Source organism: Hemitrygon akajei, chromosome 25, assembly GCF_048418815.1.
Source record: "Hemitrygon akajei chromosome 25, sHemAka1.3, whole genome shotgun sequence".
Classification (NCBI taxonomy): domain Eukaryota; kingdom Metazoa; phylum Chordata; class Chondrichthyes; order Myliobatiformes; family Dasyatidae; genus Hemitrygon; species Hemitrygon akajei.
The window spans coordinates 27,275,899-27,336,846 of record NC_133148.1 but is presented as its reverse complement, the minus strand read 5'-3'; the positions used below and the strand labels follow the sequence as shown (position 1 = coordinate 27,336,846).

The 60,948-nt window shown below is 51.0% G+C and overlaps 3 protein-coding genes across 3 annotated transcripts in view; 2 read left to right on the top strand and 1 right to left on the bottom strand.

Moving 5' to 3' along the window:
* Positions 1–3,745: 3,745 nt before the first annotated feature.
* On the bottom strand, positions 3,746–38,312 carry LOC140716469 (solute carrier family 12 member 6-like). Its single transcript, XM_073029224.1, is given in 26 exon segments — positions 3,746–4,003; positions 6,137–6,270; positions 6,396–6,580; positions 7,541–7,615; positions 7,617–7,649; positions 10,072–10,203; positions 11,411–11,580; positions 11,894–12,089; positions 14,712–14,880; positions 15,321–15,425; positions 15,909–16,028; positions 20,147–20,245; positions 20,513–20,631; positions 20,913–21,087; positions 22,045–22,102; positions 22,724–22,822; positions 23,469–23,633; positions 24,320–24,522; positions 24,980–25,221; positions 26,058–26,188; positions 27,325–27,379; positions 27,920–28,066; positions 28,608–28,739; positions 31,282–31,370; positions 34,357–34,401; positions 37,861–38,312. Coding segments are annotated over 26 exon segments (3,360 nt in total). The 5' UTR covers positions 38,051–38,312; the 3' UTR covers positions 3,746–3,911.
* Positions 38,313–38,583: 271 nt separating this feature from the next.
* Positions 38,584–40,954, top strand: nop10 (NOP10 ribonucleoprotein homolog (yeast)). The gene is made up of 2 exons (XM_073028832.1): positions 38,584–38,742; positions 40,650–40,954. The coding sequence occupies exons 1-2, from the start codon at positions 38,689–38,691 to the stop codon at positions 40,788–40,790; spliced, it is 195 nt and encodes a 64-aa protein (XP_072884933.1). The 5' UTR covers positions 38,584–38,688; the 3' UTR covers positions 40,791–40,954.
* Positions 40,955–55,493: 14,539 nt separating this feature from the next.
* The window catches only part of LOC140716262 (uncharacterized), a 17,809-nt gene continuing 12,354 nt past the window's right edge, over positions 55,494–60,948 (top strand). Inside the window, exons 1-4 of the mRNA XM_073028871.1 lie at positions 55,494–55,637; positions 56,291–56,769; positions 59,532–59,660; positions 60,127–60,260. Coding sequence (XP_072884972.1) covers positions 55,494–55,637; positions 56,291–56,769; positions 59,532–59,660; positions 60,127–60,260 — 886 coding nt within the window. The remainder of the gene's footprint in view (positions 55,638–56,290; positions 56,770–59,531; positions 59,661–60,126; positions 60,261–60,948) is intronic.

Here is a 60,948-nt window from a genome sequence, read left to right as displayed (position 1 = left end):
GGTACTGTTCCCTCCACTTGTAGACAATTTCCCTCTCAAATTTCGGGGTGAAGTCTATCATATTATGATCACTGTCTCCGAAGAGTTCCTTTACCTTAAGCTCCCTGATCAAACCTGGTTCATTACACAACAGCCAATCCAGAATAGCCTTTCCTCTAGTGGGCTCAATCACAAGCTGCTTATAGAAGTGTATATAATCACGAGGGGCACAGACTTTTACCCCGGTGTTGGGGAATCAAGAGCCAGAGGGCACAGGTTTAAGGTGAGGGGGAAAGATTTAATAGGACCCCGAGGGACAACTTTTTCACCTAGAGTAAGGGTTCCCAACTCGAGGTTTGCAGAGCCCTTGGTTAATAGTAGGGGTCTGTGGCATAAAAAAGGGGGTGGTCCATACATGGAGTGAGTGGTTGAGGCAAATACGTAGTACATTAACAGTATTTAAAAGGCATTTGGACAGGTACACGCATAGGGAAGGTTTAGAACAGGGATTTCTAACCTGGGATTCATGGACCCCTCAGATAATGGTTTTAAAAAAAGGTTGGGAGCCCCAGGTTCGGAGGGTTATGGGCTAAAGGCAGTCACGGGGGTCTTGCTTGGATGGGACATCTTGGTTGGCGGGTGTGTCAGTGCTGTCTGACTCTTTAACAGTGTGGCTCACTTCACTTAGCAGGGAGGAAGCAATAAAAGTACCAGTCATGGCGGGTGTGGGTATTGGAGACATTCAGGGGCTAAAGGCAGACAAAGCACCAGGAACTGATGGACTGCATTCAGACATTCAGGACATGGCTCCAGAGATCATATCGTCGTGATTTTCAGAACTCTACATTCTGGGAGGGTCCAGATGGCTGAAGAACAGCCAGTGTAACTCCCTTGTGCAAAAAGAGAGGGCAGGGTAGTTGAGAATCAGAGAGGAAATAACACATCCCTCAGGAAGACCATACCTAACCAAATCTGGTCTATGATTGAATGTAAAACACACAAAACGCTGGAGGGACGCAGCAGGCCAGGTAGTATCTATGGAAATGAATAAAGAGCTGATGTTTCATGATTTAATGAAATGTTTGAGAAGTTAGCTCGAATAATGAAGTCACACAGAGAGCTGATAGTGAGGAATGTGTCAAGCCACATTTTATCATTGTGCACACATGAACAGATAAACTGGAAAGTGTAATAGCAGAAGATGGGGAGTGCACAGACTAACCCCACCCACCCATTAGAGATTGTCTTCTCACACAGTGGGGTGTCAGGGTCCCAGCCTCTCCAACCTGCTTTAGTGGCCATTGTCAGGCAGGTCGGGTGGAGTTCCTGGTCAGTGGGGAGCCCCAGGTTGTGGATGGAGAGGGAAATCACAGGTGGAAGCACTGCTGGGTGTTACTGGGAGATCTTCCCAGCCTCCTGTCAGTCCATGCCTGAAAGTTCCCTGGGTACACTGAGTGGGACTGAACACAATGTCATCACCCTCACTTCTGAAAGAAATGACACCAAGGAGGCTGCTGGAGATGGCTGGGGCTCAGGGTTCTACCAGGACTTGGATTGGGAAGTCCGACCCCAATCGCTGGAGCTCGCTGACCTCAGGACGCTCTGGTTCCACGCTGCCTTGTTGTTGGGGATCAGTCATTCCCACCTGACTGCTGGAGTTCGGACCCTTTGATGCATTTGGACTGGGGTCTCGTTGGATTCTGGGGCTGTGTGGTGCTGGACAAGTATCAGTCATACTTATGGGAAGGAGATGCCACTGGAGAGCATACTTGCTGACGCCCACCTCTCCTGCTGCTGTAGGCAGGCTAATAATTAGCTGGATTGGATTAGGGTACACAGGGCTTTGGGGCACCTCCACTGTGGACGGGGCAGCGATGTTGTATCTGATGCTGGCCTTCAGTCAGGGCACGTTCACAGAAGTTGGGAGGTCACGTTGCGGTTGTACAAGACGATGGTGAGGCTGCAGCTGGGTTCAGTTTTGGTCACCCTGTGATGGGAAGGGTATCACTAAGCTGGAGAAGGTGCAGAAAAGATTCCTGAGGATGATACCGGTACTGGAGGGCTGGAATTATAAGGTGACGGTAGCATATTGGTTAGCACAACGCTTTACAGTATCAGCAACCCAGGTTTAATTCCTGCTGCTGTCTGTTGAGGAGTTTGTATGTTCTCCCCGTGACCCCATGGGTTTTCCTCCCACAGTTCAAAGACATACCAGCTGGTAGATTCATTGGGCGTTGGTCTAGCGGTATTGTGTAGCTGTCCCGGACAAGAGTGGAGAGGTGGGAAGCAGGACTAGCTGGAAAAAAGGCATTTGGAATTTCATGCCGACCAGTGCAATATGTTGCCCTGGGGAGGGCCAACCAGGGTAGGACTTGCACAGTGAACAGTAGGGCACTATAACAGAGGGAACTGGGAATACAGTGGGTTCTGGTTAATTGGGGCACAATAAGACCAGAACATTTTGGTCCAAATAAGCAGCTGCTCCAATTAGTTGAAGTTTGGAAATAGTTAAAAAGGTATGTTTTAAAAAAGTCAACTATTTAACTAAGTAATAAATGATGCATTTTACAATTTAATTTTTATGAACACAGGGTTTTGTGATTGTAACTATTTTTAATACAATGTATTTGGTACTATTTTGTTTTTTTCTTTTGACATAATATATATCTTGTATTCTGTATTCCTCAATGCAGAAACTAATGAAAATATTGAAAGATAACTGATGCATTTAAATGAAATACAGAATAAATGAGAACACTACCAGTCCACTGGTGGTTGTCCATCACAGCTGACACTATTTAAAAACTGTTTGTTCGCAGAAGCATGATGTAGCGTGGAATAGCCACCCAAGTGCGGGCATCTGATGATGCCTAGAAACTGTTTAGCAGATCTCCTGCATAAAGGAAAGGAATCCTGATAATGTTCTGGGATTATTTTTTTGTTTTGTAAGAGCTGTCCCAATTGACCAGAATCCACAGATTCCGTACAGGAGTTAGGTTGAAGACATTGGTGAAGCCAGATTTGGAGTATTGTGTGTGTGGGTTTCTGGTCACCTACCTACAGGAAAGACGTCAATAGAGTACAGAGAAAATTTACAAGGATGTTGCCAGGACTTGAGTTATTGGAAAGGTTGAACAGGTTAGGACTTCTTTTCTGTAAGAGTGTAGAATGACGGGACATTTGTTGGAGGTACAGTATACAAAATTATGAGGGGTATAGATAGGGTAAATGCAAGCAGGCTTTCTCCACTGAGGTTGGGTGAAAATAGAATGGAGGTCATAGGTTAAGGGGTGAAAGGGGAAATGTTTAAGATTAATCACCTCACTTCTTGTTTGGTGTAACGAGCTGCCGGCAGAAGTGCTGGATGTGGGTTCAATTGCAACGTTTATGGGAGGGGGATGAGGCGAGGCAGAATGATGTTTCTGTGTTGTAGTGCTTTATGAGCCAGTCCAGCCAAGTAACAAAAGACACAACAGTCAGCCAGCCAGTGTGCATCAGGTTTTTTATTGGACTCCCAAGAGAACCTCTGACCCCTGAACCCCACCCTGTTTTGACTCCTGACCCGACTCCCGAACTCCAAACCCTGAAAACCCAGGGCTGAACGAGGAATGGAGGAGGGTGGAGAGAGCCCAGTCCTGACCCGAACTCCCCTCCCCAAACTTCCTCAGTGACCCCACACCCCTCCAATATCCCCTCCCCCCACTTCCACTTTACCTACCCTCCCATTTTTTCCACCCCCTCCCTTACTCTCCCCTCCCCCCCACGACTCCCTCTCCTCCCTCCTCCCACATTCTCCTTCCTTCTCCCCAACTCTCTCTTCATCACCTCTCCTTTTCCCATCTCTTCCCCAGTAAGTGTCTCCCCGCCACAACCACAGCCCATTCCGTGGCCCGGTCCAGCCGGTGCTGGGATCTTGCTGTGCGCCGAGGGGGCTAGGAGTAGATGGTGATAACCTCGCAGCCCCCCCCTCGAACCAGCAGCACTCGCTCCAGTCCCTCGGTCAGCACCTCCAGGAACTCCATGTCTGGTGGGAAGGTCAAGGAGAGCCAATTCCTGCTCCGGGTACCCATCCCAACGGAAGTATAGAAAACACACACGACCCCATTCCCCTCACAGATCCAACCCTCCCCGCCATCGAGGCACTACCTCAGGAAGGCAGCATCCATCCAGGAGCCACCCTCTATTTGTTATCACCATCTGGAAGGACGTACAGGAGCCTGAAGGCACACACACAACAATTCAGGAACAGCTTCGTCCCTCTGCAATCCGATTTCTGAATGGTCCTTTTTCACACCATCTCATTATTTTGTAATTTATAGTGTAACCCCCCCCAGGAGAGGTTTCACTGCTGGCGTGATGGTCTTTCTGTAGAAGCAGTGTTTAGAGATGCTTTGATATGTCAGCTGTCCAGGGAGGGGAGCTGGTTTCACCAGTGTGAGCTGGGTCCTTCGTTTGGTGGGAGATAGAGTGGACGTGGAGACACTGCCTCTATCAGCTCAGGGGAGAGGGCACGGCCTCAGGATGGAGGGACGACCCTTTTCGAACTGAGCTGAGGGATTTCTTCAGAGGATAGTTAAACTTGACTGGAGAAAGCTATGGAGGCCGAGTGTTTAAGGCAGAGATTGATGGGTTCTTGATTGGGAAGTGGGGGAAAGTCAGGAGAATGGGGTTTGAGAAAGAAATCTGCAGTGATTGAACAGGGAAGCAGAGGGAGGGAAACGTCCTAACCCTGACCCTTTATCGTATCATCTTCTGTACAGACACAGACACGCAGTCCCTAATCAGACTACACATCTCCAAATGCTTGTAAACCCTGTCTCTAAGAATCTACATTTCGCTGATGCAAGACTCACTGTAATTCCCAGGATTATCCCTATGACCTTTCTTCAACAAAGGAATAACATTTGCCACCCTCCAATTTTCCAGTACTACTCCCAGGGCCTGTGAGGATGCAAAGATCACTGCCAAAGGTGATGGTCAGATAAAAGAAGAGGACAGCACAGAAACAGGCCATTCAGCCCACAGTGTTGTGCCAAACCAGCTGAGAAACACCCAAACACATCCATCCTACCTACACCATGTCGATTCACTCATCTTCCTTACATCCATGTGCCTATCCAAACGTCTCCTAAAAGTCTCTAATGTATTTCCCTCCACCACACTGAGAAAAAAAACTTAACCCTCACATTCCCATTTGACCTTACCCCTCTCACCTTCAATTCATGGTACTAGACATTTTACTCAGCTCACTCTATCTATGCTGCTCGTTGTCTCGTAAACCTCTATCAGATCTGCCCTTGGTCTCTGACGCTCCAAAAAACCACACACACAGACACACTACCCCATTCAGCCACGGAGAGGATACAGTTCCACACACACACAGTACCCCATTCAGCCACGGAGAGGATACAGTTCCACACACACACAGTACCCCATTCAGCCACGGAGAGGATACAGTTCCACACACACACACACACAGACACACTACTCCATTCAGCCACGGAGAGGATACAGTTCCACACACACACACACAGACACACTACCCCATTCAGCCACAGAGAGGATACAGTTCCACACACACACACACTACCCCATTCAGCCACGGAGAGGATACAGTTCCACACACACACACAAACAGACACACTACCCCATTCAGCCACGGAGAGGATACAGTTCCACACACACACACACACCCACAGACACACTACCCCATTCAGCCACGGAGAGGATACAGTTCCACACACACACACACACCCACAGACACACTACCCCATTCAGCCACAGAGAGGATACAGTTCCACACACGCACACACACCCACAGACCCACTACCCCATTCAGCCATGGAGAGGATACAGTTCCACACACGCACACACACCCACTACCCCATTCAGCCACAGAGAGGATACAGTTCCACACACGCACACACACACACACATACCCACAGACACACTACCCCATTCAGCCACAGAGAGGATACAGTTCCACACACACACACACACCCACAGACCCACTACCCCATTCAGCCACGGAGAGGATACAGTTCCACACACACACACACACACACACCCACAGACCCACTACCCCATTCAGCCACGGAGAGGATACAGTTCCACACACACACACACCCACTACCCCATTCAGCCACGGAGAGGATACAGTTCTCATCGCCGTCACTGTTCCTCGGAGGGCCTGGCATGTTGAGCAGAACCAGCCGTGCGTCGTGCGACTTGTTGACGATGACCTCGTTCAACCGGACCGCCGTGTGCATCCGCCGGACATTGGAGTGGTCACTGCGGACAATGGCATCCATTACACGACGAGATACCACAGCCCACTCTGGTTCTCCCCCTTTCCTACCACTTCCCACCCCCCCCCCCCCCACGCCCAGCTCTCCCTGCCCTCCCACCGGACTCACGGGCGTATGTCCATCAGGTCCCGGAAGCCGTCGGGGGTCTGGCATCGGCTCCGCTGCGGTTCCTGGTACCGGTCCCGGGTCCAGGTCATCTGGATCCGGTCGGGAATTCCGTCGGCCTCGTCCTCCTCGTCGGAGCCCAGGCTGGCCAGCCGCAGCATCGAGTTCCGATCCTTTACCAGCTGCGCCTGGAGGGGAGGCAGGGGTCAGAGAGCAGTGGACCTGGACCAGGAGGAGGGAGTGTGGGGATGGAGCGAGGGAAGGAGGCAGGGACTCGGTGTTGTGGGAGAAGAGGTCTGCATTGTCAGAGTGAGCGTGTGCATACACTCACTCTCTCACACACACACACACACATTAAATATGAACCAACAGGATGAAGCAAGCAGGAGCAGAGAGCATGGTTCTAACACTACCAGCAGCTGGACAGAGAGCTAAAACGAGTTACAACAAGCCGGCGGACAACTCCCAACCCACAACACACAACCCCCCCGACCAACTACTGGTCAACACAGCGAAAAGCGGAGAGCGAGGTAAAATGTGTACTGACTTGTGGGACAGGCAGACTGCTGAAGGAGCTGGTGATTCCCTGAGGAGAGAGACTTGTTTAACGATCGCTCAGTCCGGGCACAAACTTACCTAAACACCCGCACCTCCCACCCCACCCCCAGGGATCTGTTATTCTATATATAAACCCCCCCCCCCCCCCCACCAAACCCTGGATCAGACCCCAGCCTGTAACCCACTCCTGGAGGTATGTTATCCTACATATAACCTCCCCCCCCCCCCCCCCAACCCCTGGATCAGATCCCAGTCTGTAACCAACCATGGGGATCTGTAATTCTATATATAAACCCCCACCACCCCGAACCCCTGGATCAGATCCCAGTCTGTACCCAACTCCCAGGGATCTGTTATTCTATATAAAAATCCCCGAACCCCTGGATCAGATCCCAGTCTGTACCCAACTCCCAGGGATCTGTTATTCTATATAAAAATCCCCGAACCCCTGGATCAGATCCCAGCCTGTGACGCACTCCCGGGTATATTACTTTGGGTACGCACCCCACCCGAGCCCCCTACGTATACAAGCTGGTGTGGGACATAAGATGTGAAGGTACGCGTGGCTGGCCTGATCTGTGGGATGTTACCTCTCGGTCTCTCTCAGTTTTTGACAGCCTCATCTGGCGCAACATCTGGGATCGCTGCTCCATCATTAGCGTCCTCCTCGTAGGTGTAGGCCGAAATGTCGCTATCGTGCTGGGTTGGGAGGACAGAGGAGTCAGAGCTCAGACCAGTACAGGGCAGGAACTGACCCTATGGCCCACAGCGTCTGTACTGACCACAGTGTCAAATTAAATGAACCCCTTATGCCTCCACTCCCTGCACATCCACATGCCTCTCTAAGAGCCTTTTGTGATCGTTCTATCATATCTCCTCCACTACCACCCCTGGCAGTGCAACCCAAGCGCTCGCCCACCATCTCGGACTAAAAAACTTGCCCCACACATCTCCTTAGAACTTAACTCCTCACCGTAACTGCATGCCCTCTGAGATTAGACATTTCCACCCTGGAAAAAAAGTACCTCTATCTCTGCCTCTCATTATCCTATAAACCTCTATCAGGTCTTCCTTCAGCCTCCACCACTCCAAAGAAAACAACTCAAGTTTGTCCAACCTCTCCTTATTGCTTCTGCCCTCTAATCCAGGCAGCATCTTGGTGAATGTCCTCTGCACTCTCTCCAAAGCCCCCATGACTTTCCTATAATGGGCACTGAGCGCAATGCCCCAGCTACTAAAGGCAAGCAAATTATATGCTTCGTTAACACTGTCAACCTGAGAGGCCACTTTCAGGGAAATGTGGACTTGGACACCAAGATCCCTCTGTACAACAACACTGTTAGGGATCCTGTGTTCTGTGCCTTTACATTTGACCTCTCAAGATGCAACACCTCACAACTGCCTGGATTAAACAGCATCTGCCATTTCTCTGCCCTCTGATCTATATCCCGATGTTTTCTTTAGCAGTTCACACCACTGTCCACAACGCCACCAATCGTGTCACCTGCAAACTTAGTACCCCCCACTGTACATTTTCATCCAGGTCATTCATACTTCATTTAAATGCCACCAGTGACCTACGGCGACGTTTTACAGACAGCTTACAAAACTACTAGATACTCTAGTAGATATACTTCTGAACTGTGATTGCTGCAGTCTGCAATTTCCCTTTTAAGCAAGTTCTTTTGAACCAACTAAATGATCTGGCGCTTTTGCGATCTCCTGGGGGTTTCGGCAAACCAGGCTCTTGCACCGCTGGGGGTGGATGCAGGGTCGAGGCCGGATAGCGGAAGGCAAACCTGTCCACTCTTTTACTCAGCGCTGATGAGGGCGGCGAGCAAGACTAAAATTGTCCAGAACAAGAGCAGAAAATGAACAGATGGTCAGCACTGCCTGCCCGTCTGCTCGCTACTACAATTGTGCGGGAGGCGCAGGAGTCTGGGGCCCCACTCCGCCGGGTTTGGAGGCAGTTGTCCCCCTGCCGCTTGCAGCTTCATTCGCCTCGGCGCTGAACGGGCTCTGCAGCTGTGGTCTCACTTTCGGGGACTTTGCAGTCCATGTTCAATGTGTTTTTGTTTAGATTTTTTAAACTAGTTTTTCAATTTGGTCAAGACATCAGGGCTGAGGGCAAAGGACGAACTGGTGTTCAGCTCACGCCTCTGTGAGGTTTACTCGCCTCAGCCCTGAACTGGTTCCGGAGCTGTGGCCTGCAGCCACTGGGCTCCTGGACGGGCTTCACTCGCCTCAGCCCTGAACTGTCTCTGTGACCGTCACCTCACTTTTGGGGACTCAGCGGTTAATATTCTGTGTGTTATTTGTTTAGTTTTTTCATTGTTTGCACGATTTATTCTTTTTTCCCCAAATACTGGGAGTCTGACAGTCTTTTTTTATAGGTTCTATCACATTTTTTTGTTTTGTCGCTGTCTTCAAGAAGACAAATCTCAAGGTTGTATACAGTATACTTTGATAATAAATGTACTTTGAACTTTAAACTTGAACTTTTATCTCAAAGAGCTGAGATCCCTGTGGAACATCACTGGTCACACACCTCCAGCCAGAATAAGTCCCATTGACCACTATCCTCTGTCTTCAATGGACAAGCCAACTCGGAACCCAAACAGCCAACTGACCATGGATCCTGTGCATCCTAATCTTCTGGGTGAGCCTCCCAAGAGGGACCATGTTGTCCATGTAGACAACATCCAAAGCTGTATCTTCATCAATCACTTCCATCATCTCCTCGAAGAACTCAACCACAACCTGTCCCACCCAAAACCCTGGTTTGCCAACTGCTCATCAAACCAATCCCTAAGAAGCCTCTCTGGTAACTTCTCTACCACTGACAGAAATCCATGTCTGTGGTTTCCCAAATTATCCCTGTTTCCCATCTTGAATAAAGGAACAACATTAGCTACTCTTTATTCCCCTAGAGCCTCACCTCCACAAGCTAAGGAGGGCCTGAAGATCTCTGTCAAGGCCCCCACAATCTCTCTCCCCTCTGAGTATCCTGAGGTAGATCCCACCTGGTCACGAAGACTTAATGTCCTCTCAGAGTGTCGGCAGGACCCTCCCTGATCGCGCTGTCCTTGGAAAGGCCTCAGTCACTCCCTCTCCCACTCACCATCTCCACCACCTCGACCTGGGCCTCGATGCGCAGGTGGTACAGGAAGGTGGCCAAGTCCGCCTTCATCTGGATGCTGTTGTCCTCCATTTGGGCCACCGTGAAGATACGGATGCTGCACTTCCGCCACACCTGGGGGCGAGGGGGGAGACAGAGAGTCAGAGACCAATACGGGGGGAGGAGGGAGAGACAGGGAGCATGGAGGGTGAAAGACCAGAGGGTTGAGAGATGGGCAGTGGAACGCTGGGGTTGGGGAGGAGATAATGAGTGATAGACCAGAGGGTGGAGGTGGTGGGAACAGAAAGAGAGAGCATGGGGGGAGGGAGAGTGAGAGAGAGGGATGGAACCTGGGTTGGGAGGGGGGGAGAGGACAAGAGACCGTTGGGGGAGTGGGGAGAGGCCATCATGGGTAAAGCTCTCCCCATCCAGAAGTACATCTACATGGATCACTGTCACCAGAAAGTAGCATCCATCTTCAGGGACCCTCAGCACCCAGGACATGCTCTCTTCTCACTGCTGCCATCAGGAAGAAGGTACAGGAGCCTCAGGAGCTATGCCACCAGGTTCAGCAACAGTTACTGCCCCTCAACCATCAGGTTCATGAACCAGAGGGGATAACTTCACTCGGCCCTCCACTGAGCTGTTTCCACAGCCTATGGACTCACTTTCAAAGACTCTTCATCTCACGTTCCTGATATTTATGTTTATTATTAATTATTTCTGTTTGTATTTTCAGTTTGTTGTTCTTTACACACTGGTTGAACTATTTCGATGCAGTCTTTCACTGATTCTAGTGAATATTATAGATTTATCGAGGATGCCGTGAGAAAATGAATCTCAGGGTTGTATATGAGTGTCACAGAACACTACAGCACAGTACAGGCCCTTCAATTCTCCATGTTGTGCTGACCCATATAATCCTTTAACAAAGTACTAAACCCACACTACCCCATAACCCTCCATTTTCCTTTCATCCATGTGCCTGTCCAAGAGGCTCTTAAATACCCCTAATGTTTTAGCCTCCACCACCATCCCTTGCAAATCATTCCAGGCACTCACAACCCTCTGTGTAAAAAACTTACCCCTGATGTCTCCCCTAAACTTCCCTCCCTTAATTTTGTACAAATGCCCTCTGGTGTTTGCTATTGGTGCCCTGGGAAACAGGTACTGACTATCCACCCTATCTATGCCTCTCATAATCTTGTAGACCTCTATCACTTTGATAATAAATTTACTTTGAACTTTGAGTGACGGACAGGGATGTTGGGTGGAGCCCAGAGGTTGTGGTGGGGTTGGGAGAGACAGACTGACACGCCCTAAGCACCCCGAACTGCCTCACCTTGTGCTGGCGTAGCAGGAAGGGCAGTAACATGAGCAGCCCCCCATCGTGCACAATCCACCAGACGTCGACAGTGCCCTCGGTGAAAGGCTCCCCGTTCCCCGGGAAGAAGCTGATGTTCTTGGGCACGAGCAGGGCCAGCTGGGCGGCCGTGGTCACCCGCACCGTACCTGGGAGCAGAGACGTCGTCAGAGGGGTGGTGAGAGCACAGGCGGAGGGCGGGAGGGGTGACGAACGAGGGGGAGGAGGGAAAAGAGGGATGGGCGGGGATAGTGATGGATGAGGTAGGGAGAGGAGGGAGGGAGGGAGGCAATAGCAGGTGGGGAGGGGATGAGGAGGAGGGTGTGAAGGGAGAGGAGAGGGGGAGGAGGGAAGGGTGAGGATTAAGGAACTTGGAGATTAGGATGAGGTGGAGGGTGTGCAGGAAGATAGGGAAAAGGGAGATAAGGGTGTGGAGGGAGGGCAGGGCGGAGTGACACTCACCGATAAAGGTTTTCCAGGCGCGGGGGTCCTCGCTTTGCCTCCAACAGTTGGGCCAGCCCAGCACCACGGTGTTGTGCTTCATCCCACCCAGCCCACAGGACTGGATCAGGTGGGAGATGCCCTCACGCACCTTGGCTGCCACGACCACCTGACAGAAACCCTTCACCCGCTCCCTGCTCATCAGGGCCTTGATGGTCTGTGGGTGGGGAGAAAGAGACACACACACCATCAGGACAAGACACTATGTTCTGTGTTACGTGGTCCACATCCAAATTCAAAGCACCCGTCTGCATTAGGGGGATCGGCTGTGGAGAGGGTCAGCAGCTGTACATTCCTGAGCGCTAACATATCGGATGTCCTCTCCTAGGCCCAGCTCATCGAAGAAATCATAAGTAAAGAAAGCCAGTGTCTTTAATGTCTTAGAAGGTTAAGGAGGTTTGGCTTGTCACCAAACACCGAACACACCTCTACACGTGTACTAAATGCTGGTGGAACGCAGCATCTATAGGAAGAAGTACAGTCGACGTTTCGGGTCGAGACCCTTCGTCAGGACTAACAGAAAAAAGAGACAGTAAGAGTCATGACCCGAAACGTTGACAGTGCTTCTCCCTATAGACGCTGCCTGGCCTGCTGCGTTCCACCAGCATTTTGTGTGTGTTGTTGTTAACGTTGACAGCGCTTCTCCCTATAGATGCTGCCTGGCCTGCTGCGTTCCACCAGCAGTTTGTGTGTGTTGCTTGAACTTCCAGCATCTGCAGATTTCCTTGTGTCTACACATGTACTGTTGGAAATACCCTGTCTGGTTAGACCACGGTCTAGCAATTCGAAGGAGGGCTCTGCCCAATTCACTCCAGGTACAGTTGCAACTCCTCCTAGAGAACCACAACCTTGTTGTAGGGTCTGGAGGCTTGCGTGCCTCAGTGACCTGGACAGCTATGTCGGCTGGAGTCAGGGCTTTGTGCTTTGGCTCTTGGTAGGGTCACTCATGACAAACAGGTCAAAGGGTAGAGGCCAATGATCCACCAGTCCTCCAGGTTCGGGGGTTCATTTCAGGGCTAACGACCCTGACTGGAGAACAAAACTATTACAGAAACAGCAGTGAAGGAGTCTCCTACATCTGAGTGTGACGGAATTCCTGAGTCTCCACCCGGGATTTGCAGGACAGAGGGTAGTGAGTCTGCAGAATTCATTGCCACAGCTGCGGAGGCCAAGTCCGTGGGTATAATTAAAACAGTGGCTGTGACAGGTGTTCCTTCTCTCCGGCTGTTATAGTGCATGCATTTTGGTCTTGTCCTGGGCTTGATGGCTATTGGGCACTGGTTTTTAAAATTATCTGTGAGGTTTTGGGGTGACACTGAGACCTTGCCCGCTTATAGATGTATTTGGTGTGGCAGATGATGCTTTGGGTTTAAATGCAAACCAGTCGGATATCATTGCATTTACATCGCTTTTGGCCCGTAGGAGAATCTTGCTGGTCTGGAAATCTGCCACTTCCCCCATCTGCTGCTGCTTGGTTAGAGGACGTAATGTTTTTTCTGAAATTAGAAAAGATTAAATTCACTTTGAGGGGGTCTGTGAAAAAGTTCTATTCGAAATGGGGACCTTTCTTGTCATATTTTGGGAGCCTTAAGGAATTACCTACTAGTTGAGGGCATCTGATTGTACTTAGGAAGTTGCCCCCCTCTTTTAACACGCATCTGGTTTACCTCACGGGGTGGTTGATGAATTGTAATATGAGTGTATTCTGGATCATCTGACATGTTGTGGATGTGTGTGGGCCTTCGTCTTGAAGTAATGTGGGGGTATGGCTGTGAAATGTCCGTACTTGTATTTGTGAAGTGTTGTGTTGTAAATACATTCAGCAGGTCGGGCAGCATCCGTTGAAATGAGCAGTCAGCGTTTCAGGCCGAGACCCTTCGTCAGGACCTGCTGAGTTCATCCAGCTTGTTTGTACGTGTTGATTTGACCACAGCATCTGCAGTTTTGTAAATACATTAGCAGCCATGGTATGTTCGGGGAGGGCGGGTGAGGGGAAGTTTGTTTAGGGGTAACATATAAAAGCAAAATGGAGGAAAATTATGTATTCTGTATTGTGTTATTCCTTCAATAAAAATATATTTTTGAAAAAAAGATGTTGGTGGGGTCTTGATTAATCAGGGTGTCAGGAAGAAGGCAGGAGAATGAGGTTGTGAGGGATAGTAAATCAGCCATGATGGAGCAGAAATTGATGGGCTGAATGGCCTACTTCTGCTCCTATGTTTTCACAGTGAACAGCAGGACCCTGGAGATTGTTGTAGAACACGGTCCCCAGGGTGGTGAGGAGTGTGTTTGACACGCTGGTCAGGGCACTGAGTACGGGAGTAGGGAAGTCATGTTGCAGTTGTACAAGACGCTGGTGAGGCTGGATTAGGAATATTGAGGGTTGCCCTGGAACACAGAGGTGTGTAAAGTCACCACGACCAACGATAGAGTTCCTTCAGCATTTTGTGTACATCGTTCTGATTTCCAGCATCTGCAGATTTTCTCTTGTGGGCGGCTCTGAGTTTCGCAGGGCTGGGGAATGAAGATCTAGAGGGCACAGGGTAAAGGTGGGGTGGGGGGAGGTTTAATAGGGACTCAGGGCCATTACTTTCACCCAGAGGACGTTCTGTATGTGGAATTATGGAATGAGCTGCCAGAGGGAGTGGGTGAGACAGGTCCATGAATCGGAGGGGTGTTGGGGGCGGGATCCGGCTCCACGTGGACGAGTCGAGCTGACGGGTCTGCTTCAGAACCAGGTGATGTCGGGACACGTCGGCGAGGGAGGAGGGGTACTCGCCTGCTCTGCGGCAGCCGCCTCCCCGTAGCTCTGCAGGAAGTTGCCGGTGAGCATGGAGCCCACGATGGTGAGACCCTTGCCCGCCTTCAGCTGCGACGCGAAGGTGAGGAGGCGCGGGTACTTGACGTGCAGGTCCTCGTCCAGCTTCAGCAGAACCAGCAGCTGGGGTCTGGGGGGGAGTGGGGAATAGGGAGGGGAGGAAGGGGGCCAGGGAAGGGAGGGAGCGGACGGGGAAGGGAGGGGGTGAAGGATACGGACGGGTAAGGGAGAGGAGCAGAGGTGGTGGGAGGAAGGGGGAGAGGGGAGTAAGATGGAAAGGAGAAGGGTAGGGGAGGGTGTAAAAGGGAAGGGAGAGGAGAGTGGGAGGAGGGGAGAGAGAGGAGAGAGAGTGTGAGGATGGGGGAGGGGGAGGAAAATGGAGACGACAGCCCGATGAGGTGGGGGGGGGGGGCACAGAATGAGAGACAAAGTCACATTAGTAAGGTCAGTGCCGTGGGAATTTCATCCAAACCATCCCCTCCCTCTCTGCCCCACTTCTGCCCCCTCCTCCTCCCCTGTCTCCCCATCACCCTTCTCCCACCCCCACCCTCTCTCCCCTCCGCCCCTCACCTCCAATTCTTGGTGTGGGGCGGTCCCTCTTCCAGTCGGAGTAGTGCGTACCTGGCGGCGCTGAGGGAAAGACCCCGGATCCCGTCTCCCCATTCCTTCTCTGCCCTGCGGATGGTCGATCATCAGTTACAGTCAGGACAGGGCCCGCGCTGACCCCTGACCCCACAGCGTTCCGCGACCCTCCACCAACCCACTATGACCCCCGACCCGTGAGCCAGCTCATATCCGTGACCCTAAACACGCCATGCCGACCTATGACCCCACACCGGCGTGACCCCAGGCCCTGGGCCAATCAAATCAAGTTTAATTACTATTCAACCACACGTGAATACAACCGGGAAAAAAACAGCGTGCGTCTGGGACCGAGGTGAAAAACGTACACAGTGCATTCAAAGTAGCTAGCAAAAAAAAAACACCATGCAAATAAACACACACACACATCTAGAGTCCAAGACCCTGAGCCACATTGATGGTACAGTCTCCCAGCAGCAGACCCACACGGCTGAACCAACCTCGGCCTGCACCCCTCCCTCCCTTTCTACCTCCATCCACCCCCCCTCCCGCCCCATCTGTTGCCCCGTCACTCACCCCTGGAACTCAATGTACTTGTAGATCATGCCAGCGATGAGCATGGCCACTATGGCGTAGTACCAAGAGGAGATGAACATCAGGGCCAAGCACAGGCTCATCCCCAGAAATGAGAGGCTCCTGTGGAGAGAAAGAGAGGAGGGTCAGAGGGTTGCCCTGTCAACTCTGACCCCAAGGAGGGTGAAGGTTCACCCTGTTAACTCTATCCCCAATAGCGGTCCCCCCTATGCTAGTTCTGACCCTAAGGGAGAATCTCCTTCTCCTCTCTCACCAGCGATGGAAGCATACAGATATGGCACGGTAGCAGGCCATTCTGCCCCACTGAGCCAGCACCGACCAATTGCACCCATGTGACTAATTAACCTACTAACTTGTAAGTCTGAGCTGCGGGAGGAAACCCGGAACATCAGTCTTTTCTGGACTGCTCATGGAGTAAGAAGCTTGTTGGGTCTTCTCTATCCTTTTACAAACTACCTTCCACTGCTACTTTTGTTCAAACTTTTGTTCACTACTTTTAGTGAAGGATTTTCGATTTAATTACAATGGCTGGAGCCCGAACTGGAAAGCAATTAAGATGTGGCAAAATTGTTTCTGAAACTGAACAAACCGAATTTACAAGGGAGGTAGAAGAAACCCACACTCCGGAAAGAATGCTCTTATTGATACAAGATACTAATACCAAAATTGGAATGGTGGATTCTAAAATTGATAAACTGACGAATGCTAATGAAAGGCTTGAAAAAACTGTCTCTGCCGTCCAAGAATCTTTGAGGAATCTGGAATCTCAATATCAAACGCTTACAATGGATACTAATAAAATCAGAAGACGACAAGAGACAATACATCAAGTGATTAAGGAGCAGGAGCTAAAGTTTTCTACTATGGAAAAGAAAATTGCTGAGGTTTCGTCAGAACTATCAAGAATTAAGAAGAAAACCATCGATCTGGAAAGTGGAAGCCGAAGGATGAATTTACATACACTGGGTTTGCCTGAAAATACAGAAACCAGTGAGCCAAGTTTTTCACGAGCATGTTATACTCACTTTTTAGTGAGATACTTGAAACCTCTCCACTAATAGACAGGGTGCACCAAATTCCCCGCAATAAGCCATCGGTTGAGATGAAACCACGAGCAGTAATTCTGTGCTTACATTATTTTGCTACTAAAGAAGCAAATCTTCGAGATGGCAGGAAGGTGGGAAAGCTAACTTACGACGGTGTGGAGTTTCGTACAGTGGAAGATTTTGCCCCTGAAGTTTATGCAGAAAGAATTAAATATCGAGAAATGATGGCAGAACTCCATAGGAAAAATCTTCACCCAACTCTGCGCTACCCTGCCCGCTTGTTTATTTTTCTGCCTAACGCTCATCCTAAACGTTTTGATTCTCCTGAGGAAGCTAGGAAGTTTCTCAACGACTTTAGGTCAGTTGCGTAAGCAACTTCTCCAGTGCCGTTCTGCAAGCAACTTTAACATTTAATCCTTAGCTGACAATCGTGTGTAGTTGAATCGTTTAAAGACTAATCTATGTTCTATGGCTGTATAGTCATCACTTTGATTCTTGTATATTTTTTCCTTTTTTTAAGATTTGTATAAATTTAACATAAGTTGCAACATATTATATGCTTGAATCTATTCTTTTCTCTAAATATATGATCAATCTTTACTTAATGAATTTAAGATGGCCACTGTTAATTATGTGCTAGCATCTTTTAGACATAATATTGAATTCAACCTTTAGTCGAGAGTCGTTTACAGCTCAATCGTCGAAAGTTTAATTTACGTTCTTTGTTGGTCCAGACATCGCCTGGTGATTTTATTTTTTGTTCCTTCTGTTTTCTTTTAGGATCTGTGAGAGTTTAATACTAATCGTATCATATTACTTGATTAGATTTTTCTTTTTTGAATATATGATCAAGATTTATTAAATTAATTTAAGATGGCTGCTGTTAACTACGTTTTAACCTTCGTTAGACATAATATTATAATACTTGGAAATTTTTTCGATTTTTTTTTCCTACGTATCTGATGTTGTGTCTTGAGTCAGTGGTGTTAGTATATAACTTTTTAGAAAAAAGAGTCTGCCTATTAGAGACATGGGTTAAGGGGGTGTAGTTAGCTTGCTATCCCCCTATTGGATGGTTTTCTTTCTGGCTTTGGGGGAGGGGTGGGGCTATTAGTTTAGGTTTTTTTGATTGGGCAGACCTGAGAGGTTTTCTTGTCAATCATGTTGTTTCTTTTCTTTCTGATCGAATCCATTCTATTCTTCCCTGCGGGTTCTGCTTGTCTCAGTACATTAATTCTTTCTATAAATCCTTAAATTAAAATCTCAGTATGGATGTTAATAAAATTAATATAAATTCCTGGAACCTGAACGGCTTGAATCAACTTATTAAGCGTAGAAAGGTCTTTAAGAAATTGAGAACATTTCAAGCCGGTGTTATTTTTACGTGAGACCCACATCCGTAGGGAAAATGAAAATTGTTCTTTTAAATTTTGGAAGGTTTCTCATTATCACTCTTCGTCAATTTCAAAAAATACAGAAGTGTCTATTTTTATTAACTTTAAAGTCTCTTTTGTACGTTTTAATACTGTCACTGATTCAATTGGAAGATACTTAATTGTTACTGGTTTGTTATGTGGTCAAAAGGGGGTTTTGGTGTGTGTGTGTACGTACCTAATATAGACAGTTCTGAATGTTTTAATTAAGAATTTGGTTTCAATTTCATAGATCCTTTGATTTTAATAACTTTGTTCTTTCTAGTAAAATCCATCTTAATTATTTTTTAAATCTTCAATTTTTGATCAAACCTTTTCAATTTGGAAAACCAAAGGAATAGTAACTTTTATAGATTTGTTCTTGGGTAATTGACTAATGTCTTTCACTCAGTAAGCGGATAAATATGACCTATCTAATGTACACTTCTTTAGATATTTTCAAATTAGGAATTTTCTACGTAATTTACTGCCAAATTTTCCTTTGGCTTATTTACCCAATATTATTGATTTTTTTCAGGTCAAACCATTTCAAAAAGGACTGATAGCTATAATTTATAAACAGTTATTGAACTTGCGTATGTTACCTAATGATAAAATTAAAGCTGTGTGGGAACTGGAGTTTTGAAAGTCACTTTCAGATAATCAATGGGATAAAATTTTTCATTTGGTAAATACCTCTTCAATTTGTGCCCATCACTCCTCGATATAGTTCAAGGTAGTGCATCGGGCGGGTATGTCAAAGGACAAATTAGCCCGTATTTTTTCTAATATTAATCCCATTTGTGATAGATGTAATATTGAGCTGGCTACTTTAACACATATGTTCTGGTCTTATATCAAGTTAGGTAATTTTTGAAAAGAAGTCTTCGAAACTTTGTCAAAGGTTCTGAATTTGGATCTACAACCGAATTTACTTACAGCAATTTTTGGGATCATTCCTGCTTCCGCTCAACGGATGAAAGCTTTTACAACTTTATTGGCTCGGAGAGCCAGTTTGCTTAAATGGAAGGACCCTAATCCACCTGCTGCTATTCACTGGCTTACCTCCATTACGTACTTTTTAAATTTAGAGAAAATAAGAAGTCGGACATTTGATACATCCTCTAAATTTGAAGAAACTTGGCGACCTTTTATTCGATATCTTCATATGCTCTGACTTACGGCCCTTCCAGTCACCTTTTCGAAGCTTTGGATTTGATCATAAAGTTTTTCCTTGTTTTCTCTTGCTTTCACTCTCAGTTTGAGCTGCCCAGTTCTTTTTTTCTATTTTTTTGTGTTTTGGGGATTTTTTTCTGTTTATGTCAATTATAAAAGTTTCTTTATCTTTTTTTTCTAGTTATGGATAAGAGGAGAATCAATTACCTTTCTCTTTATTATATACTATTAGATTAATACTTTGTTTGACCTTGATAATGTTCATTTTTCCTTTTATTCGAACTGTTATTGATATAGATATTTGTGATAATTCTCATGTTTATATAATGTACTTTCTTATTAAACTAATAAACAGACTGATAAAGAGGAGAGAAAATCCCCGTGGCCACGGGGAGAACGCACAGACTCCTTAGAGAGAGCACTGGGGATTGGACCCGGGTCATAGCCATCGTAATAGTGTTACATTCACTCTGCACTAGTGTCGCCCCACTGCTCTGCCCTCCTCGCCCCATCAACCCCTCTCCTTCTGGCAACACTCTCCACTCACCTCCCCTCCCCACCCCCTCCCTCCATCCTCCCCTCTCACCAGTGGTAGTATCGGAAGCGAGGCCTCCAGTTGGGGGTGCGGAGGAGAGTTTGCAGGGCACAGGCCAGGTTCACAAACAGGTAGCACATCAGGAAGAACCTGCGTGGAGAGACATCACGGTGAGCACAGGCTGATCCCAGAAATGGGGGCAGGGGGTCAGACGGAAGAGGGAAAGGTCAAGGGAGGGGTTGGGCAGGGTTCAAGGGTAAAAGGTAAAGGGGTCTCAAGGTGATGGGAGGGGGTTGGAGGGAAGGGGAGGAAGAGGCAGGGTCAGTGGTCAGGGAGGATGGTCGATGGGGAACAGGGTGAGGGGTTTGAAGGAGTGGCAAGAGTCGGACAGAGGAGAGGTTGGGGGGGGTCACTCACATGGAGAGGATGGGGGCCACCATGTCCAGCGAGGCGATGAGGATTCCCAGCTCAGCAATGGCCGCCGTCAGCAACAAGGCCCAAGTGGGCTCTCCGTTCCCCTTCTCCCTGCCAAATATCTGTGGGGAGAGAGAACATTAGGAGGGGAGAGGGGAGCTAGGGGTAAGAAGCAGGGGAGGAGGGTTGAGGGAAGGGAGGAGAGAAAGGGAGGGTGAAGGCTGAGGGGAGAGAGGGGAGATGGAGAGAGTGAAGGATAAGGGGAGAAGGGAGGTGAGGGGTGAGAGGAGGAGGAAGTGAGGAGGGGTGAGGTAAGGGATGGCAGAAGGAGAGGGTGAGGGGTGAGAAGAAGGGGAGGAGGGTGAGGGGAGGGACGGGTGAGGGTGAAGGGTGGGTTACTGACCTGCAGGAAGGGGACGATGTTGTCCCTGGCGATGGCCTGCAGCAATCGAGGGGCTCCGGTCAGGCTCTGCAGCCCTGCCCCACATGTGGAGAAGAAAGAGCCAACAACTATCACCCAGTGGGTCGGCCAGGACAGGGTTCCCACCACCAGCGTCCCGTTCACCGCCCCTCCGAACCTGGGGGAGAGAGGGGTCTCCCATCACACACTGTCACTTCCCGGGAACCCTGACAGGAGGGGGAGGCCTTCCCCATCACACCTTGTTAACCACACCCACCATCACCCTTCATTATCCCCAAAGTGAGGGTGTGAAAGAGAGACTGTGATATATAAAAATAGGCATAGAGACAGAGAGATAGATAGAGAGAGAGAGAGAGAGAGAGGCAGAGACTGTGATATATAAAAATAGACATAGAGACAGAGAGATAGACAGAGATAGAGAGAGATAGAGATAGAAAGATAGAGATACAGAGAGAGAGAGAGGTAGACAGAGACAGAGATAGAGAGATACATAGAGATATATAGAGACAGTGACAGAGATTGTGTGTGAGTGTGTGTGTGTCTGTCTGTGTGTGTGTGAGTGTGTGTGTGTCTGTGTGTGTGTGTCTGTCTGTGTGTGTGTCTGTCTGTGTGTGTGTCTGTCTGTGTGTGTGTTTGTGTGTCTGTGTGTGTGTGTGTGTGTCTGTGTGTGTCTGTGTGTGTGTGTCTGTGTGTGTGTGTCTGTGTGTGTGTGTCTGTCTGTGTGTGTCTGTGTGTGTGTGAGTGTGAGTGTGTGTGTGTGTGTGTGTGTCTCTGTGTGTGTGTGTGTGTGTGAGTGTGTGTGTGTGTGTGTGTGTGTGTGTCTGTGTGTGTGTCTGTGTGTCTGTGTGTGTGTCTGTGTGTCTGTGTGTGTGTGTCTGTGTGTGTGTGTGTGTGTGTGTGTGTGTGACAGCAGGGGATAGGGAATCATCATTCCAGTAATCGACTCAATCACTGGCAACGCCTGCCTTCTCCTATCCAGAAATCTGGGCAAGGATAGAGGAAGGATGCGCCTCCACACTCAGCCCACAGACACCCTGTTACCCCGAACACCGCCGTCCCCTGCTCTCCCCGCCCTGGTGTGTGCAGCCGAGAGAGGGGGCGTCAGTGACCTTACTTGTCACGGAGAACGACTCCGTCCACACAGGCGCCAAACAGGATGATGGTGGTGATGTCTGTCCTGGGTCAAGGAAAGGTTGGAACCATACTCGGGGCGGGACCACGTACACACGAGGGATTGGGGGGCCTCAGACGCCAGACTGTTTACACACACAGGACAGCGCCCATGAGCACCAAACTTTGTACACGGGTGGCAAGGACTGCCTATAGCAGACCGAGTACACACAGGGTGAGACACACATTCTGGACTGCAAACACTCGGCAGGAACCGGGGACACACAGGGGGGCACAGACTACATACGTATACAGGGACACGGACTATGTACACAGGTAGAGCACACAGCTCCACAGAAACGTGCAGAGGACGCATCACTTGTAACTGGGAGCTCCCTCTTTCCCATCTGCCCCCTGGTGAGAGCCTTGGCTCTGTACCGTTCCTGTTCCTGAGGGAGGGAGGTAAGGAAGATAGGGAGGAGGGAGAGAGTGAGGATTAAGGAGGGAGGGAAGGGAAGTGTGAGAGTTGGGAGAGCGGGACAGGGAGGGTGATAGGCGGAAGGACATTGGGGTTCAGCGGACCCCCTATAACCAGAAGGATGCAGACAAGGGAGGGGGGGATGAGTAGGGAGAAGAGGGTTGATGGGGTGGGGGACCAAAACTGGTTCACATAGGAAGGATACAGACGAGGGAGGTGGTGAGAATGGCGAGGATGGTCCCCATGGGGATCGACTTCTGGGCATCTTTCAGGTCCCCAGAGCGGTTGGAACCAGCCATGATACCTGTGGGCAGATAGAGCAGTCAGTAACAGGACATCACACCCTTCCCCTACACCCAGACATGATACTGGTAGGGAGAGGGTAGAGTCAATTATACCCTCTCCTTACACCCCTCCACTGACAGGTCAGCTGGCCAACAAGAAATTACTTCCTTCCCTTGGATGGAACCAGCAGCATTTGTATCGTCTGGTTTGCCTTAATCTATTCCTAACACAGACACACACTCCGTTCCCACCACCCTCCTTCCCTGCCTCATCGCAATCTTTGAATTCCCCATTTTCTCACCTTACATGATCTTTGATTCCCTGTTAACTCTGCCTTCACAGATGCTGACTGACCTGCTGACTGTTTCCCACACCTCTTTCGTTGCAGATTCCCAGCAGCATCAGTGGTTAGTATCGCAATTCCAGAGTTGTTTAATCTTTCTCTGCTCCAATCTCATACATTTCCTATTTATACCTCTCCAAAACTAATCATTTCAAAGCTTCAGCACTGCCCCTCCAGTGGCCTCACAGCCACTAACATAGGGGTTCAATGGACAGGCAGATTTACCTCTGACTGAAACACCTCTCCCCTATCCCAGAGGGAGAGGGAGGGGGGGAGAGAGAGGGGGAGAGAAGGGGAGAGGGAGAGGGAGATAGTTAGTTACCGGTGACAGAGGGGAAGAAGATGCCGACCAGGATGGTGAAGGAGGTGGTGATGTCGGTGTAAATGTAGGGAAGATGGTTGCTGGAAGGGCCCTGGGCTTCGAATGAGGGCAGTAAGGCCTTCTCCACAATCCGCCCCTTCTCCTCGTACTTGCTCCACAGGTTCTCTAGGGTAAGAAACAGGGCGTCAGTGCTGGGGGAAGGGGAACCTGCACCCTCAGCTCCCTCCCCTCTTCCCTTCCCACCCATCCTCCACCTCCCTCTCTGACCCATCAACTCCATCCCTCCCTACCCATTCCCTTACCTCCATTCCACCTCTCCTTACCTACTCCCCCTCTTCCTAATCCCTCTATCCCTGTCTGGATCCACCTCCCTCCCTAACATCCCTCACAACTCCTTCCTTCTCCTCAGCCCATCACGTTCCCTACCTCTCTTCCTCCTTCACACTGCTCCCTCTCCCACACCTCACTCGCCCTTCACACCATACCACATGCACCCTCCCTCTGCCTCCACTCAATCAGCCCTCCGCAACATACCAGCTCCTCCTCTCCCCGGTCCCTCACCTGTCCTCCATCCCTTTTCACCACCCTTCTCCCCACCCTATCCTGCTCTCAGCTCACCTCCTCTCACCCTATCACCTCCCTCTCCATTTCCTTTTTGCCTCCCTCCCCCTCCCCTCCCTTAATGCCCCATCCCCCCATTCGCATCCTCAACCTCATCCCTCCACCGTCCATTACCCCCTTCCCTTCCCTTGTCCCTCTTACACCCCTCTCTCCTACCCAACCTTCCTCACCCCTCCACTGCCCCTTCACCCCATTCCTGCCTCCCCCCCCCCCCCCCGCGTTGCACCCACCAGCGATGATGCCGCTGGCCAGTCCGGGGATGGCCTGAATGGAAGTGACGTTGTTGTTCAGGAAGTAATGGTTGCAGGAGTGGTTGAAGTTGCAGAAGTAATTCCAGAGCTCGGAGCTCACCGTCTGGTTGTTCCTCTCCACCTCCTTGGCACAGCTGACGAAGGAGTGGGCCGAGAGCGTGCGGTTCCCCAGCATGCACACCCTGCGTAGGGGGGAGAGCGAGAGAACGAGAAAGAAATGGGGAGCAGGGAAAGAGAGAACATTGTAAACAGAATCGGTAGCGAGAAAGCCCTTGGGGGGGGGAGAGGGGCTTCGGGGCGTGAGTGGGGGGATCTGGGACGGACAGGGAATACAGGGGATTGGGGAGGGACAGTGGTTCCAGGAAGGAGAGACTGGTTCAGGGAGGGAGGGAAGGCTTTCCAGGACGGACAAGGAAGTTCAGAGAGGGAAGAAGTGTTTCCAGGTTTTTAGAAGGAGACTGAGTTTGGGAACGGACAGGGCATTTGGAGAAGGAGGGAGGGAATTCAAGTGGTTCGTCGAGGAGCAACGGAGGTTTGGCAAGGGGTGGGGCTCAAGAATGAAGATGATTCGGGGGAGGTGAAGGGCACGGATGGAGAAGGAGACCAAGACGAAGAGGGAACGGTTTCGTTAATACTTACGGGAAGTCAGGTGGGGAGAAGGCAGACTTAATGGCCCCCACATAGATGGAGAGGATGGAGATAACCACACAGCCCAGGAAGACTGAGGCAAACTTGTTCACATAGTTGACTCCCACAAAGACCACCAGGGCCATGAGGATCAGGAAGCAGGTTCCATACACTCGCATGTTGTTCAGCATGGTCGCTGTCTCCGCATTCACGTCATCCGTGTGGAAGATGGCCATCTTCGGGGACATGTACGTCTGTGGGGGCAGAGGGCCTGACTGAGGGAGCCACCAGAACCTCAAACAGACTACCCGGTGCACAGAGTGGCACTCCCTCCTCACCGTCCCATCACACACTCCCGGGGTCAGACACAGAGTGAATCTCGCTCCACACCGTCCCATCACACACTCCCGGGGTCAGACACAGAGTGAAGCTCCGTCCACACCGTACCATCACACACTCCCGGGGTCAGACACAGAGTGAAACTCCCTCCACCCTGTCCCATCACACACTCCCGGGGTCAGACACAGAGTGAATCTCCCTCCTCACCGTCCCATCACACACTCCCGGGGTCAGACACAGGGCGAAACTCCCTCCACACCGTCCCATCACACACTCCCGGGGTCAGACACAGAGCGAAACTCCCTCCACACGGTCCCATCACACACTCCCGGGGTCAGACACAGAGTGAAACTCCCTCCACACCATCCCATCACACACTCCCGGGGTCAGACACAGAGTGAAGCTCCGTCCACACCGTCCCATCACACACTCCCGGTGTCAGACACAGAGTGAAACTCCCTCCACACCGTCCCATCACACACTCCCGGGGTCAGACACAGAGTGAAACTCCCTCCACCCTGTCCCATCACACACTCCCAGGGCCAGACAGAGTGAAACTCCCTCCACACCGTCCCATCACACACTCCCGGGGTTAGACACAAAGTGAAGCTCCCTCCACACCGTCCCATCACACACTCCCGGGGTCAGACACAGAGTGAATCTCCCTCCACACCGTCCCATCACACACTCCCGGGGTCAGACACAGGGTGAAACTCCCTCCACACCACAGAACAGATATGTTGATACTCACCAAGAGGATCTCGATGGCTCCCAGAATGTACATGGCTCCTGCAAACGTGGTCCCCAGGTAGAAACAGAGGCCGACTGCTCCCCCGAACTCCGGGCCCAGTGACCGGGAGATCATAAAGTAAGATCCCCCCGCTGGCAGAAAGACCACATTGTGAGAGAGAGCGGGCGGGGACAAGGGCAAGCTACAGAGAAAGATGGGGTGAATGGGTGAGCCTGTGGGGGAGGGACAAGGCGATGAGAAAAGAGAGGAAAGTAGAAAGAAACCGTTTGCAGAGAAACCGAGTAGGGTAGAGAGAGGGGACAGACAGAGAAGAGCAGAGGAGAGAGAAGGGGGAGAGGGGGGAGGGAGAGGGGGAGAGGGAGAGAGAGAGAGAGAAAGAAGGAAGAGACAGAAGGGAGAGGGAGAGAGAAAAGGGAGAGTGGAGTGGGAGAGAGGGAGGAGGGAGGGTGAGAAGGGAGTGAGGGAAGGGAGGGAGGAGGAGGGACTGAAGGAGGGAACATAGAGAGAAGAAAGAGGAACAGAGAAGGACTAGCAAGGACAGACACAGGAAGTGAAATACAGAGAAATAAAGACTGCGAGACACTGAAAAGAAGTAGTTCAGGCAAAAACAACATTATTTCAGCACACTGAGCGTGGACAGGAAAAGTTCAGGACACAGTCGGGTACAGGAATACAAGAGTCTTCAGACAGTAGTGGAATCTGTCTAAAACATCCCAGGCACATCCCTCCCCAGCTTCAGTAGAATCTGCAGGAGGCAACGTCCCTCATCAAAGGCTCTACCATCCGTGCAAAGCCAACTCCTCACAGCTCCCATTGGGGAGAAAATACAGACAGCTGAAGTCTTACACCACCAGGTTCAGGAACAGATACTTCCCTTGAACCATTCAGTTCTCCAACCAAGCAGCACAATCCCAATCAGCAAACACAGCAGCCACCTTGCTCCTGGCACTGTGTGAATGTGTGTATAATTTGTGATGAATTGTGTTCCTGGTCAAAGTTGTGTCTCTCTGTCCACACTTGTCACAGCCGTGTCTCAGAGTCCACACTTGTAATGGTTGTGTCTGGCTGTCAGTGTTGAGGAGAGGCATGGGGCAGGGGGGAGATACAGGTGGCAGGGAGAGGGGGCGAGTGACAGAAAGAGGGGCAAAGGAGAGGAATGAGTGTGAGCTCACAGAGGAACAGTGAGAGACAAACAGACACAAGACCAAGACAGAATGAAAGGAGAAGGCAGGGAGAAGTTGAGTACATAACAAGCCCCCGCCCGTACCTGGGACAACACCATTGGTGGCAATAGCACTCATCGAAATCGCTGTCAACATGGTCTGTAACACAAAACAGCCATCAGTACACCAGAGAGACAGACAGGGAGGCTGGGGGGGGAGGGGGCAGAAGGAAAAGGGGTAGTAAAAGGGGCGGAGATGAGGGTGGATAGGTGACAAGGGGGAGAAAGAGAGTGGGAGTGCAAGAGGGAGGGGATGGAGAGAGGGATACGGTGATGGATGGGAGATGAAAAAGAGGGAAAGCACACGAGAGCGAAAGGAGAGAGAGAGAGAGCGAGAGGATGCAGGTGGGGGATGGTGTGGGGGGAGAGGGAGAGAGGAGAAAGAGGGGAAGGGGAGGAAGGGAGAGGGAGAGGGAAATAGGACAAGGGAGCCTAGAATAGGGAGAGCTGGAAGGTCAGAGAGGGTGAGAGGAAAAGGAAGAGCAAATGAGAGTTGGTGAGTGGTTCAAGGGGGCTGAAGGAGAGAGTTTAGATCCCTGAAGCCCAACCCTTCACAGCCCTGTCCCTGTCTGTGCCACAACACCCCCCCCCCCCACCATTGCCACCCTCCCTCCCACCCGCACGCTCCCCGGGCACTCACACAGGAGCAGCAGAGCAGGACGATGCAGAGGGCCTGCAGGACCCCAGCGGTACCCACCACCCAGGTGAGCCGGAGGAACAGGATGATCCCGAGGATATTCTGCAGGCAGGGCAGGAAGACTCCGACTAATGTCCCCATCTTCGGGCCCTAGGAGGGGGAGAGAGTGAGAAAGGGGGTAAATATATATCTGATATACCACCCCCTTATACCGGCAAACAATAGGTTGGGAGAGAGGGTGGTTAATATATGGGTGTGGAGGAGGAGGGTGGTGCAACGGAAAGGGACAAGGGGACTGACAGGGAGGGGGAAGTGTCTTGGAGGGAGGAGATAGGGAGAGTTGGGATTGCAGGGATCAGGAGGAGCATCCTAGAGACAGGGGGGAGGGTAGGGAGGATCCCAGAGAAAGTGAAGCGATGGGTGTTGGACTCAAGGGGAGTGCTGGGGAAGGGAAGGGACCCGGAGAAAATAAGTAAAAGGAAGATTCCACAGAGGATGGAAGAGGGTCTTGGAGGGATGGGGGACAAAAAGTCAAGGAGGTGATGAAGGGAGGGAAGGGCCCAAGAGGATTCTAGGGTGGGGTCCCTGAGGGGCCGGGGTACAGGTGCCAGATCGGATAGGGGAGGGTGTCAGAAGGGGACGGGGCAGGATGGAGGAGGTCCCAGAGGGGACGGGGGAAAGAGCCCCAGACCTTCACTGTACTGTTGCGTCCGTCGCCCACACTCTCGGCCTCCTCGTGCTCCCTGGCCCCCTGCGGCAGGTTGGTGTAGTTAGCCATTCGGTTCAGCAAGGACGACACCTTGGGTCGGGTGTCCAGCTCTTCCTGTGGGGGGGGGGGGGGAGATAGAGAGTGAGCCTGCACCGCACACCTGAACCCGTACCACCCTCTCTCCCCCCGTACTGACCCCACTCCCCTCCCATCCAGCTCCCACTGCCCTCAGTCTGTTTGACCTCATCGTGGCTGTACAGCGGACCCTGGACCACCCTCTCTCCCCCCGTACTGACCCCACTCCCCTCCTATCCAGCTCCCACTGCCCTCAGTCTGTTTGACCTCATCGTGGCTGTACAGCGGACCCTGGACCACCCTCTCTACCCCCGTACTGACCCCACTCCCCTCCTATCCAGCTCCCACTGCCCTCAGTCTGTTTGGCCTCATCGTGGCTGTACAGCGGACCCTGGACCACCCTCTCTCCCCCCGTACTGACCCCACTCCCCTCCTATCCAGCTCCCACTGCCCTCAGTCTGTTTGACCTCATCGTGGCTGTACAGCGGACCCTGGACCACCCTCTCTCCCCCCGTACTGACCCCACTCCCCTCCTATCCAGCTCCCACTGCCCACCACTGGCGCACACCACTCTCCGCCACTTCCAACGGGATCCTGCCTCCAAACACCTTCTCTCTCACTCCATTCGCCTTCTGTAGGATTCACTCTCTGCTTGACTGCCTTGACGATTCATCCTCCCCACTGATCTCCCTCCCGGCATTTATCCCTGCAAGTGCCCACACTTCCCCCAGGGCCCCGACCAGTCCTCCCAGGCGAGGCGCCACTCTACCTGCGAGCCTGTCAGGGCCGTCTACTGTATCAGCCTCCTCTGCACCGGCGAGACCAGACACAGACTGGGGGGGGGCGGGGGGAGAACCACTTCGTAGAGTAACTTTGCTCTGTGCACCGCAGAAGTGTACACGGGGAGGAAATCAGGAGGGCAAGAGGGCGGCATTTTATGTATACCGAGGGAGAAAAAAATAACTAGGGCCCCGCAAAGACCTAAGGGACAACTTTCACTCTGTCTGACGCAATAGCCAGGATTCCCCATGGCCACTGTTCCCTGTAACCTGTGGGTGCGGGGCCACACAGTGACTGAAATGCTTCCACACACATAGCCTTTGTCGCCGTGCAGCTGGAATTTTCTTCTACATAAAGTTAATATAATCTTGAAATTATGTAAGTATATGTTTTTGAAATCTATGCTAATTGTGAAATACCCTGTAATTATGTGTGAATGCATAAATTTTGTAAATTAATAAATGTACCACCTTTTCTTTGAAACATTTTTAAGCTTCAATATTTTTACATTTTCAGTGTTTCAAGTTACAACATTGCTATAAATTGTAACAATAAACACAGAATGGGAGCTGCTGCCACGTTAATAAACCACCAGCCCTCTGAACGCAATGTGGAAGATTTTCTTTGTTATCTTCTTTCTTCAATTAATAAATAAAATCAAAAGTATGTGATTTTTGAATTTTCTTTCTAAGTATTTACAGTATGCATATTACAAAAAAAAAACATTTAAAGTGCAGCGTAGTTTTCAGGCCGTTGCTCAGAGTAATGGTTGGTCTAATTAGAGGGATGTAGCTGGTGGTCACGTTCAATTTCACCTCACTCCCACACCAACATGTCTACTGTCATGATGAGGCCAAACTCGAGTTGGAGGAGCAACTCCTCATATTCTGGCTGGGTAGCCTCCAACAGATGGCATGAACATCGATTTTTCTAACTTGCGGTAATTTCTCCCTCCCCCTCTCTCTTTTAAAATTCCCCATTCTGGTATGGGAACTCTACCTCCCTCAATCGCAGGACTCTGCAGAGAGTGGTGCGGACAGCCCAGCGCATCTGTAGTTGTGAACTTCCCACTATTCAGGACATTTACAAGGAGAGGTGTGTAAAAAGGGCCCGTAGGATCAGTGGGGACCCAAGTCACCCCAATCACAAACTGTTCCAGCTGCTACCATCCGGGAAGTGGCATAAAAGCCAGGACAACAGGCTCCGGGACAGCTTCTTCCACTAGGCCATCAGACTGATGAACTCACGTTGATTTGAGTATACTCTATATTACATTCACTGTTCTATTTATTATAAATTACTATGGTTGCACATTGCACATTTAGACGGAGACATAACGTAAAGATTTTTACTCCTCATGTATGTGAAGGATGTAAGAAATAAAGTCAATTCAATTAATTCCCCTCTTACCCCTCTCTTCTCAGCTGCCCATCACCTCCCCCTATCCTTTCTCCTATGGTCCACTATACTCTCCAATCAGGTTCCTTCTTCTACAGCTCTTTTCCTCTTTCACCTATCACCTCCCAGATTCTTACTTCAGCCCTTCCACCCTCACCTGGCCTCACGTGTCACCAGCCAATTTGTTGTCCTTCTCTTCTCCACACCTTTTTATTCTGGCTTCTGCCCTCTACCTTTCCAGTCCCGATGGAGGGTCTCAGCCTGAAACTTCAACTGTTTATTCCCCTCCAAAGATTCTTAATGAGTTCTTTCAGTGCTTCCCGTGTGCCTCCTCAGCAACCAAGCGGCCTCCCCATACCGGTGTACGCTGGGCTAATCCCTGAGCCTGCGGCCACACTGTTACCTCAAACAGAGCCAGGTTCTTATCTCCATACAAGTTCCCCGTGTAGTCTTTGTTGAGGAAAATGGTGAGATCCTTATCCGGGTGGTCCCCTGTGGAGGAGGAGGGATAGTAATGACTCAGTGCAAGAGATCCCCCCCCAATCCCCACCGCTCACACTTCCCTCACAACAGGGTAAGCAGCTCATATCAGGGTAAATTCCTCACTCTCAGTACACATGTCCAGTCAACTCCCACTGTCAGCACTCCAAATCAACTCCATTTCCCATTCACTCCCACCATCCACACTCCCAATGGGACCCCACCTCTTCCCATTCACTCCCACTGTCCACACTCCCAATGGGACCTCACCCCTTCCCATTCACTCCCACTATCCACACTCCCAATGAACCCCACCCCTTCCCATTCACTCCCACCGTCCACACTCCCAAAGGGACCCCACCTCTTCCCATTCACTCCCACCGTCCAGACTTCCAAAGGGACCCCACCTCTTCCCATTCACTCCCACCGTCCACACTCCCAAAGGGACAGCACCCTTTCACATTCACTCCCACCATCCACACTCCCAATGGGACCCCACCTCTTCCCATTCACTCCCACTATCCACACTCCCAAAGGGACAGCACCCTTCCCATTCACTCCCACTGTCCACACTCCCAATGGGACCCCACCCTTCCCATTCACTCCCACCGTCCACACTCCCAAAGGGACAACACCCTTCCCATTCACTCCCACCGTCCACACTCCCAAAGGGACCCCACCCTTCCCATTCACTCCCAGTGTCCACACTCCCAAAGGGACCCCACCCTTCCCATTCACCCCCACAGTCCACACTCCCAAAGGGACAGCACCCTTTCACATTCACTCCCACTGTCCACACTCCCAAAGGGACCCCACCTCTTCCCATTCACTCCCACTATCCACACTCCCAAAGGGACAGCACCCTTCCCATTCACTCCCACTGTCCACACTCCCAATGGGACCCCACCCTTCCCATTCACTCCCACTATCCACACTCCCAAAGGGACCCCACCTCTTCCCATTCACTCCCACTATCCACACTCCCAAAGGGACAGCACCCTTCCCATTCACTCCCACTATCCACACTCCCAAAGGGACAGCACCCTTCCCATTCACTCCCACTATCCACACTCCCAAAGGGACAGCACCCTTCCCATTCACTCCCACTGTCCACACTCCCAATGGGACCCCACCCTTCCCATTCACTCCCACCGTCCACACTCCCAAAGGGACAGCACCCTTCCCATTCACTCCCACTATCCACACTCCCAAAGGGACAGCACCCTTCCCATTCACTCCCACTGTCCACACTCCCAATGGGACCCCACCCTTCCCATTCACTCCCACCGTCCACACTCCCAAAGGGACAGCACCCTTCTCATTCACTCCCACTATCCACACTCCCAAAGCGACAGCACCCTTCCCATTCACTCCCACTGTCCACACTCCCAATGGGACCCCACCCTTCCCATTCACTCCCACTATCCACACTCCCAAAGGGACAGCACCCTTCCCATTCACTCCCACCGTCCACACTCCCAAAGGGACAGCACCCTTCCCATTCACTCCCACCGTCCACACTCCCAAAGGGACAGCACCCTTTCACATTCACTCCCACTGTCCACACTCCCAATGGGACCCCACCCTTCCCATTCACTCCCACCGTCCACACTCCCAAAGGGACAGCACCCTTTCACATTCACTCCCACTGTCCACACTCCCAATGGGACCCCACCCTTCCCATTCACTCCCACCGTCCACACTCCCAAAGGGACAGCACCCTTTCACATTCACTCCCACTGTCCACACTCCCAATGGGACCCCACCCTTCCCATTCACTCCCACCGTCCACACTCCCAAAGGGACAGCACCCTTTCACATTCACTCCCACTGTCCACACTCCCAATGGGACCCCACCCTTCCCATTCACTCCCACCGTCCACACTCCCAAAGGGACAGCACCCTTCCCATTCACTCCCACCGTCCACACTCCCAAAGGGACAGCACCCTTTCACATTCACTCCCACTGTCCACACTCCCAATGGGACCCCACCTCTTCCCATTCACTCCCACCGTCCACTCTCCCAAAGGGACAGCACCCTTCCCATTCACTCCCACCATCCACACTCCCAAAGGGACAGCACCTTCCCATTCACTCCCACCGTCCACACTCCCAAAGGGACCCCACCTCTTCCCATTCACTCCCACCGTCCACACTCCCAAAGGGACCCCACCTCTTCCCATTCACTCCCACCGTCCACACTCCCAAAGGGACCCCACCTCTTCCCATTCACTCCCACTGTCCACAGTCCCAAAGGGACAGCACCTCTTCCCATTCACTCCCACCGTCCACACTCCCAAAGGGATCCCACCTCTTCCCATTCACTCCCACTGTCCACACTCCCAAAGGGACCCCACCTCTTCCCATTCACTCCCACCGTCCACACTCCCAAAGGGACCCCACCCTTCCCATTCACTCCCACCGTCCACACTCCCAAAGGGACAGCACCCTTCCCATTCACTCCCACCGTCCACACTCCCAAAGGGACAGCACCCTTTCACATTCACTCCCACTGTCCACACTCCCAATGGGACCCCACCCTTCCCATTCACTCCCACCGTCCACACTCCCAAAGGGACAGCACCCTTTCACATTCACTCCCACTGTCCACACTCCCAATGGGACCCCACCCTTCCCATTCACTCCCACCGTCCACACTCCCAAAGGGACAGCACCCTTCCCATTCACTCCCAGTGTCCACACTCCCAAAGGGACAGCACCCTTTCACATTCACTCCCACTGTCCACACTCCCAATGGGACCCCACCTCTTCCCATTCACTCCCACCGTCCACTCTCCCAAAGGGACAGCACCCTTCCCATTCACTCCCACCGTCCACACTCCCAAAGGGACAGCACCCTTTCACATTCACTCCCACTGTCCACACTCCCAAAGGGACCCCACCTCTTCCCATTCACTCCCACTGTCCACACTCCCAAAGGGACCCCACCCTTCCCATTTTCTCCCACCGTCCACTCTCCTAGATCGTGCACTGTACCTAGGAGCTTGATGTGTTCACCTGTAACCGAGCTTTGACTTCTATCTGCAAGAGACAAGAAAACAACAAACTTACAGAGAAATCCCATCAGAAATCCTGGCTAAAGAGGGAGATCTGTATACTTATAGTGTCTCTCTATCGAAGAGATCTGTACCCTGACTGTTGCCTTTCAGGGGACATCTTTACACAGATCGGTGTCACTCAATCCCTCTCTCCCAGGGGGATATCTGTACACTCAATGGTATCTCTCAGGGGAAGATCCATACACTGACCGGTGTCTCTCAGGGGAAGATCTGTACACTGACCGGTGTCTCTCAGGGGGATATCTGTACACTAGCCGGTGTCTCTCAGGGGGATATCTGTACACTCAATGGTGTCTCTCAGGGGAAGATCTGTACACTGACCGGTGTCTCTCAGGGGGAGATCCATACACTGACCGGTGTCTCTCAGGGGGATATCTGTACACTGACCGGTGTCTCTCAGGGGGATATCTGTACACTCAATGGTGTCTCTCAGGGGAAGATCTGTACACTGACCGGTGTCTTTCAGCGGAACATCTGCACACTGATGTGTCTCTCATGGAGAGATCTGTACACTGACTAGTTACTGGGAAGTTACTAGATGGGATTCTGACAGACAGGATCCAGCATGATTTGAAGGCACAAGGTCTGATTTGGGACACTCAGCACACTTTGTGAATGGGGACTGACATCGAACAAATCTCTTGGAGTTCTTCAAAGTGGTAGGGCAGTGGGTGTTGTCAAGGTGGACTTTAGCAAGGCCTTTGGGAAGGTTAATCATCGTAAGCTGGTCTGAAAGTCTAGATCGCATGGGATCTAGGGGAAAGAGCGGGTTGGATTCACAATAGGCTCAGTGGCAGGGAGCAGTGGGTGATGATCAAGGGTTGTTTCTCAGACTAGAGCCCCAAGTCTAGTGGTGTTGATCCTTTGATGTCGTCAATATAAAGTATTTGACCGTGAATGACACAGACATAGCTAGTTAGTGTCTAGATGACGATAAAATAGGTGTTGTAGATTGCATAGTTGGTTATGAAACATCATAGGGGGTCTTAATCAGCTGGGTATATAGGCCAGGTGTCAGGGTGAAGGTATGTCTTCACCAAAGGAGGCTCTCCCCCTGCGAGCCTGCAGGTCACCCTTGGGCAAGGTGTAGCACCTGCTTAGCTCCCCACCCCTCTTGATCAGGGTCACGTGGGAGCGGGTGATGGACGGTCGTATGAGCAGCCGGTGCAGATCACAAGTCCTGGTGATGCGACCACTGACACCAGGCAGACAATCTCTGAAGAGTATTGATAATGGCTGGGGTCACCCGTCTTGTAAAGACACTGCCCAGAAGAAAGCAATGGCAAACCACTTCTGTAGAAAATTTGGTCAAGAACAATCATGGTGAAAGATCACGATCAGACATTTCATAGACACGGCACATGGTGATGTCGGCTGAGGACTGACTATTGGGTTTTAATTCACAGCGTGAGATGTTGCACAACAGGAAGGACTCCCAGAGCACGGCAGAGTCCTCCAAAGTGTGCAGAGAGAGAGGGACACAGGTACACGGCACCCTGAAGATAGAAGCAGTGAAGGTGTTGGGACACTGGCCCTCACCAGTTAGGGCAAAGAGTACAGAAGCTGGGATGTCATTTTGCTGACACAGACACTGACCACCGTCTGTCAGGGCCTCCCTCGGGGAATACGTACACACTGACCAGTGTCTCTCAGTTCCGATCTTTCAGGTGGATATGGTAAACTCAGCACATTAGAAAGGGGAAGTGGGAGAGGGAGGAGATGAAAACACACACAATTAACAGAATAATCCCGAGAGCAAATATAGCTGATCACAACAAGTGTTGTACGGTGATGTCCAGTCTGCACCAGTATTGTATCCTAATGTTACACAGTGACAGTCCCGTCCCCACCAATACTGTACCCCGGTGTTACACAGTGACAGACCCGTCCCCACCGGTACCGTACCCCGGTGTTATACTGTGACAGACCCGTCCCCACCGGTACTGTACCCGTGTGTTACACAGTGACAGACCCATCACCACCAATACTGTACCCCGGTGTTATACAGTGACAGACCCGTCCCCACCGGCACCATACCCCGGGGTTGTACAGTGACAGACCCGTTCCCACCGGTACCGTACCCCGGTGTTATACTGTGACAGTCCCGTCCCCACCGGTACCGTACCCCGGTGTTATACAGTGACAGACCCGTCCCCACCGGTACCGTACCCCGATGTTATACTGTGACAGTCCCGTCCCCACCGGTACCGTACCCCGGTGTTATACAGTGACAGACCCGTCCCCACCGGTACCGTACCCCGGTGTTATACTGTGACAGTCCCGTCCCCACCGGTACCGTACCCCGGTGTTATACAGTGACAGACCCGTCCCCATCGGTACCGTACCCCGGTGTTATACTGTGACAGTCCCGTCCCCACCGGTACCGTACCCCGGGGTTATACAGTGACAGACCCGTCCCCACCGGTACCGTACCCCGGTGTTATACTGTGACAGTCCCGTCCCCACCGGTACCGTACCCCGGGGTTATACAGTGACAGACCCGTCCCCACCGGTACCGTACCCCGGTGTTATACTGTGACAGACCCGTCCCCACCGGTACCGTACCCCGGTGTTATACAGTGACAGACCCGTCCCCACCGGTACCGTACCCCGGTGTTATACTGTGATAGTCCCGTCCCCACCGGTACCGTACCCCGGTGTTATACTGTGACAGACCCGTCCCCACCGGTACCGTACCCCGGTGTTATACAGTGACAGACCCGTCCCCACCGGTACCGTACCCCGGTGTTATACTGTGATAGTCCCGTCCCCACCGGTACCGTACCCCGGTGTTATACTGTGACAGACCCGTCCCCACCGTACCGTACCCCGGTGTTATACTGTGATAGTCCCGTCCCCACCGGTACCGTACCCCGGTGTTATACAGTGACAGTCCCGTCCCCACCGGTACCGTACCCCGGTGTTATACAGTGACAGACCCGTCCCCACCGGTACCGTACCCCGGTGTTATACAGTGACAGACCCGTCCCCACCGGTACCGTACCCCGGTGTTATACTGTGATAGTCCCGTTCCCACCGGTACCGTACCCCGGTGTTATACAGTGACAGACCCGTCCCCACCGGTACCGTACCCCGGTGTTATACAGTGACAGACCCGTCCCCACCGGTACCGTACCCCGGTGTTATACTGTGACAGACCCGTCCCCACCGGTACCGTACCCCGGTGTTATACTGTGACAGACCCGTCCCCACCGGTACCGTACCCCGGTGTTATACTGTGACAGACCCGTCCCCACCGGTACCGTACCCCGGTGTTATACTGTGACAGACCCGTCCCCACCGGTACCGTACCCCGGTGTTATACTGTGACAGACCCGTCCCCACCGGTACCGTACCCCGGTGTTATACTGTGATAGTCCCGTTCCCACCGGTACCTCTCACCCCGCTTTTCTCCGCTCACCTTCCCCCGTTTCCACTGCGCCGCTCGCTGATTGTCCCGGGGCGCCAACTCCCTGCGATGCCGCCGTCTCACCGTCCTGCATCCGGTCGGCCGCATCGCCCCCGCCGCCGGCGACATCGGGGCTTCCCCCCAGTCCCGGTACGTCCTCGGCGCGGGTCGGTGTCACCGTGAACCGCACCGACATGGCCATTCCGTATCCGGCAGCCTGCCGTTCAGCGGTCGATCGGTGACCCGTTACCGGCCGATTGGCGGCGGTGGGTCGGCAGGAACACCGCTCAGGATCCGATAGACGGCCGGAGACCGGCTGCTCCGCCCCAACGGGGCGGCAACCGGCTGTAACCTACGGGACCGGCGACTGACGGGCGCCGGTAACCAGACGGCGGCGGGACCCGCTCGGCGCGCTCCTGCTCGCCGCGGCCGCTGTCAGAGAGCCGGGGAACAATTTGCGCAGGCGCTGTTCCCCTCCCGCCCCTACGGACACCGCAGTGCGCAGGCGCTACTCGCCGGACTGCCGGCGAACTCGCTCCCTCTCCCCTCCCCCACACCTAGGCTTCCGTCTGGACCGAAATGCGCACGCTCCGCTACTTCCCCCGCCGTCCGCTAGCGCCACACTGCGCAGGCGCCGCTGCCTGTCCCGCCTGAGTCTCCCTCGGTGCGCATGCGCTGCCGCCTGTCCGGCCCGGAATCTCCCTCAGTGCGCAGGCGTCGCTGCCCGTCCTGCCAGGACACCTTCAGTGCGCAACTCCTCCGCCGGTCCAGACGGAGCCCCGGTGACATCGAGAGCGGAAGTGACGCAAGTTCAGTGATTTCCCTCGTGGAGCTGCGACCATGTTCCTGCATTTCTACCTAAACAGTGACGGCGAGCGAGTTTACACCCTGAAGGTCGGGATCGGGGCTTTATGGGTGTGTTAGGGAGCGGGTGGCTAGGCTGCCTGGGAGTTGTCGGGGGTCAGAGGGCGAAGGGTGGAGGTCGGGGGTCAGTGGGAGAAAGGTGGTCAGGGATCCGAGCGAGAGGGTTGGTGGTCTGGGGTCAGGGGAGAAGGGTAGTGGTCGAGGGTCAGAGGGAGTTGGTTCGTGGTCGGGGGTCAGAGGGAAAAGGGTGCAGGCCGGGGGTCAGTGGGAGAAGGGTGGTCAGGGATCCGAGCGAGAGGGTTGGTGGTCAGGGGAAGAAGGGTAATGGTCGGGGTTAGGGTTAGGCTCTGGGTGTCAGAGTCTTGGTTTCATTGGGTCATGCGTAGAGGTCGGTGGTGATATGATATGAGGGAGAGTGTTCAGGAGAGGGACGGGGACAGGGCTGAAGACAGAAATACAAAGGGTTGTTGAACAGCATGAGATGGGAGAGGGTGTTCTTACTGAGGGAAGCTGTCCGCCGGTCACAGAGGGAGCAGCGGGAGATACGGAGCGTGAAGGGTCCCTCCTCCTCCTCGAGGATTGTAGTGGAGAAATCTCACTAGTACAGGGCCCTGCTGAGACTGTCTGTGACTCGAAAGCAGGGTTAGAAGCTGTCTTTGAGCCTGGTGGTGTGTGATTTCAGTCTGTTTTATCTTCTGTCCATGGGAGAGAGGAGGAGGCTGGTTGGTTTTCATGATGTGCTGAACTGTGCCCACGGGCAGTAATGCAGAAAATTTCATAACAACTTTACAATGAGGTAGTGCAAGGGAAGACCATAACAGAGCGCAGAATAAAGAGTTAAATTTCCAGAGGTCAGGACACAGTGCGTAGATTCTGAGGTCAGTGGAATGTCTTATATAGGTAGCCGTTCAACAGCAGGGTTTGAAGCCCAGGGTGGGTGCAAGGATGAAGCTTTAGAAGGCCACACTTGGAGGTTTGTGAGTAATTTTGGACCCTTTATCTAAGAAATGATGTGGTGACATGGGAAAGGGTCCTGATGAGGTTCACAAGCATTATTCCAGGGATGAAAGGATTAATGTACGAGGAACATTTGATGGCTGTGGGTCTGTGCTCGCTGGAATTCAGAAGAATGAGAGAGGACTGTCATTGATGACCTATCGTATGTGTCCAGCTGGAGGGTCTCAGCCCAAAGCGTTGACTACTTTTCCCATGGATGCTGCCTGACCTGCTGAGTTCCTCCAGTGTTTTGTGTGTGTTGCTGGAATATTGAAAGACCTAGATAGAGTGGATGCGGAGAAGATGTCTCCTGTGGTGGGTGAGTCCAGGACACAGGACTCAGGACAGAGATGAGGAGGAATTTCTGTAGCCAGAGCTTGGTGACTGTGCAATTCATTGCCACAAACAGCTACGCAGGGCAGTCTGTTGTGCGTATTTAAAGCCGAGGACGATAGGTTCTTGATTAGCCAGGTTATCGAAAGTTACGAGGAGAAGGCAGGAGGATGGGATTGAGAGGGTTAATAAACCGGCCATGATGGAATAGGGTGGGCTCGATGGGCCAAATGGCCTACTTCTGCTCCTATGTCATGTAGGTGGGGCTTTTGATGAGATTGACTGCTTTTCCAAGGTGCGGGAAATGCAAACAGAGTGCTGGGCTGTGCCCACAACTGCCTGCAGTTCCTCGTGTCACGGGCCGAGCTGTGATCTTCTGGTTGTGAGTGGTAAATGCTGGTGTGAGTCGGCAGAGACATGCCAGAGAGATAGAGGTGTTGGTGCACTTTATTAACCGTGGGGTCTCCGTGGTTAGACCAGCTGGAGGACACCCTGTCCTGGTCCACTAGGAATTTGTGGATGAGGGCACAACGAGTGACCCTTTGCTTCTAATGTTCTAATCTCTCCCTTTCTCCTCCCCTCCCTCGATCTGTCTCCCCCCTGTGCAGAAGGTGGACCCCCAGGGTCGAGTGACCACAACAGCCCACCCAGCGCGGTTCTCGCCCGATGACAAGTACTCCAGGCACAGGGTGACCTTGAAGAAACGCTTCAATATCCTGCCCACTCAGCAGCCGTCCCCCACCTTCTGACGTGCCGGCCGATGGCCAGTGGGCCCTAGTGCCCCCCCGTCCTACAAGCTTTGGCTTCGCCTGTGCGGAGTGCACGAGGAGAGATGAGGCTTCGCTACTTGTGGGGAGAAGACTGTAACCGTCGTGTCACGCACGGTCTCACAATAAAAGCTGCCTGGATTAGCGTACGGATGTGCCGTGTGGTTTATGATCCGATGCCTTCGCTGCCTCCCTTCTCCTCCATCCCTATACAGAGACGGGAATTGTGCACGGTGCTCCTGGTGTGGGTCTGACCCAGGGATACAGAGACGGGAACTGTGCACGGTGCTCCCGGTGTGGGTCTGACCCAGGGATACAGAGACGGGAACTGTGCACGGTGCTCCCGGTGTGGGTCTGACCCAGGGATACAGAGATGGGAACTGTGCACGGTGCTCCCGGTGTGGGTCTGACCCAGAGATACAGAGACGGGAACTGTGCACGGTGCTCCCAGTGTGGGTCCGACCCAGGGATACAGAAATGGGAACTGTGCATGCTGCTCCCGGTGTGGGTCTGACCCAGGGATACGGAGATGGGAACTGTGCACGGTGCTCCCGGTGTGGGTCTGACCCAGGGATACAGAGACGGGAACTGTGCACGGTGCTCCCGGTGTGGGTCTGACCCAGAGACAGGAACCTTTCACCTCCTAATCCATCCGTTCATTATTATGTGCACCACCCTTTAGACCCCTGAGGCTCTCCACCTCAAGCAAGGTCTTGGGGTGTCTCTTCTGTTTCCATTCCAATGTCCTTATCCCTTTCCTGAAATTTGGGGATGACAACTGTACAAGGCTCTCCAGCCGAGGTCTGACCCTATTTTCATAGCACCTGTCTCTTACACCGCGGGCATTTAGGGCAACAATAGGTCCTCCATCTCTCTTCATAGCAGTATTCATTGCTGTTTCCATAACAATTCTGTTTTACCAGTCAGGGTTGTTAGCCCTGAGCTGAACCTCGAGGACCAGCAGACCACTCTTAGTCTGGCCTTTACCTTTTGACCTGTTTGGCACTGGTGACCCTACCAAGAGCCAAAGCATAAAGTCCTGACTCCAGCCAACATAACTCTCCAGGTTACCAAGGCAAGCAAGCCTCCAAATCCTACGACAAGGTTGTGGTCCTCTTGGCCCGTTTTATAGAGTGTACCATAACCTCCCTGATCTGATACTCAGTATCAGTACTCAGTACTCAGGCCAGTATCCCAGACATCACATCTAACAGTGCTCTCACTGTCTGTGTATCATAACCTCATACACCGAGGTCCCTCTGTTCCTCGACACTCCCCACCATTCAGTGTGTGTCCTGCCCTTGTACACCGAGGTCCCCCTGTCCCTCGACACTCCCCACCATTCACAGTGTGTGTCCTACCCTTGTACACCGAGGTCCCTCTGTTCCTCGACACTCCCCACCATTCACAGTGTGTGTCCTACCCTTGTACACCGAGGTCCTCTATTATTCCTCAATTTTTGAAGTAGAAGTGATCACTTTGTTGGGATCACACTATAGCACCCAGTATTCAGTGGGAATTAGAAGAATCAACAAATTTGCAGAGGACACCAAGATTAGGAGAGTAGTGGACAGTGAGGAAGGCTATCATGGCTTGCAGAGGGATCTGCATCAGCTGGAAAGATGGCAGATGGAATTTAATGCAGACAAGTGAGAGGTTTTGCACTAACCGGAGTAGAAAAGTAGGGCACTGAGGAGTGCAGAAGAACAAAGGGACCTGGGAGTACAGGTAGATAATTCATAGAAAGTGGTGTCACATGTAGATAGGGTCATAAAGAAAGCTTTTGGCACATTGGCCTTCATAAATCAATGTACTGAGTCCGGGAGGTGGGATGTTATGTCGAAGTTGTATCAGATGTTGGTGAGGCCTAAATTGGAGTATTAAGTGCAGTTTTAGTCACCTGCCTACAGGAAGATGGAAATAAGGTTTAAAGATTATTGTACAGAGAAAATTTACAAGGATGCTGCCGGATCTGGAGGACCGGAGTCATAATGAAAGATTGAGTAGGTTAGGACTCTATTTAGACAATAGGTGCAGAAGTAGACCGTTTGGCCCTTCGAGCCTGCACCGCCATTTTGAGATCATGGCTGATCAATTACTATCAATACCCAGTTCCTGCCTTGTCCCCATATCCCTTGATTCCCCTATCCATAAGATACCTATCTGGCTCCTTCTTGAAAGCATCCTTCCGAGGCAGTGCATTCCAGACCTCCACAACTCTCTGGGAGAAGAAGTTTTTCCTTAACTCTGTCCCAAAATGACCTACCCCTTATTCTCAAACCATGCCCTCTGGTACTGGACTCTCCCAGCATCTGGAACATATTTCCTGCCTCTATCTTGTCCAATCCCTTAATAATCTTATATGTTTCAATCAGATCCCCTCTCAATCTCCTTAATTCCAGCGTGTACAAGCCCAGTCTCACTAACCTCTCTGCGTAAGACAGTCCAGACATCCCAGGAATTAACCTCGTGAATCTACGCTGCACTTCCTCTACAGCCAGGATGTCCTTCCTTAACCCTGGAGACCAAAACTGTACACAATACTCCAGGTGTGGTCTCACCAGGGCTCTGTACAAATGCAAGAGGATTTCCTTGCTCTTGTACTCAATTCCCTTTGTAATAAAGGCCAACATTCCATTAGCCTTCTTCACTGCCTGCTGCACTTGCTCATTCACCTTCAGTGACTGATGAACAAGGACTCCGAGATCTCTTTGTATTTCTCCCTTACCCAACTCTATACCGTTCAGATAATAATCTGCCTTCCTGTTCTTACTCCCAAAGTGGATAACCTCACACTTATTCACATTAAACGCCATCTGCCAAGTATCTGCCCACTCACCCAGCCTATCCAAGTCACCCTGAATTCTCCTAACATCCTCATCACATGTCACACTGCCACCCAGCTTAATATCATCAGCAAATTTGCTGATGTTATTTTCTATGCCTTCATCCAAATCGTTAACGTAAATGGTAAACAGCTGTGGTCCCAATACCAAGCCCTGTGGCACCCCACTAGTCACCACCCGCCATTCCGAGAAACACCCATTCACCGCTACCCTTTGCTTTCTATCTGCCAACCAGTTTTCTATCCATGTCAATGCCTTCCCCCCCCCCCCACCCCTCCCGATGCCCTGAGCTTTGATTTTACCCACCAATCTTCTATGTGGGACCTTATCAAATGCCTTCTGAAAATCGAGGTACACTACATCCACTGGATCTCCCCCGTCTAACTTCCTGGTTACATCCTCGAAAAACTCCAACAGATTAGTCAAGCATGATTTACCCTTGGTAAATCCATGCTGGCTCGGCCCAATCCTATCACTGCTATCTAGATATGCCACTATTTCATCCTTAATAATGGACTCTAGCATCTTCCCCACCACTGATGTCAGGCTGACAGGTCGATAGTTCTCTGTTTTCTCCCTCCCTCCTTTCTTAAAAAGTGGGATAACATTAGCCATTCTCCAATCCTCAGGAACTGATCCTGAATCTAAGGAACATTGGAAAATGATTACCAATGCATCCGCAATTTCTAGGGCCACCTCCTTTAGTACCCTAGGGTGCAGACCATCTGGACCTGGGGATTTGTCAGCCTTCAGTCTTCTCATCACCGTTTCCTTCCGAATGTCAATCTGTTTCATTTCCTCTGTTACCCTATGTCCTTGGCCCATCCATACATCTGGGAGATTGCTTGTGTCTTCCTTAGTGAAAACAGATCTAAAGTACTCATTAAATTCTTCTGCCATTTCTCTGTTTCCCATAACAATTTCACCCAATTCATTCTTCAAGGGCCCAACATTGTTCTTAACTATCTTCTTTCTCTTCATATACCTAAAAAAGCTTTTGCTATCTTCCTTTATATTCCTGGCTAGCATCCATTCGTACCTCATTTTTTCTCCCCGTATTGTCTTTTTAGTTAAGTTCTGTTGTTCCTTAAAAACTTCCCAATCATCTGTCCTCCCACTCACCTTAGCTCTGTCATATTTCCTTTTTTTTTAATGCTATGCAATCTCTGACTTCCTTTGTCAACCACTGTGGCCCCTTTCCCCCCTTTGAATCCTTCCTTCTCTGGGGGATGAACTGATTTTGCACCTTGTGCATTATTCCCAAGAATACCTGCCATTGCTGTTCCACTGTCTTTTCTGCTAGGCTATCCGTCCAGTCAACTTTGGCCAGCTCCTCCCTCATGGCTCCATCGTTTCCCTTGTTCATCTGCAACACTGACACCTCTGATCTGCCCTTATCCTTCTCAAATTGCAGATAAAAACATCATATTATGATCACTACCTCCTAATGGCTCATTTACTGCAAGATCGCTTATCAAATCCTGTTCATTACATAACACTAAATCCAGAATAGTCTTGTCCCTGAGAACAGCTCTCGTACAAGCTGTTCCAAGAATGCATCCCGTAGGCACTCTACAAACTCCCTATCCTGTGGTCCAGCACCAACCTGATTCTCCCAGTTCACCTGCATGTTGAAATCCCCCATAACTACTGCGACATTACCTTTGCCACATGCCAATGTTAACTCCCTATTCAATTTGCACCCAATATCCATGCTACTGTTTGGTGGCCTGTAGACAACACCCATTTGGGTCCTTTTGCCCTTACTGTTCCTCAGTTCTATCCACACAGACTCTACTTCTCCTGACCCTATGTCCCCCCCTTGCAAAGGACTGAATCTCATTCCTCACCAACAGGGCCACCCCACCCCCTCTGCCCACATTTCTGTCCCTACGATAGCACGTATACCCTTGTACATTCATTTCCCAGGTCTGATCTCCCTGCAGCCATGTCTCCGTTATCCCAACAACATCATAGTTACCCATTCGCACCTGGGCTTCAAGCTCATCCGCCTTATTTCTGACACTTCGTGCATTCAGATATAGAATTTTTAGCCCATTTCTCCTCTCTCTGTTTGAATCGCTGCCTATTGTGCTTAACCCAGCTCCCCGAACTCCCATCGGGCTATACGCCCCTAGAATTTTGTTGTCCCTCCTAAATTTACTTATTCTTTCAACACATTTAACTCCATGTTCCGTCAGAAAGTAGGAGATTTCATAGCGATATGCAAAATTATGAGGGGTAAAAGCAAGCAGGCTTTTTTCCGCTGAGGTTGGGTGGGACGACAACCAGAGGTCATGGGTTAAGGGTGAAAGGTGAAAAGTTCAAGGGGAAACTTCTTCACTCAAAGGGGAATGACCTGACGGCACAAGTTGTGCATGTGTGCACGATTTCAACATTAGAGAGAAGTTTGGATAGGTACATGGACAGTAGAGGTATGGAGGGTTGTGGTCCCAGAGCAGGTCAATGGGAGTAGAGTTTAAATGGTTTTGAGATGGGCCAAAGGACCTACCTGACTCTAAATATATAGGGTCATTACAGACAATTGTCAAAGGTAATCTCAATTCTCAATGTCTGGTGCATTGATACAAACCGGTGAGGTGAGGGTCAGAGGGAATGAGTCTCAGGCTACATCCACACTAGACCGGATAATTTTGAAAACACTGGTTTTGCGTAAAAATGATAGGCGTCCACACCAAGCATTTTTGAAAATACCTCTGTCCACATTAAAACGGGTATTTGGGCAATCTCGTACTACCGGGCATGCGCAGAACACATCTACAGAAGACAAGTGACATGTTTGGTGTTGAATCTCGTGGTGAAAGTGCGCGTTTGTGCAGTTACAGACAAGAAAAACTTAAAAGGAAATTGCCAAATGACGGACAGCTGCTGACTCGCACAGGAGGACTTAAAACTAAAAATAACGAATACTGGAGCGTATAGAGGCAACCAACAGGGAGTTCACAGATAGTATGACCTGGCTGACAACAAACATTGAAAAACTGGCTAACTCTGTTGCATTAATAAAGCATCTTGTTAAATGTATAAAACATGTCTGCATCATTATTATCTTTTATTTCCATACAATGTTACATTAGGCTGTTACACATCTATTGTCAGAGAAGTACTTGCATAAATAGGTAAACCACCTTCATACAAGCAAGGACAGAAAACAGCAAAGTGAGTATACTTATTTATTCAGTAAGTTATGGGTCGAAGTATTTGGTGAGTACATTTCTAAATCTTCTGGCTTCAGTCTTGTTGCCGTCTGTTCTGAAATTGTTAGGTTGCGTTCAGGGAAACAACGAAATGCCGTGCTGCCGCCATCATCTGTTCCAGCACGTCATGACAGCGTTTCTAGAAATCTCCGGTTACCCCGTCCACACTGCTCTGCCCAATCGCCGTTTTCAAAATTACACACTCTGGAGGGCTGAGGCTCCTGATAAAGCAGAATTGTGAAGAGTTTCCAGGAAATTCTCGACATGCAGACAGCCCTACCTGAGAGAGGGCAACAGTCACCCTCTTATCGTATTGGAATTGGTTTATTGTTGTCATGTACTGAGATACAGTGCAAAAATTATCTGTACACTGGTTGTTAGGGTATTGTTCTGGAGATATGGAATATAACCAATACTAATTTCAACATTGACCTGTCTTCAGATCGGAATGTGGATTGTAGTGTTACGTACCCCGTGACGGGGTTGTTAAACCAGCAGAAATGGAACACTCATTGGAGTCTATAATTACTAGAATCTAGTAAAGTTTATTAGTAAATTAAGTAATACAGTACACTAAAGGCAAGGATATAAATGTAACAGGTTAACAGTGATAATATACACAGAAATATGGGAATAGGAATCAGCCAAGCTCTATCGAAGTCTAGGGGTAAATGATCAGTCTTCAAGTGAAGCAGAGTTCAATTCAGTTTAGTGTAGTTCAAGGTAGTTGTTGTGGTCCGTTGGAGAGAGAGAGAGAATGAGAGATACAGCTGAGATTTCAGGCAAACCTTCTTGTCCCGTTGTGGTCACTGACTGTGACCCCTCCGTTCCAGATGTGACCATTCTTCCGTGGTGAACCCGTCACCCAGCCAAGGGTGGACACACAACAGGTCTCCACCGGTCGTACCTTTACACCCTGTGAGCCTCTGGCCGATTCCCGCGAATCAGTCCTCCAAACTCCTACCGACTTGTGGGGGCACAATGCTCTCCCCAGGGTTTCGTGGCGTGTCTGCGGTGTCTTAGCAAACCTGCTATTTTATCCCCCTCGATGGGGTATCACCCTGTCCCTCAGACCTCACTACCTCCTTTTGCCTCAGTGGGAGTGTTAATGAGCAATTCATGTTCAAAGCAAAGTGTCCGTGGCGGTATCACTGTGGACTCCAAAATACTGAATTATGTATCTCTCTCTCTCTTTACCTCTCATTAGCATTTTTGAATGGCTCTCCCTTATCTCTCTCTTTTTTAGATAGCATCGGTTCTGCAGCTCTGCTTGGCTTCACACATAACAGTAGATTGAGTTTAAAATGCAGCTCAGAACAATGGTCTTCCTGGAGCTGCAGACTGGGGTCGATAGCAAACCAGGAAACTCACCATGGACCTGAGATGTCTGCATATGCATGGATGCAACTAAGAGACAGCGGTGATTAACAGTCATTGTAGGTGTGTTGGTGTGAAGATCTGGGTGTCTGAAAATTGGAGACTTCAGAAGGGAACAAACACCAGTCCTCATAGAGGGATCTGACTGAGAGAGTGAACAATTTCAAGTTCCTGGGAGACCTAACATGGTCCCAACATACCAAAAAGAGGAGAAAGTCTGCGGACGCTGGAGATCAGAACAACACACACACAAAATGCTGGAGGAACTCAGCAGGCCAGGCAGCTTCTACGGAAAAAAGTACCGTCGACGTTTCAGGCTGAAGGCTTTGGATTTCCAGCATCTGTAGATTGTCTCTTCTTTGTGATTTGACTACTACGCTGCAAAGTCTCTTCCAGGAATGCCTACCCTGAGGAAGATTAAATCTTCCCTTTTCCTCCTCAGTCCCGCCAAAGGATCTCGGCCAAAACATTGACTGTACTTTTCCCACAGATGCTGCCTGGCCTGCTGAGTTCCTCCAGCATTTTGTGTGAGTTGCTCCCAACATATTAATGCAACCACTGTTACGTACCCCATAACTGGGTCACTTACCAGCAAAGATAGAGAGGTCCATTGAAGTCTGATGGTACTATTTTTAAAAGTCTTGATTTATAATGGGGCACAAAAATAAGGTTAATACAAACATTCAGATAATATACGTCGTCAATACTCAATCTAAAAGCGCGGGTATAGTAATAATCATCAATAAGAAATAGCTCTATTGTTTGTCTAGGGGATAATATATTGTCCGATGGAAATATAAAAGTCACTCAGTTCCTGCAGGCTTCTGGTTTTTGGGGACCGCTGGGTTTTCACTTGTTGGAGAGAGAGAGATTTGTGAGAAAAGAAACTTGCCCGGGTCTTTTGATGAGGCCAATCCGTTGAGTCGGGGGAGTTGGTTCCCCGTTGTTAGTTCAAGAAAGTCGTTTCTGTGGTACCCGCCACCAGCTCCCAGGCAAGGGAACCGAACGCACGTGGCTTCCTTCAAATGGCTGCCCGCTATTACGGGATCGCTAGTGTGTCTTCTGGTGCGTCTGAGGGGGCTGTTCCTACAGCCCCTCTTTTATTCTGACTTGCAGGATTGTAGATGTCAATCAGGTTGGGGGGATGATGCAATCTCTCCCCTTCACCCAGCCCACTTTGCCCGAGGGCTGTCATGTAGCATAGCATCGCAATCCACAAACGTGTCTCGTCTCCAAGAGTCAATGGCCAATGTCCCGTGACTTTACATCGCCGGGGAATGAGGCAACTTGCACGTCTCTCCCTCATTTCCTGGGTCCCTTGACCCAACCCAAGAGTGCTCTTGCAATTCTCACAAAGGAGGGGGCTGCGGGCACAACACCACGAAGAAGGCAAGACAGTGACTATATTCCATTGGGAGTTTAAGGAGATCTTGTATGTCACCTAAACCAGCTGCAAATTCTACAGGTGTACTGTGGAAAGCATTCTGACTGGGTGCGTCGCCATCTGATAAGGGGATGGGGGAGAGCTACTGTACAGGATCAAAGTCAGCTGCAGAGAGCTGTAAAGTTAGTCAGCTCCATCGTGGGTATTAGCCTCTATAATATCCAGGAGTTGGCGCGTGGCCTAGTGGATAAGGCATCGGTCTAGTGATCGAAAGGTCACTGGTTCGAGCCTCAGCTGAGGCAGCGTGTTGTGTCCTTGAGCTTCATAACAACACATTGCTCTGCGATGACCCCGGTGCCAAGCTGCTTGGGACCACATTGGTGGCGTGGAGAGGGGAAGGCTTGCAGCTTGGGCAACTGCCAGTCTCTTCCAAGGTGCAAATCCATGGTCTCACGAAACTAACGGATGCCATCTTCAAGGAGTTGTGCTCAAATAGATGGCCTTCATCATTAAGGACTCAGGTCAGGCCTTGTTCTCACTGCTACCGTCAGGAAGCCTGAAGACACACACTCAGCGATTCAGGAACAGCTTCCTCCCCTCTGCCACCAGGGAGGAGGTACAGGAGCCTGAAGACACACACTCAGCGATTCAGGAACAGCTTCTTCCCCTCTGTCATCAGGAAGGAGGTACAGGAGCCTGAAGACACACACTCAGCGATTCAGGAACAGCTTCTTCCCCTCTGCCACCAGGGAGGAGGTACAGGAGCCTGAAGGCACACACTCAGCGATTCAGGAACAGCTTCTTCCCCTCTGCCATCAGGGAGGAGGTACAGGAGCCTGAAGACACACACTCAGCGATTCAGGAACAGCTTCTTCCCCTCTACCATCAGGAAGGAGGTTCAGGAGCCTGAAGGCACACACTCAGCGATTCAGGAACAGCTTCTTCCCCTCTGCCATCAGGGAGGAGGTTCAGGAGCCTGAAGACACACACTCAGCGATTCAGGAACAGCTTCTTCCCCTCTACCATCAGGAAGGAGGTTCAGGAGCCTGAAGACACACACTCAGCGATTCAGGAACAGCTTCCTCCCCTCTGCCACCAGGGAGGAGGTACAGGAGCCTGAAGACACACACTCAGCGATTCAGGAACAGCTTCTTCCCCTCTGTCATCAGGAAGGAGGTACAGGAGCCTGAAGACACACACTCAGCGATTCAGGAACAGCTTCTTCCCCTCTGCCACCAGGGAGGAGGTACAGGAGCCTGAAGGCACACACTCAGCGATTCAGGAACAGCTTCTTCCCCTCTGCCATCAGGGAGGAGGTACAGGAGCCTGAAGACACACACTCAGCGATTCAGGAACAGCTTCTTCCCCTCTACCATCAGGGAGGAGGTTCAGGAGCCTGAAGGCACACACTCAGCGATTCAGGAACAGCTTCTTCCCCTCTGCCATCAGGGAGGAGGTTCAGGAGCCTGAAGACACACACTCAGCGATTCAGGAACAGCTTCTTCCCCTCTGCCATCAGGGAGGAGGTTCAGGAGCCTGAAGACACACACTCAGCGATTCAGGAACAGCTTCTTCCCCTCTGCCATCAGGGAGGAGGTACAGGAGCCTGAAGACACACACTCAGTGATTCAGGAACAGCTTCTTCCCCTCTACCATCAGGAAGGAGGTTCAGGAGCCTGAAGGCACACACTCAGCGATTCAGGAACAGCTTCTTCCCCTCTGCCATCAGGGAGGAGGTTCAGGAGCCTGAAGACACACACTCAGCGATTCAGGAACAGCTTCTTCCCCTCTGCCATCAGGGAGGAGGTTCAGGAGCCTGAAGACACACACTCAGCGATTCAGGAACAGCTTCTTCCCCTCTGCCATCAGGGAGGAGGTTCAGGAGCCTGAAGACACACACTCAGCGATTCAGGAACAGCTTCTTCCCCTCTGCCATCTGAATGAGCATTGATCCCATGAACACTACCTCACTACTTTTTTAATTCTATTTTACTGCAATATTCTTTAATTTAACTATTTAATATATATTATTACTTTAATTCATAGTTTTTTCTCCATTATTATGTATTTAATTGTACTCCTGCGGCAAAGTTTACAAATTTCACGGCATACGTCGGTGATTAAATCTGAGTCTGATTATATGTAACTCAAAGAAAGCATTATGAATCCAGGGTAACTATAGAAATTGTCCTGTTCTCTTGTTCTTTAGCAGATGAAAATGTGAAGTAACTTGGTTCAGGGATCTTCTCTCCAGAGTGACTACAAATACTGGGCATGCCAAATAAAAACTCATATCCTTAGCAGCGTGTCTCTCTGGTCCATTCACAGTCAGATCAGTGCTGTCGTTGCTCAGCAGAAAGATTGCACGGCACAAGTTTTCTGCGGACACACTGGTTGTCAGAGGGAACTTTGGTTCAGATGCGGCCTAATCAGAGTCACCTTGTCAAAAGAAAAACTCATTCGATTTAGACATAACTTGCCCGGCACAAAGCCATGCTGGCTCCCTCTAACTAGGCCATGGTTTTCCAAATGCTATCTTTAAGAAGGCTCTCTGGTAACTTCCCTGCCACTGATGTGAGACTCGCCGGTCTATCGTTATAGGATTACCCCTGCAGCCCTGTTTAAATAATGATAAAAAGAATTAGCTACTTCCCAGTCCTCCAGGACCTCGCCCGAGGCGAGAGAGGACACAAAGATATTGGACAAGTCCCCAACAGCTTCTTCTTTTGCCTCTCAATAATCTGGGGTATGTACCATCAGGCCCTGAGGACTTATCCACCTTAATGCTCTTTAAGAGACGCAACACTACCTCCCCTTCACCTTTCAGTGCCCTAACGTACGCATATGCTCACCACTGTTCTCCCTATCCTCTACATTCTTCTCCTTGTTAATGATCTAGAGTACCTCACCCACACCCAGGCAAATGCCCCACCCCCTTTTATCCTTGAGTGGCCCTACCCTCTTCCTAATTATCCACTTCCTCTTGATGGAAGTATAGAATGCCTTGGGATTCTTTCTAATCCAACTAGCCAAGGACTTTTCAGGATCCCTCCTGCTTTTCCTTAATTACCTCCTTGAGTTCTTTTCCAGTTTTTTTATATTCATCACAATGTCCATCCCCCTTCACCCCAAACAATGTCCATGCCCCTTTGCTGCACACAGTCCATCCTCCCATCATCCCACACAGTGTCCATATCACTTCACCCCACACAGTGTCCATCTTCCTTTATTCCGCACAAAGTTCATCTCCTATCACCCCACAGAATGTCCATCTCCCTTCGCTCCACACAATGTCCATCTCCCATCATCCCACAGTGTCCATCTCCCTTCACCCCAAACAATGTCCATGCCCCTTTGCTGCACACAGTCCATCCTCCCATCACCCCACACAGTGTCCATCTTCCTTTATTCCGCACAAAGTTCATCTCCCTTCACCTCACACAATGTCCATCTCCCATCACCCCACAGAATGTCCATCTCCCTTCGCTCCACCCAGTGTCCATCTTCCTTTATCTCACACAATGTCCATCTCCCTTCACCGCATAGTGTCCATCTCCCATCATCCCACACAGTCCATCTCCCTTCACCCCAAACAATGTCCAACCCCCCTTCGCTCCACACAGTCCATCCTCCCATCATCCCACACAAAGTCCATCTCCTTTCACCGCACACAGTGTCCATCTCCCATCATCCCACACAATGTCCATCTCCCTTCACCCCAAACAATGTCCATCTCCCTTCACCCCAAACAATGTCCATCCCCCTTCACTCCACACAATCCATCCTCCTATCATCCCACACAATGTCCATCTCCCTTCGCTCCACCCAGTGTCCATCTTCCTTTATCCCACACAATGTCCATCTCCCATCATCCCACACAGTGTCCATCTCCCTTCACCCCACACAGTGTCCATCTTTCTTTATCCCAGACAAAGTCCATCTCCCTTCGCTCCACACAATGTTCATGCCCCTTCGCTCCACACAATCCATCCTCCTATCATCTCACACAGTGTCCATATCACTTCACCCCACACAATGTCCATCTCCCATCATCCCACACAGTGTCCATCTCCCTTCACCCCACACAGTGTCCATCTTTCTTTATCCCAGACAAAGTCCATCTCCCTTCGCTCCACACAATGTTCACCTTCCTTTGCCCCACACCATGTCCATCCTCCCTTCGCCCCACATAATGTCCATCTCCTTTGACCCCTCACAATGTCCATCTCCCTTCACCCCACAGTCCATCTTACTTTATCCCACACAATGTCCATCTCCCTTCACCCCAGACAATGTCCAAGTCCCATCATCCCACACAGTCCATCCTCCCATCATCCCACACAGTCCATCCTCCCATCATCCCACATAATGTCCATCTCCTTTGACCCCTCACAATGTCCCTCCCTTCACCCCACAGTGTCCATCTTACTTTATCCCACACAAAGTCCATATCACTTCACCCCACACAGTGTCCATCTCCCTTCACCCCACAGAATGTCCATCTCCCTTCACCCCAGACAATGTCCAAGTCCCTTCACCCCAAACAATGTCCATCTCCCTTCGCTCTACACAGTCCATCCTCCCATCATCCCACACAATGTCCATCTTCCTTTATCCCACACAATGTCCATCTCCCATCATCCCACACAATGTCCATCCCCCTTCACTCCACACAGTCCATCCTCCCATCATCCCACACAATGTCCATCTCCCTTCGCTCCACCCAGTGTCCATCTTCCTTTATCTCACACAAAGTCCATCTCCCTTCACCCCAAACAATGTCCATCTCCCTTCACCCCAAACAATGTCCATCCCCCTTCACTCCACACAATCCATCCTCCTATCATCCCACACAATGTCCATCTCCCTTCGCTCCACCCAGTGTCCATCTTCCTTTATCCCACACAATGTCCATCTCCCATCATCCCACACAGTGTCCATCTCCCTTCACCCCACACAGTGTCCATCTTTCTTTATCCCAGACAAAGTCCATCTCCCTTCGCTCCACACAATCCATCCTCCTATCATCCCACACAGTGTCCATATCACTTCACCCCACACAATGTCCATCTCCCTTCGCTCCACACAATGTCCATCTTCCTTTATCCCACACAATGTCCATCTCCCATCATCCCACACAGTGTCCATCTCCCTTCACCCCACACAGTGTCCATCTTTCTTTATCCCAGACAAAGTCCATCTCCCTTCGCTCCACACAATGTTCACCTTCCTTTGCCCCACACCATGTCCATCCTCCCTTCGCCCCACATAATGTCCATCTCCTTTGACCCCTCACAATGTCCATCTCCCTTCACCCCACAGTGTCCATCTTACTTTATCCCACACAAAGTCCATATCACTTCACCCCACACAGTGTCCATCTCCCTTCACCCCACAGAATGTCCATCTCCCTTCACCCCAGACAATGTCCAAGTCCCTTCACCCCAGACAATGTCCATCTTACTTTATCCCGCACAGTGTCCATCTCCCTTCACCCCAGACAATGTCCATCTCCCATCATCCCACACAGTCCATCCTCCCATCATCCCACACAGTCCATCCTCCCATCATCCCACACAGTGTCCATATCACTTCACCCCAGACAATGTCCATCTTACTTTATCCCGCAGTGTCCATCTCCCTTCACCCCAGACAATGTCCATCTCCCATCATCCCACACAGTCCATCCTCCCATCATCCCACACAATGTCCATCTCCCATCATCCCACACAATGTCCATCTCCCATCATCCCACACAGTGTCCATCTCCCTTCACCCCAGACAATGTCCATCCTACTTTATCCCACACAGTGTCCATATCACTTCACCCCGCACAGTGTCCATCTCCCTTCACCCCAAGATGTCCATCTCCCTCCGCGCCCTCTCTCGCTTTCTCTCCCCCGTCGCTATTCTCCCGGCCCCGCCCCCGCGGCCGCTGTTTTCCTTTGAACCGCCGGTTGCCGACCTCGCGGCGGAACCGAGAGAGAAACTGTCCCGGGACGCGGTGAGTGGGAGACGGGGCAGGGAGGGAGAGCGTGGGCGAGGGAGGTCGGAGGGGATGGGGTGAGGAGAGGCAGGCGGGGGGAGGGTGGGAGTGATGTGTTTTGGGACGGGAATGTTGTTCTGGGATAGGGGAGAAACATTTTGGGACGGGGTAGGTAGATGCTCAGGGAGGAGGGGAGATGTACTGGCACAGAGTGGGACGGGAGGGGTGGCGATATTCAGGGTTGGGTGGAATATTCGTGAACAGGCTCTGGAGATGCTGTAGGATGGAGTGGAATGGTCTGGAATGTTGGGGGGAGAGAAATAGTCTCAGGCTGGAGGGGCAGAGGAAATATTCTGGATGGGCTGGGAAGTTCTGGGACAGAAGAAAATGTTTTGGGACAGAGCAGGTGTACGTCCGGGGTCGGTGTTCTAGGACAGGGAGGGATGTTCCGGGATAGGGGAGTGTTCTAGAATGGGTGTTCAGGAACCACGGCCTGTCTCTAACCCCTCTCCTCTCTGCACAGGTGAAGCCCACCCTTCCAGTCCAGGATGGAGGGAGTGAGCCACAGCAGTCCCCTTGGCCCCCTATGGGGGGAGAGTGAGAGGGACCAGCCCCTCGGACCCCTGACGTCCCACCTCCCCCCTCCCCACGTTTCCACCACCTCACCACAGCTCCAGCCGACTGCTGGCCCCAGCCACTGGAACCCGCCCCGGGCGCTGATCCTGGCCTCGCCCCCCCTGCCTCTCCGCTGGCTGAGGCAGCCCCCCTCCTCTGGCCTCCGGGTGATCAGCATGCCCACCGGGGTCACCCTCTGCCGGGGGGTGGTCCTCCACCGCCCTGCCAGCCCCCACATCACCCCTCCTCACCCCCCTCCCCTGCCCCCGCCACCCCGAGCCCCGGACCCTGGCCGCCCGTGGCGGGGGCAGGTGCCCCCCCTGCTCCTCAGGCCCCTGGTGGTGGGGCCCCCGCAGGGATCGGGAGGGGGAGTGCCGAGCCGGCCGGGTAACCCCCCTCCAGCCCGGCCGCCCCCCACCGCCGGCTACTCCCGCGGCGTCTACCACAACTTCCGGAAGTGGCAGCAGTACAAGGGACTGGCCCGAGCCCACCTCGCCCAGTCCCCTGACACAGAGGCCCTCGCCTGCTTCTTCATGTAAGAGGGAGGGGAAAGGGAGAGGGGAGGAGGGGGCCACCGGGACTGAACAACCCTGACCTTCCAATCCCACTCCAGCACCAACCCTGAACCCCACCCGTCCGCCCCAGCCCTTCCCCTTCACCTTCCCTCCCCTGCCTTGCCTGGCAGATACAGATTCTACCATCTTCTGTTGATTTTGGATATGAACCACACTCTGTGTAGGAACCCCTACCCCTCTCGTCCCTTTTAAATCTCCTCCTTTACCTTCTCTTGATGCCCCAACCCTAGGGCAGGGGTTCCCAACCTTTTTATGCCATGGACCAATATCAATCAGCAAGGGGTCCATGGACCCCAGGCATCTATGTCCCATCATCTTATAAACATCTACCAAGTCGTCCCTCGGCCTCTGCCACTACGTAGAAAATGCTCCCCGGCCTGTCCAATCTCTCCCCGTAACTAAAGTCTTTCCAGCCAGGCTTGGTGGTAGAGGCACAGATACGCTCAAGACCTCTAAGAGATTCTTAGAGAGGCACATGGTCTAACAGTAGCAAAAGAGGCTCTCCAGCCCATCTACTCTGTGTCAACCAAGATTCCCGTCTAAGCCAGTTATCGCCTGCTGTCACTTGGCCATTTCCCTCTCAGCTTTTCCTGTCGACGTCCCCGCCCAAGAGTCTTAAATATTCTCTTTTATTTGTAATTTATTTTTTATTGAAGTTCATTATCAAACAAACATTTCCAAAAGATGTATTTCAGATACTGTACATATATATCATATAGTCATATTTGCCACGAATCACTTATTTATCTGAGGTAACAACAACACACACAAAATGCTGGTGGAACACAGCAGGCCAGGCAGCATCTATAGGGAGTGTTTTGTGTGTGTTGTTAACGTTGACAGCGCTTCTCCCTATAGATGCTGCCCGGCCTGCTGCGTTCCACCAGCATTTTGTGTGTGTTGTTTGTATTTCCAGCATCTGCAGATTTCCTCGTGTTTGATTTATCTGAGGTATGAGGACACTTATAGAAAAGAGAGGAAAGAAAGAACAAGCGAAAGGAGAAAGCTATGCACACGTAGGGAGTGATCCTTTTTTTTACAACATATTCATCGATCTTTGAGAATAAAATCAGGCCTATGAGGTGTTACATCATTAAACTATTTTTCCCAGTATGAATCAAATTGTTCCAACTTATGATTAACAGATGCTGTTATCTTCTCCATTTTGTAAATGTCCATTGTAATTTCCATCCATGCGTTTAAAGTTGGGCTCTCCTGTATAACCATCTCCTGGTAAGAGTCTTTTTAGCAGCCACCAGCAGTATATTCATTGAATAGTCTTAAATATTCTTAATCTGCCTGCCTCAACTACTTCCTCTGGTAGCTCTCTCCATATGTGGACCGACCGTGTGAAAACGTTGTCACCCAGGCCCTCTCTCCCCTCTCACCATCAGCCTGTGCCCTCTGGTTTTTGATTCCCCAGCCCTGGGGAAAAGCTCTGTGTGTACTCACCCTACCTCAGAATCAGAATCAGGTCTCTTATCGCCGACATGTGACGTGAGATTTGTTCACTCAGCCACAGCAGGTCAATGCGATATAGAAGAAGAGAAAAGTAATAATACTGAATAAGTAAATCTATTACAATATACATATATCGAATAGATTCAAAATTGTGCAAAAAGCAGAAATAATGTATATTTAAAAAGTGAGGCAGTGTTCACGGTGTTCAATGTCCATTTAGGAATCGGATGGCAGAGGGGAAGAAGCTGTTCCTGAATCTCTGAGTGTGTGCCTTCAGGCTCCTGTACCTCCTACCTGATGGTAACAGTGAGAAAAGGGCATGCCCTGGGTGCTGGAGGTCCTTAATAATGGACGCTGCCTTTCTGAGACACCACTCCCTGAAGATGTCCTGGGTACTTTGTAGGCTAGTGCCCAAGATGGAACTGACTAGATTTACAACCCTCTGCAGTTTCTTTCGGTCCCGTGCAGTAGCCCCTCCATACCAGACAGTGATGCAGCCTGTCAGAATGCTCTCCACAGTACAACTATAGAATTATCTGAGTGTATTTGTTGACATGCCAAATCTCTTCAAGCTCCTAATGAAGTATAGTCGCTGTCTTGCTTTCTTTATAACTGCATCAATATGTTGGGACCAGGTTAGATCCTCAGAGATCTTGACACCCAGGAACTTGAAACTGCTCACTCTCTCCACTTCTGATCTCTGTGAGGATCAGTTTGTGTTCCTTCGTCTCACCCTTCCTGAACTGCTCATGATTTTATACAGATCACCCCTCAGTCTCCCACACTCCAGGGAATAAAGTACTAATCTGCCTAATGTCTTCTATAACTCCGTCCCTTGGGTCCTGACAACATCCTCGTAAACCCGTTTTCACTCTTTCGAGCTTAATGGCATCTTTCCTGCAGCAGGGTTGAACACTGACTTCTTGAAGAATTGCAACAGTACGTCCCAACTGCTGTCCTCAGTGCCCTGATTGATGAAGGCCAGCGTGCCTGCCTGTCTACCTGTGACAACACTTTCAGGAAACTATGTACCGGCACTCCTGGGTCCCTCTACTCTACAACGCTCCGCAGGGTCCTGTCCTGTCCCCCCATTTGTCTTCCCAAAGTGCCACATCTCACATTGGCCCTCCTTCAGCACCGTGACCCAGCTGATGCAGAGCCTCAAATCACCGCCCCGCCCATCATTTTTTGAGTGAGGGTGGGTCTGGGACAGCCATTGACGGGAATGACCCCCCCACTTCCCTACCGCCTCTCCCCACAGACCAGTCCTCCGCTCCCTCTCCCAGTGCCAACCACAGCTGGGCACCGAGGAGGGAGTGCCCTTGGCCGTGCAGGAATGGAGCCGCCTCAGCAATTTCGATCGGATGATCTACTACGAGATGGCGGAGAAGTGAGTGGGAAGGGGGCAGGTCTGCTGGGAGGGAGGTGGGAGGGTCTGATCTCTGCTAGGAGGGCATGGTCTCTGCTGGGAGGATTGGTCTGCCAGGAGAGAGGTGGGAGGGCTGGCCTCTATAGGGAGGGGCTTGGTCTGCTGGATAGTGGTGGGAGGGGGCTAGGCTCTGCTGGAGGGGATGGTTCTGCTGGGATGATCTCTGCCGAGAGAGGTTGGAAGGGTTGGTCTCAAAGAAGAGGATGGTCTTTGCTAAGAGAGTAGTTGTGGGGCTGGTATCTGCTTGGAGTGGGTGGTCTCAGCTGGGAATGTAAGGCGCCTTCTAGGAGTGTGGTGCAAGGGCCGGTGGTGCGTGCCAGTGGGAGGTCCTGACATAGCGCAGGTTTCCACTGGGGATGGTGTGCTGGGCTCTGGTGGTAGATCTTCGGTTCTGCTGCGGCGCTGACTCTGAAGCGACTCTCCGCAGGTTCATGGAGTTCGAGATGGAGGAGAACGCTCAATGGTCTCCTGCAGACCCAGTCCCACTGCCGGCCGGGATCTCGCCTGGGGTCCAGCTGGTGTCCAGGACCAAAGCCAAACCTGAGAAACAGGTCGTGGAAGGTCAGTATGACCCTTCAATGCCAAACTCTAACCCCTCAACTCTGACCTCAGCTCCAGACCTTAAACCCCAACTCATGGACCCTAGCAGTAATTATTCTGTCGGATTGGGTTGTTGATGAGGGTGATGGTTTGAACTGGTTTGGTAGCCGTACTGGGGACGGGATGGAAGGGGATAAGGCTGGTAGTAGAGTGGGCTGGGGATTGGCAGATTTGGGGAGCATTGTGTTGGATTGGGTAGGGTTGGTTTGAGAAATGTTTTGTAGGGTTGGATTATGTTGGGATGGGTTTTGTTGGGTTGGATTGCCTTAGGTCGATTGTATTATGTTGCATTGGATTAGGTCATCTTGTGTTGTGTTTAGTTGTACTGGGTTGGGTTGTGCTGAGTTATGGTGAATTGGAATGTGTTGGATTCTATTGTGTTGTGTTGTGTAGGGCTGGATTGTGTCGAGTTGCGTTGGATCGGTTGGGCTGGGTCAGTTTGGGTTGTGTTGCTTTGAGCTATGGTGGGTCGGAAGGTGTTGGGTTGTGTTTTTGGTGTGTTTGGTTGGGCTGGGTCAGTTTGGGTTGAGTTGTATCGAGTTATGGTGGGTCGGAAGGTGTTGGATTATGTTTTTGGTGTGTTTGGTTGGGCTGGGTCAGTTTGGGTTGTGTTGCTTTGAGCTATGGTGGGTCGGAAGGTGTTGGGTTG

Bases quoted from the DNA above. Each gene is read 5' to 3' on its own strand.
- nop10 (XM_073028832.1), top strand. From the start codon at position 38,689: ATGTTCCTGCATTTCTACCTAAACAGTGACGGCGAGCGAGTTTACACC. The intron at 38,743-40,649 runs GTCGGGATCGGG...CCCCCTGTGCAG, and splicing joins AGCGAGTTTACACCCTGAAG to AAGGTGGACCCCCAGGGTCG.